The 60,366-nt window shown below is 34.2% G+C and overlaps 2 protein-coding genes and 1 long non-coding RNA gene across 4 annotated transcripts; 2 read left to right on the top strand and 1 right to left on the bottom strand.

Moving 5' to 3' along the window:
- Window positions 1-12,281: 12,281 nt before the first annotated feature.
- Window positions 12,282-14,690, top strand: LOC138339090 (uncharacterized). The gene is made up of 3 exons (XR_011212136.1): window positions 12,282-12,355; window positions 12,985-13,055; window positions 14,048-14,690. It is a non-coding gene; the product is annotated as an uncharacterized lncRNA (long non-coding RNA).
- Window positions 14,691-40,988: 26,298 nt separating this feature from the next.
- LOC101261860 (uncharacterized) lies at window positions 40,989-41,850 on the bottom strand. The gene is made up of 2 exons (XM_004248653.5): window positions 41,451-41,850; window positions 40,989-41,361 (listed from the first exon to the last, which is right to left on the bottom strand). Exons 1-2 carry the CDS (start codon window positions 41,734-41,736, stop codon window positions 41,204-41,206), a joined length of 444 nt encoding a protein of 147 aa, XP_004248701.1. The 5' UTR covers window positions 41,737-41,850; the 3' UTR covers window positions 40,989-41,203.
- An 8,458-nt stretch (window positions 41,851-50,308) lies between these two features.
- On the top strand, window positions 50,309-55,448 carry LOC101262154 (phosphatidylinositol/phosphatidylcholine transfer protein SFH3). 2 transcript variants are annotated; one of them, XM_019215869.3, is made up of 13 exons: window positions 50,309-50,374; window positions 51,194-51,312; window positions 52,197-52,458; window positions 52,543-52,642; window positions 52,722-52,988; window positions 53,108-53,185; window positions 53,297-53,398; window positions 53,486-53,535; window positions 53,752-53,851; window positions 53,933-54,058; window positions 54,171-54,267; window positions 54,549-54,904; window positions 54,998-55,448. In XM_019215869.3, the coding sequence occupies exons 2-13, from the start codon at window positions 51,267-51,269 to the stop codon at window positions 55,085-55,087; spliced, it is 1,674 nt and encodes a 557-aa protein (XP_019071414.1). In that variant the 5' UTR covers window positions 50,309-50,374; window positions 51,194-51,266; the 3' UTR covers window positions 55,088-55,448. The 2 variants fall into 2 exon arrangements, with proteins under 2 accessions (XP_019071414.1, XP_019071413.1); XM_019215868.2 differs by lacking the exon at window positions 50,309-50,374 and adding an exon at window positions 50,416-50,436.
- Window positions 55,449-60,366: the final 4,918 nt, after the last annotated feature.

Raw genomic sequence — 60,366 nt, 5'->3', positions numbered from 1 at the left:
GTGACAGTTTTCTTGGGTACTAATATCATCATCAGCCTCATTGTTATAATACCTATCATGGGTGTTATTGATATGTGCGCTGAACAAACAGTTGACTGTTGTGTATCTGTATTGATCCATGAACTGTTTGATACACAACGGTCAACTGTTTGATCAACGCACATATCAACAACACCCATGATAGTTATTATAACAATGAGGTTGATGATGATATTAGTATCCAAGAACACCTTGATCGTGCAAGAGCTGTATCAGTAAATAAGAGGTCAATAATCAACGTCATGAAAGGTTTTTCAATACCAGCTGGATTACCATGGCATCTGGTGGATGATGTTTATATTCCGATCAATTATGATGGAGATTTTCATTGGGTATTAGCTGTGGTTGAATTGAATAAGAGGTTGATACGCGTGTATGACTCTTCTTTGGGCACAAGGAAACGTGTATATTCTGACGAGATAAAAAATTGTCAAGGATGTTACCCTCTTACCTGATTGACAGCGGTTTCTTTGAAAATAATGAGCGGACAAACTGGTCAGTTCTTGATGCATACAAGGACAAACAAATGGGTGTACCTTTAGAGTCACATATTCCTTTCAACATTGAATACGCTGAAGGTATCATGCAACAAGAAGACGATAGCCTGTAAGTATTTTCAATTCTGGTCTACAATATATGTGTAAGCTATTTTACAAATTTATATTACGTATTTTGTTATAGGGACTGCAGGTTATACGTAGCTACATTTGCAGAGTTTTTGAGTGACCAACTTGTTATACCACCCGATACTGATGGACATCTTGCAAATTACCTACGCAATAGATATGCGGCATTGCTATGGAGATACGGCAGCGACAAGGTCAATGGTGGATACATAAGTGATAATGACGATCCACCAAAGCCTAAGGGTCAATTCACAACACAACCTGAAGATGACATTGTTAACATAGATTAGTAATTAGCTGGGACAGGATGAATAAGTTTTTATGTTGTTTTTTGTTGAAGACAATTATCTTTTGTGTTTTTCTAAAAGCTTATTGGTATTACAATAGTTTGTTAGTTATTAATGTTATGTTTTTTCATGTTATTGTTTTAGACACAATTGTTGCTTTATAACGTTAAGGTACAAAATTTTTAGTGTTTCAGTGTAAGTAATTTTGACAGCTAATTTACAAAATGAAGTATATGACACTTAAGTTCTAATGTGTATGATACATTATTATTTGAGTTTTAAGTATTTTTCACTTATAAAAATGATGTATATGATACATAAGTTATAATATATCCATGTACAAATATTGCAGTTATATATTTAGCAACTTGAATTATACGAATGTATATGATACATCATATACATAAACAAACTAATCATAGATTAATATTACAGTGCAAAGCACCTTGATAATGTAATATATCGAAATTATAGTTCATAAGGCAGTACACACGAAACATGTAGTACACATTTGTACAAGTCAAGTTTTGGGACACTAGATTAACTCATAAGGGAGTATACACGAAAAATATAACATATTTTCAATCATATGAATGTATCTGATACATAATATACATAAATAAACTCATTTTGCATTACTGTTACATTGAAACCCAACATTGTTGAATATAATATATAAAATTTATAACTCATAAGGATGTATACACGAATCATATAGTAAACAATTGAACAAGTCAATTTTTTTGTACACTTGAATAACTCAAAATACAATATACACGGAACATATAACATCTTTTCAAGAATATGTATGTATATGATACATCACATACACAAACAAACTCCTATAGCATTACTGTTACATTGAAAACGCACCACTGTTGAATCTATTATTTATAAAATTTGGAGTTTAAATTTGGCACATAATTAAACTGCAAAGTCATATATTTGAACATCAAATTAAGTTGTGTAACCAATACACTTTATTTAGTCAAAATTCTAAAGAAAAAATGGATATAAGTACCATGATCACTAATGTCCTTCTTTAAAACATTCTTTCAATTCTCTTTCGGGAAGAAAGTACAAGTTCTCATGTTATGTCCTTCTTGTCCACACTGCCCACAACAATTATTGTTCACTGTTATTTTCTCATCCGCATTTTTCTTTCTTCACTTTCTTGGTCGTCCAGCCAACCTTCTATACTTAGGTGGCCGGACAATTTCATCTAAAACATATTCTGGAACTTTCCAATCCTCTTTATCTGGCATTGGAACCATTACAACCTCGTACGATTTTTCTAATGCATACGGCGTGTAGTAATCAGAGCAATATGGGTGCAAATTGTTAACATTCTCGTGTTTCAAAGCTGCAATTGCGTGTGCGCAAGGTATCTCATTATGTTGAAACCTTCCAAATGTGCAAGTTTTCCTCTCAAGGCATACAATGTATCTTTTTTCGGCTTCATGAACTGTGAAAATATATTCAGATGATGGAACAACCTAAAAATTTAAGAAGTTAGTGATACATTACGTAATATACAATTTATATATTATTTTCAAAACAACACTTAACATTGAAAATCAGTTTGTATCTGATATATAAAACAGAAATTTAAGGAAATTGATAAATACCTTCATCTTTGAACTTTTAGATGCGTTTACAATCAATATCTCCTCAAATCTTCAGCCCAATGTGTCCTTTGTATATGACACTATTTCTCTATTTTTATAGTTCCAATTACCAAATAGAAGTCTAGCTTCCTCCAAGAAGTCTATTATAGTTAACTTATGTGCATCGACAAGGCATCCATTGATACACTCAGTGATGTTCGAATTCATCATTCTACCTCTGTTTATGGTTGAATGAACTCTTGACCACTTCTCATAACCAGCTTCTTCAAGGTAATCCTTCACCCTATGATCAATTTTCACAACCTTAGCCATTAATTTTTCAAAATCTTCCTTTCTGTACGCTTTTGTCATTGAGTAAAATATATCACTTAGTGTTTTTTTACTCCTTTTGAAGCTTGAACATACATTTTTCCAAAGATGTCATATGCATGCACAATTAGGTACATTTGCGTATACAATGCTTACTCTTTATGATACTTTCATTTCTATCTGATACAATACACATGTTTTCACGCTCACCAAATGCATTTTTGAAATGTCCGAAGAACCATGTCCATGAACAGTCATTTTTAGTGTCTACAACACCATATGCCAATGGCAATATGCATTCTAATTACAACGAATATCACATTTAACTGCACGATACACAATGTTTACACTAATATATATATATATAAATATAAAATAAGTTACACATTACATCAGAATAATAACATATACCTGCACCATCGAGTGTGCTTGGTGATACAAAAGTATCCTTGTATGCCTCGCCAAGATGTGCAGCGTCACAGGCCTGCAGTAGTCGAACCCTCTTATCAACGGTCTTAGTTCTATGAACAGATACATGAATTTATTATCTTTCGTCTTTTGCATCCTTATATATGAATTTGGATACACTTTATTTAGCATCCATATGTATCTCGACATCTGTTTATATCCTTCGGATGGCTTACCCTTGAGCATTTCTAGTGCACGTTCTCTAGCACGCCATGCTTGTTGGTACGATATCTCAACCCTATACAATTCTCTAATATCTTCAATTACATCTCGAGGTGTATGGATTCTTTTATGATTTACCAATTTAGGGGCAGTCACACCACTAATAAATCCAATTGCTGCTTGTACTTTTGTTAGTATCCAATCCCGCATCGGACATGTATGTTCACTGTTAAAATATCATACTTTGAATACATCAGATTTTTTTCTGCAAGATGATTTTAAGGTCCATCCACATTGGTCACTGAAGCAAACCAACACATAGCTGTCCAAAATTATCTATTGGTTTAATTCATATAAGAAAAGCAATGCTATGAATATCAAAACAAGATATAGATTGCTTATAATTATGTATCAGATACACTATAAATAAAAATATAATAGAGAAAAACAATCAGATCATAGAGTAAGCATTCAAATACCTTTTCTTATCCGATATTTTCATTCTAAAATTGAAGTTGTTCTTTATTTTATATTTAGTCATTACAGCAACGAGTGTTCCTTTGTCCTTATACAACTGCCCAATCTTCACTTCAGTACTATTGGAATCAGTTATGTAATTCGTAGCATTTAATTCTGGAATATAATCAATGTCACAAATTCTCGACTCGATCAGAGCAAGAGCTTCAGTATCTCTTTCGGTACCTTCCACGCATACGACTTCACCTGATGAACAATAAAAATTACGTATCTCCCCAACAATTTTATCAGTTGTATCAATACAAAGCGGATACATGCCGATTCCAGATGCATTCTTTTTTACTTCGAAATAAAGTTTCACACCCATGGCGTTTTTTATTTTCAATGGACATGAGCTTCCCTCGACAATGTATTGTATTTCAATATCCTTTGTAACAGTGTCGATCTCAAGCTCTGATAAAATACACGTTTTCAGATTCACAAATGAAATGGAATGGCCAACAACAATTCCATCAACTTTGTAACCTTCATATATAACATCGCTTACCCAAATTCCAGAATGCTGCAACAGAATTGAGATATTCATCTTCAAAACTTTTTTTTGAATTCTTAGTATTCAGATCAACTTTTACAAGAATAATTTTGAAGTATGAAGCTAATCTGATGTAAAATTTGAATTTACTAATCAGTTATACAAGCTGTAGAGCAATAATTACGTGATTTCAGTTAATAATAACAGAAATCACGGTAATTAATCCTAATTAATCGCAGCAGATGTCCAATATGATGTATCAGGACTTATGTATCCCATGCCAATTGGATGTATCCCGCTTCCTTGAATTTTAAGGGATTTTTAGTAATTTCAATTCTAAAAGGGATAAAAGGTCATTTTGTATTTATAATATGTGGTTCCTATAATTTTTACTAAAATGTATACGCCAGTTTTTCTAGGCCTAAAGCCTTAACAATATCCAGCAGCCATTTTGGTGAAATTGGGCTCAAATTCATTATGTGGACAAATTTTAGATTTAGGACATGTGAAAGACTTGGAACTTTGGGCCTTTCAACTTTGATTTACTCTTTATTTATTATTATAGCTACTAACTTATTGTTTGATTTTTTGTTTTAATTTAATTAATTCCCAAGGATAGTCAGTTCTCATTTTTGAAAATTTAAAATGAATTGTTGATGTGTAATTCTTAAATTAACCTTGTCAACACTTTGAATTTACTCCCTTAAAATAATCCCCTTCAGTTATTCTTTTTAAAATAATTAAATAGAAAAATGATGGTAAGTAAATAAATGAGAAAATGAATTTCCTACTTAGTAAATATTTTAAAGTTATTTGTAAAAAAACCATTTTAGTTAAATCATCGGTCAACCGCGAGTTAGCTAGCATTCCGAGGGTTTAACACTTTCTTGGAATGTACTTTTGAACTTCTAACCCTTTTTAAATTGATTTTATATGTTTTAAATCTTTTGAAAATATTTATAAGTTTTTTTTTTCTAAAAAATTAAGTGGCTACTTTGTTAATTTGGAAAATCGATTTCTCTTAAATCATAAGATTTAATTGATTTTTTGAAACTTAGTCAATTTTTATTTTATTTCATTTTTAAATAAAACAATCAAGACTTAAGAAACAAAGAGGTCAATCCATTAACCTCATGGGTCAAAGAGCAGGTAAAGGACTTGAAGTGAAAACCAACAAGTTTTTTATTTTTTAAAAAAGCACCTGCTAAAATTTCACAGGATGCTTATAAGGAACTCAAGGCTCATGTTTGTTGTTTGTGTAAAATGGAAGGACAGTATCAGAAAGATTGTCTGGAATGTAAAACATGATCTAAATCCAAATAAAAAATTTCTTGTTCATGGTAAATTGCATTGAAGGTTAAAAATTGAAGGCATAGGGACTTATGTTTGAACTTGGAGACTGGACATCATCTTGATCTATTTCAGACTCTTTATGTTCCCTTAGTTTCTAGAAATTTGATTTCTCTTTCAAGACTTATGTTTCTGGATTTGATTTTAAGTTTGGACATGGTTTTTTCTTATATAAGAACACTATTTTATGGTTCTGGTGTTCTTATTGACGATTTATATAGATTGAAACTCGATAATAATTATATGTAGTCCACTAAATGAAAGTTTTAGTTATTTGTGACATAAACATTTGGGTCATGTATCCAAAGAACGATTAAAAAGATTAGTAAAGAATGAAGTTTTTGCAAATTTTCATTTTGCTAATTTTGATATATGTTAGGATTGCATTAAAGGAAAGCAAACCAAATATACCAAGAAAGATGTCACAATGAGCAATCAACTTCTTGAAATAATACACACTGATATTTGTGGACCATTTGATGTTTGATCTTTAGGTGGAGAAAAATATTTTATCACCTTTATCGATGATTTTTCACATTATGAAGTTATCTATTTGTTGAAAGAAAAATTTCAACAGTGGACGCTCTCAAAGTGTACGTTAATAAGGTTGAAAGACAATTAGATAGAAATGTGAAAATCATAAGGTTAGATAGAGGTGGTGAAAATTATGGAAATTGCAACGAATCAGAACAATGTCTAAAGTCCATTTGAAAATTTTCTTGAGAATGATGAAGTTGATGGGAGTGTGGAACGATAAAGTGTTGAAATTAATGAGGTAAGGGTAAATATTTCATTGCCCATGAATGTACCTACTTCCGCGTCAATCACAAGTATTGTTCCTCTTGTTGAAGAACACTTTAACAATGTTGAATAACATTTGAGTGAACGACTTCAAGAAGAAACTAACTCAGAAGTATCTGATGCAAATGAACCACAAAGAATGTCATAAAGAAAATTGTCCATTATGTGATTTATATGCAAGGGTCGATTTTAACATTGGAATTAATAAAGATTTGGTTTCATTTTCACAAGACATAAATTATTGAGTCTGATAAATGAATTAATGTCATGGATGAAGAGTTAAAGGTCCATATAATGTAATATTGTCTGGGATTTCGTTCAATTACCATAAAGTTATAAAAGAATCGGGTGTAGATGAGTCTACAAGATCAAACACGATTAAAATGGTAATATTGCACGATATAAAGTCAAACTTGTTTCCAAGCGATTCACTCATAAATAAGACATTGATCATAAACATACCTTTTAAACGGTTTCAAAGAAAGACTCATTAAGAATTATTTTGGCTTTGATAGCTCATTATGATTTAGAGTTACATCAAATGAATGTGAAAACTGTCTTGCTTAATGTAGACCTCGAGGAGAATGTTTTTATGGACTAACCAAATGGTTTCAAAATCAAAGGAAACGATCAAATAGTGTGTAAACTAAAGTCAACAATGGACTCAAACAAGCCTCACGAAAATGGTTTATAATGTTTAATGATACCATAACATCTTTTGAATTTAAGGAAATTACCATTGATCCGTGTATATACCAAAAAATCAGTGGGAGTAAGTTTATATTTTTAGTCCTGTATGTTGATGACATTTTACTTGTTGCTAATTATTGAAGAATAATTGTGTGTGACAAATGATTTTCTCTCTATGAACTTTGAAACGAAAGATATCAGTGAGACATTCTATGTGATAGGGATAGATATATCCCATGATTGTAGGGATAGAAACATTCCATGATATATCACAAGAATTATTGGGACTGTCTTAAAATAGCTATATCAAAAAAGTTCTATAGAGATTTCACGTGAACAATTGTGCAGCAAGAATAGTTCCTATTTTAAAAACAAATGGACAAATTTAATCTCGTTTTATGCCCAAAGAATGATGTAGATTAACAAAAATGGTCTCAATTCCTTAATCTTCTATTGTTTGAACTTTGATGTATGTTCAAACTTGCACAAGATCATATATTAGCTTTGTAGTCGGAATGCATGGAAGATATCAAAGTATCATAGGAAGTAATTACTGAGAAACTGCAAAAAAAGTTTATGGCATGTTATGAAGCTACAAATCATACATTATGGCTGCTAAACTTTATTTCAAGGCTTGGGGTTGTCGACACCATTACCAAGTCGCTGAAGATCTATTGTGATAATGCTGCAGCAGTTCTCTTTTCTAAGAATGATAAGTACTCCAAATGTACCGAACATATGGAATTAAAGTACTTTACTGGTAAGGAAGAAATTTGAAAACAAAGAGTGTTACTTAAAAATATTGGTACTGATCTCATGATTGTAGATCTGTTAGAAAAAATCTTACAACCAAAGACGTTTAAAGAATATGTTCAAATAATGGGTCTTGGCTGCACTTATGATTGATACATTTATTATGTTTTGCACTCTAAGCTCAAATTATGTGTTTCTGCATTAATGAACATCTTGTTTCTCATAATGGTGTACACATTATTGTTTTGAGAAATTAGAAGATGAGTCTCTATGAGACATTATTGTTGACCGTAATGTTATATGTTTTTATAGCTTATGAATCAGGTATGATAAGTGTCTAATGTAATAGTATATGGAAGGAAGTATGTAGCTTAAAATTTATGTACAACCATCATAACTCGCATTAATAATTTCTCATATTGCGGTATGCATGATGGACATTATAAAAGAGATCTATTTTATGCGCAACTAATGTTTATTAACTATTAATGATATACGATTAATGTGCCAAGTGAGAGAACGTAAGATTTATTATTAATTATTTCTTACTGATGACCCAAGTTTACTTGTAACCTAAGTAAAACCATAAATAGTATTTAATAAATAGATTTCGTCAGTACATTGGTTACTTGATGGACGTACCATATTAAATCATAACCTCTATAAATTGGACCTCTCTTCACCCATTAGGGTTATCACATATTCTCTACATTAATTTCATCGTTGACGATTGTGGTAACATAAAGTTAGGTCAAGGAGGTAGAAATCAATTTATAACTAACACGTCCGCTTTCTCTGTGATTATGTCTTCCTTATCAGGTATGTGCCCTTACAGTTGTGTTCAAGATCTTGATATTATGCTATATAAGTATTTAATCTTACAATATCCACCACATGCAATACTTCAGCTGCCTTCACTTTTATTGCATATATTCCTAACTTTATTTACTTATTTTCACATAAACACACACACTTTATAATTTTTAATTATATTTAATAGGCGAATTTCGTTTATAAAACGCGTTTACAAACTCGATTTATGACTTATTTATTTAAAGCATAGCCTCACCATCGCCCGAAGCATATAATCTCTCTTATTATAAGAATATATATACATATATATATATATAAACTTCACTTTGTAGCATATATTCAAATCACTTTTTATTAGTATTTTTTTCCCACATAAATACTCACTTAATAACTTTACCATGCCAAATTTAGGAATTAGAGCGTATCCCAATATCGTTCTGGAGATTGTGTTGTATTTTTTTTCTTTTTTACAATTTTGCATCGGATACTTTTTGTTCAATCGAAGGTCTATTGGAAATAAATTTTCTACTTTATAAAGATAAAGCTAAGATATAAGTACATTTTTCCCTACTTGTTGAATTACACTAGATATGTTGTTGTTACATATATACTTGTCAATATAGTTACGAAGATGATTTTGTTTCTTGCTATTGTGTTGTCTTTTTTCTTACAATCTTGCATCAGATCGATAGTTTCCTTTTGAGTCGAGAGTTTAGCGATAATGATTCCCAACCTCATAGTAGTAGGGGTAATGTTTGTGTATTTCCTACTTTCATGAGGTGCAAGTGTAACGACAAAGAACAATACAATCCGAGATTTCGGGCGTAGGTTGAGGGGTACTTGTACATTATCCCGTCTAAATAATGAATTCATTAAAACAATACAATACGATATAATATCGTATATTATAAAAAGATACAGAACAGCCATTCAACCAAGAGTGCTAGGAAGATGCTATCCTGCCTTTCAATTCGTGTTGTTTCACTCCAGGTATATGAATTCCTATAATCTGCCCAATATATTTTTGACAAATCAATATCAAACCTTTTTCTCTCTTCTTAACATATTTTCCATTAGTTTTTGCATGTTGCCATTATGAAACCTTGCAAAACAATAAGCCTACGTGAACACAATATACTTTATGCACCAGGTTGTCCTTAGTCTAAAATTAGTAAATACAATATATATTATAGTAAGGAGAAAGTGTCATACCATCCTTTATAAAATGCATATGGTTCATAAACCTTGCTAAAGTTCTTCAAATATTTCACCTCCCTTTTAAAAAGTATTTGCATCTTTGAATCTTCAACTTCATGATGTTGCTTGAGCAATTCCTCCAAATATAATTTGAATAATCTAACATCTTATCAAAATATTTCATCTTTTGAACCTTCACTTGATCTCCTTTTCAATTAACAAAAGGAAAAGAAGAGAATAAGTACTCATAGCAATAGTTTAAAAGTTTATGTATACCCTACTTTTATAGGGTGCAAAAACAAAGAATAATATAATTTATTTAAATAATGTATTCATTAAAATAATATCGTATGATATAATACAACACATTACATGTTTGATACAATTACCTAACACCTATATTGATATTTAGTAGATAGTAAATATCTGACAATTAAAATAATTATAGTGTCCACAAGTTGATAAGAAAATCCAAATGGTTAAAAAATTAGGCTTCCTTCACACACTTCTCTAATATGGACTAGGGAAGTAGCAATTTATGCTTTATTTATCCAATGCATCCCCCGCCCACATCATTAATAGAACTAGTAAGTATTTAGTAGCATATAATCTCTCTTTATAATATATATATATATATATATATATATATATATATATATATATATAAACTTCACTTATAGCATATATTCCATCACTTTTTATTGGTAGTATTTTATTTTTCACATAAATATACGCACTTAATAACTTTACTATGCCAAATTTAGGAATTAGACGTTTCCCAATATAGTTATAGAGATTGTATTGTATTTTTTTTATCTTATTTTCTTTTTACAATATTTCGTAAGATATTTTTTTTTAATCGAGGGTCTATCGAATTTTTTTTTTTACTTTATAAAGAGGTAGCTAGATATAAGTACATTTTATCCTACTTGCTGAATTACACTAGATATGTTGTTGTTACATATATACTTCTCAATAAAATTCTGAAGATGGTTTTGTTTCTTGCAATTGTGTTGTCTCTTTTCTTACAATTTTACATCAGATCGATAGTTTCTTTTTGAATCGAGAGTTAAGCGATAATAATTCTCTACCTTAATACAAGTAGAAGGATGTGAATGTGGCCATTATTTAAATATTGTATGGAAGACTACAACAAAAGTTGGATGTAGTGGCAATGTTTATTGCAAAAAACAAAAGGGTGTTTATATTGTATGCTCATATGATCCTACTGGGAATTATAAAGGTGTTAATCCTTTAAATCCTTGCAATAATTCAACAAGTAGTTAACGCTATGGTCCCATTTAACTCTTTTGATTGTAATTTAATTTTGATGAAACAACTGATAAATAACGATATTTTGATTTTGTAATCACATTGTAAGGATTTGTCTGTTGTTCTTACAAGAATTTTAAAAGAATATCTGGTGTATCTGTCTATAGTAAAACTTCAATAAATTTTCAAAAAATTATCTTCATTTTCCATATTTTTTTCTTTTTTCGCAAGTTTTGAAATTAAGAAAATAACCTTAATCGACCATAAGTTGAGGTCATTAATACTTAAACCATTCACACAAATGATTTTTTTAAATCAAGATAGAGATTAATAATCGACCAAACAAATGACATATTTTCTGAACATTTAGTGATGAATAAAGTGAGCACACATCTTTAACAGTTAAATTTAACAGATCTTAGATCGACAGATTTATCTTGTACCTATATTAATATGAGATAGTAAGTATCTGACCATCGAAATAATTATGGTGTCCGCGAGTTAATACAAACATTCAATGGTTAAAAAATCAGTCTGCCTTCACATACTTCTCTAATATGGACTATGCAGGTAGTTAATTTTGGTCATAAAACGTGTTTCACGGATTTATGACTTACTTATCTGTAATGACCCACTAAGTGATTTTGAAAAAAAAAATACTCATGGATCTTTCACAAAAAAAATTCTCTTTTTGTAAATTTTTAATAAGAATTTTGAATTACTCATTTGACTATGTGTGTTATATTGATTAATTTTTTTAATAATTAATATAATTAGTAATTAATGGGCCATGCCCATGATCTATTTAATATCATATACTATTTTGGCCCATGTATGAGAAGGGATTAAAATAAAACGGGGTTTTGTTTTATTAAGTACAAAGAAAAAAAATATTCATGATAGAAGCAGAGGGCATTATTCGGCGCCACAAGGAATGCGTTCTCACTCCAGGTAAAACAAGAATTTGCCTACTTTTCATCTCTAGTTTGTATATACTGGTGTAGGAGTAAGATATTAATTATTTATTAAATGGGTAAGTTAGAATAGTTGAATATTTATAGAATATTGTTTAGTCAATGTTGTTTGGAAGAATTTTGGCTAGAAACAATAACAAACATATTATATTCAATAATTTGTAATGATGACTCTTTCAAATATAGTTTCATGCAATGCCAATATATTTGTCCTTACCTTAATTCATATGGTTGCCAAACTGTTAGTTTCATTTTTAGAGGTACAAAATTTTAGAGTATCCCACTTAAAACCGTCATGTGAATTTGGTATATCCATACATATTTACACCCATACATTATCCTTATTAGCCTAGAAGTAAAAAGATAGTATAAGAGAATGATGAAATTTGATGATGTGATTAATTTTGACTTTAGGTGTATTGAGAAATTGGGATTTAACCCTAGGCTTGAAATATGGAGAAGATTGAAAAAAAGTTGACATGTTAATTGATATCAAGATTAAGAAACTTAATTATAAGTTTGGATGGATTTGTGGGTCTAAGGTAGACATATAACATTTGGGCGTTATTAGTTTTGAAATCTTATTGTGATTACCTATTTGAATAGATTGCATTTATTTGGAAGTCCAATGAAGGGGGAAGACTCAAGTTTTGGAGTGATTTTTGTGACTACAGGAGGCAAGTGGATTTCTAAACTCTTGTTAAGTGTATGAAATGCGTGTATTTCCTTGTGGTATATGTTTGGGAGTAACAGGATTGGTGATGGGCTGACTTGTCCACATTGATTAATTCTAATGATGAAAAAAGAAAGGGATAACAAAAGGCAATGTGATCTATTGTTTATGCGTGATGTGTTGAGAAAGAGTTGAAGGTTTGTTGTATCATTGTTGATGTGACTTCATGTTTGTGTGGTTGTGATATGTTCGATGTTATGATAGTGGTCATCTCCTCATTATTTGTGTGAACTTGTCATCTGCATTATTCTGACGCATTGGTTGTGATAAGTGTTATGTGCATTGAAAAATAATGAGTACTTAAAAGGATGTACCATTTCGAGGGACGTATCGCGCGCCGCGATGGATACTATATTTCGAGGGACGTATCGCGCGCCGCGATGGTTACTATATTGAAGGTCGTGTCGTGCGCCGCAACACATGCATGGACAGATATGTCCCCCATGGGTCCCGGACTGAGAGACAGCGGGTGTGTATCACTAGGTCAGACATGCATAATTATACTTGACATTGCATTCCATTGCATTGCATTGCACATACTTATCATTATTGAACTTGATATTGTGATTTGCTGATCTTGTAATTGCCTCTTTGTGGAACATGTAATTTGTTGAAGTGTTGTTATTGAGGATATGTAATTTGTTGAAGTAGTGTTGAGGATATGTAATTTGCTGAAGTGTTGTTATTGAGGATATATATAATTTGGTAAAGTGTTGTTGCGCAGGATATATATGTAATTTGTCTGTGTGTTGTTGTAGAGTTACGTGCTATTTAAATGTGAACTGTTAGGTTAGACTGAATTTCATGTAGGAGGAGGTTCGGTTGGGATAGTAGGAGTACTTGTATTTTATCCCCTTAGCTTGTGTTTAGACGTTTTACTTGCTGGGTACCGTGTGGTTTGGTACTCAACCCTTGCTACTATAATTTTTTTTTTAGGTTACTAGCCCGGACTTTGTGATATTTCTCTTCTCCTTGTCTGAGATTTCTTGGAGATTTGAGAGGTAGCTGTTTGTCGCCTCAACGTACTTTCTTTCTCCTTAGTTATGACCTTAATCTATTCTAGAAACAAGTTCATTTGAGGCTAGCATTGCTTTTGAATCAATTGTAATACTTTAGAGGCTTGTACACGTGACAACCAGGTTTTGGGGTATAATGTAAGTTTATAGTAAATTTTCTGCACTTTTATTGTAATAGTTGAATTTTAGGCTTACTTGTCTTGGTGGGATAAGACGAGTGCCATCACGTCCATTTTTGGGTCGTGACAAAATGATATCAGAGCCCCAAGTTCATCGGTCTCGCGTGTGTACAAGTCGAGTCCATGTAGAGTGTCGAAGATCTATACGGAGACGTCTGTACTTATCTTCGAGAGGCTATAATGACTTTTAGGAAAATATTTCACTGTTTTGAATCTCTATCGTGCGTACTTGATCCGATTCTGATTTTTATCGCCTTATTTGGTTCACTCTCATTTATAGTGATTATCGTGCGTAGTTCCTCATTTGAGTATTTAGTGTGTTGTATTAGTCTTTGAGGTTAGATTTTTAACAAATGTGGAAGTGATATATTTATGGGAAGGATGTGTATCAAATTTGGAATGTTCAACGACTCAAATAGATTGAGTTAGGTGATTACATGATGAAATATTTCAAGGATTAGGTTGAACAGTGGTTTAGCTGACTTCACGAGCGTCTTATACTTTGTTTAGGCTAGTATCTAGCATCAATACTTGTGTGGTATATGAAATATCTTGAGTGGTTTGACAATTGAAAGTGAAATGACTAAAAAGAAGGTTAGATAATGAGTGTGATAGCTTTAAAAGCTACATTTAATTAAAGTTTTATAACATATATGGTCAGTGAATGATGAGAGTGATATTACACTAATTGAGGTCAGAATCTTTATTTTAGTTTCATAGATTGAGGGAATGTCAAAAAGAATTCCAAAATTACTACTATAAAGGTATCAATCATCACTTGCTAAGAGTTATGGAGTGAATTACTCGTACTATTGACCTGATCTATGAATGAATCACTTCAGGTGAGAGATCGAATGAATTTAGTAGTATGTTGCAGTTACTTTATGGTCAGAAATGTGTGGGCTATTGAGTATAATCTTCTCGAGGTGTATGTTGAATCCTAGTGGTGGATGTAACAAACTTTCACAATGTGGTACTAGTGATATATGAAAACAAATATGTTGATTGTAAGTGCAAATATTAACTACATAAGGAGTTATATGTTGTATCACATGCTCTTATAATAAGATCAATGTTAAATTCATATTTGGGAAACCAACTAGTTACTATGGACGCTTGAGTTAAGCATTTTTATAAGAAAGCTTTTAATGGTGGATCTTTGGTACAATATTAATGTGTTTAGGTTATATGGTGTATTTTGAGGATTTTTAAATGAGTGGTTATTTCATTATAAATTCCATGGAAGTGGACTGATATTAGGATGACCAGTTTATAGGTAAAATAAGTCCCAACGAGTATATTTGTGGGAATGTAATTTAAAATTTTAGTAAGGAAGTGTGTATAAATTGAATGATTCCCTAAGATGGTCGGTATAACTAGGTTTGAGAATTCATGTTGATGGCGAGGTTTAATTTGTGGTGATGGCAAGGCTTAACTAAGCATGATGCTAGTAAGGTTTTATAATAAATTATGCTTGGAATAAAACTATATGATAAGGTTTGTTGGTTAAAAGGACTTTGTATGGTAATGATGACTTTTGATTATCTAAGGTTATGGTTGGATACTATTCGGTAAGTAGTGTGATTTTTATGGAAAGTTGTATGAGATGTTGGGACACCACTTGAATAAAATTGAAAGGAGCTAAAGCCATTGTGGAAAGAATTAGTGGTATGCAGTTTAACTTTTTAAAGAGAGGAGAGAGCTAGGATATTTACTCTGATTACAAGGGTTAGAATGTATTTTCAGTGAAAATTTGGGGAATTGAGTTCAGGGACTCGTGGTTCCTTCTGTTTTGCTTTAGTTTGGTGATAATGTTATGTGGCATTCATATATGTTAAAGACTATTTGATAAAATTTGAGAAAAAAATGTACATACATTCATCTACATTTTATTTTTTAGCGAAGGATATTATAAGGTCGCTAGAGAGGCGATATATGATAAGCTATGATACATAAATTCATAAAATTTCAGGTGTGAGCTAATGTTGATAGATAATAGAATTGTGTTACACGGTTGGGATCAAAAGAATAAATAAAAAAAATCAAGTTTTTATTGTAAGTGTAGGTTGTGGCAGTGCGTTTTGTCAAGGTATGAATTGATAAGGTAAGAAGTGATCGATCACATTGGGTATGAAGCATTGAGATTGACTTAAGAATAATTTGAGTAGTAAATTTTTTTCTTTTGATTGTTATACCTAAGGAATGGTTTTAGTTAAGTTTTTATTTGGAGGATAAGGTAAAAATATCATTTGGAGGATAAGGTAAAAATATCATAGGTTGTTGGACAAAAAATAAGACTTGTAAGCGAGTTAGCAAAAAAATTAAAAATAAACTAATAAATATATTAAAAAACAAAATTTTGATGTATTGAAGAGTTCAAGGTATTATAAGTTTTTCTCATGGAAAGAATTTAAGAAAAATGAAGGAATAGACCTTTCATATAAGCCATTGGTTTGTAGTTGAAGAATTTATTGCTTTTTTTTTATCTATGAATTTAGATATGATTGTGAAATATGAAATAGTACATACTTACTAGGAATTAACATCACCTTTTCTAAAGATTGAATTTTTTTGGGTGACAAGTAATGATGTGGGGAAGATTATATGTGGTTATGTCGAGCTAGATTGTTCAAATTATGATAGGTAACTTATTGATGTTCAACGGTGTGGACCTACAATTTTACATAATTAATGAGGATTTTGAGGAAATTGAAACTAATTTGTTGATGAGATGATACAACCTGTTATGATGTGTTACATAGGCATTTGATGTTGGGTTGAAATTATAGTTTACATAATTATTGGGTGATGAAGGATTTCTCAAATTTTGGCACGAGGCATATGACAAGAGTAAATGGTAGTTAAAACATGATATCTAAAAATTTGTAAGGAATTGACTATGGGGGTGATTTAATAACTTCATCTCAATGGGAAAGTACTATCAGATTTAGAATTAGTGTATCAGCCTTGACGGACTCATATCTATCATGGGAGCTTAAATGGAAAGAGAAGAAATCATAGTTCAAAATTTTGGAGACTGGAATGTGCTTGCTAAGAAGAATTGTAAACTAGTGACAGTTTTTATTGATATTAAGAGTATTGGATCTACTGGAGCACTGTGATAAGTTTTGGGGTTTTACAAATCAAGCAAGTATAATATTGTTAAGGAGACTACACAACTTGATTGTGAGCGGCAAACAAAAAGAAGAAAAAATCAAGGAGATTAGGCATATGAATGTAAATATTTAATATGGTCACTATGGAAGAAGTATTAAGTGTTATTCGACCTTGGTTCTATTTATTCTAATGTGACCACCTACTTCATTTTGGATATGATTTAAAGTGTGATTAGGTGTTTATGCCCACACATGTTTTCGTATTTTTGGGTAAATTCCTAGTGGTGGATTGGGTGTACCGATCTTGTGATTGTCCTCTTGGTAGGATGGCATTTTTGGTTAGACTTATTCATTTCAATTATGGATGATTTGCTATTGTTGGGAAGTTGAAGTATAGTAGTGATTCTACACACACAATCTTGTTTAAGAGTTCATAGAAGTGCTACCATGGATACCTACAGTTGTCTGATAGTCTTAGTATTCATCTCATCATTAAGGCACGTTTCAAATATGTGTGATTGAATGAAGGGAGCATTGGGTATAGCTCTACCATTATTAAAGACTGTCTACAATAATAGCTATCGATATAACATTTTGATAGTGTGGTTCGAGGTTCTATTAGCTTGAGTGAATCGCTAGTAAAGTGGTTACTTGATCTTGTTCTAATTTGGGTTAGATAAGTTTGATCCCCCCTTGATTTGTATTGATGTCTAAAGATCACATTTTTATAGTTTAAGCTCATGAAGATTATGTTGTGACAAGGAAGTCTTGATAATATCTCTGATGGTTTGTGTATATAATTGTGTGTTGGTTGGTTAAATTTCACTTCTGATTGTAGTCAGCATCGATTCAGAATGTTATTTTGGTTATGTCAGAAGAGATTCGTCATGATGGTTGTGTTAAAGATCCAATAAGTTTAGTTTAGATTCAATTCATGAGTTAGTGTGTGGCTAAATAACCATTCATGATTAATAAATCTTCCTATATTTTATTCGAAAGTTCAATCAACTGTAGTTGATCTTGATGGAAAGGTCTTAAGAAGGAGCTCACTTGAAAAGATGAACACTGATTGATAGGTTATAACTCGGGCGTTTGGTAATGTCGGTTATTCATTCTTCTCCTTCTTTATGTTCGAGGACGAAGATGGTTTAAGTGGTGGATAATGTAATGACCCATTAAGTGATTCTGAAAAAAAAATACTCATGGATCTTTCACAAAAAAAATCCTCTTTTTGTAAATTTTTAATAAGAATTTTGAATTACTCATTTAACTATGTGTGTTATATTGATTAGTTTTTTTAATAATTAATATAATTAGTAATTAATGGGCCATGCCCATGATCTATTTAATATCATATACTATTTTGGCCCATGTATGAGAATGGATTAAAATGAAATGGGGTTTTGTTTTATTAATTACAAAGAAAAAAAATATTCATGATAGAAGCAGAGGGCATTATTCGGCGTCACAAGGAATGCGTTCTCACTCCAGGTAACACAAGAATTTGCCTACTTTTCATCTCTAGTTTTTATGTACTAGTGTAGGAGTAAGATATTAATTAATTATTAAATTGGTAAGTTAGAATAGTTGAATATTTATAGAATATTGTTTAGTCAATGTTGTTTGGAAGAATTTTGGCTAGAAACAATAACAAACATATTATATTCAATAATTTGTAATGATGACTCTTTCAAATATAGTTTCATGCACGGCCAATATATTTGTCCTTACCTTAATTCATATGGTTTCCAAACTGTTAGTTTCATTTTTAGAGGTACAAAATTTTAGAGTATCCCACTTAAAACCGTCATGTGAATTTGGTATATCCATACATATTTACACCCATACATTATCCTTATTAGCCTAGAAGTAAAAAGATAGTATAAGAGAATGATGAAATTTGATGATGTGATTAATTTTAACTTTAGGTGTATTGAGAAATTGAGATTTAACCCTAGGCTTGAAATTTGGAGAAAATTGAAAAAAAGTTGACATGTTAATTGATATCAAGATTAAGAAACTTGATTATAAGTTTGGATGGATTTGTGTGTCTAAGGTAGACATATAACATATGAGCGTTATTAGTTTTGAAATCTTATTGTGATTACCTATTTGAATAGATTGCATTTATTTGGAAGTCCAATGAATGGGGAAGACTCAAGTTTTGGAGTGATTTTTTACTACTGGAGGCAAGTGGATTTCTAAACTCTTGTTAAGTGTATGAAATGCGTGTATTTCCTTGTGGTATATGTTTGGGATTAACGGGATTGGTGATGGGTTGACTTGTCCACATTGATTAATTTTAATGAAGAAAAAAGAAAGAGATAACAAAAGGCAATGTGATCTATTGTTTATGCGTGATGTGTTGAGAAAGAGTTGAAGGCTTGTTGAATCATTGTTGATGTGACTTCATGTTTGTGTGGTTGTGATATGTGTGATGTTATAAAAGTGGTCATCTCCTCATTATTAGTGTGAACTTGTCATCTGCATTATTCTGACGCATTGGTTGTGATAAGTGTTATGTGCATTGAAAAATAATGAGTACTTAAGAGGATGTACCATTTCGAGGGACGTATCGCGCGCCGCGATGGATACTATATTTTGAGGGACGTATCGCGCGCCGTAATGGTTACTATATCGAGGGTCGTGTCGTGCGCCACGACAGATGCATGGACAGATATGTCCCCCATGGGTCCCGGACTGAGAGACAGCGAGTGTGTATCACTAGGTCAGACATGCATCATTATACTTGACATTGCATTCCATTGCATTGCATTGCACATACTTAACATTATTGAACTTGATATTGTGATTTGCTGATCTTGTAATTGCCTCTTTGTGGAACATGTAATTTGTTGAAGTGTTGTTATTGAGGATATGCAATTTGTTAAAGTGGTGTTGAGGATATGTAATTTGCTGAAGTGTTGTTATTTAGGATATATATAATTTGGTAAAGTGTTGTTGCGCAGGATATATATGTAATTTGTCTGTGTGTTGTTGTAGAGTTACGTGCTATTTAAATGTGAATTGTTAGGTTAGACTGAATTTCATGCAGGAGGAGGTTCGGTTGGGGTAGTAGGAGTACCCGTATTTTATCCCCTTAGCTTGTGTTTAGACGTTTTACTTGCTGGGTACCGTGTGGTTTGGTACTCAACCCTTGCTACTGCAATTTTTTTGTAGGTTACTAGCCCGGACTTTGTGATATTTCTCTTCTCCTTGTCTGAGATTTCTTGGAGATTTGAGAGGTAGTTGTTTGTCGCCTCAGCGTACTTTCTTTCTCCTTAGTTATGACCTTAATCTATTCTAGAAACAAGTTCATTTGAGACTAGCGTTGCTTTTGAATCAATTGTAATACTTTAGAGGCTTGTACACGTGACAACCAGGTTTTGAGGTATAATGTAATTTGATAGTAAATTTTCTGCACTTTTATTGTAATAGTTGAATTTTAGACTTACTTTTCTTGGTGGGATAAGACGAGTGTCATCACCTCCATTTTTGGGTCGTGACATTATCCAACCCCCCACCCCCACCCCTAGCACTAATGGAACTAGTAAGTACTAAGTATCATATAATCTATCTTCTTACAAAAAATATATATACAAAAACTTCACTTTATAGCATATACTCATCACTTATTATTTTTATTTTATTTTTCACATAAATATACATTATAGCGATTGTATTGTATTTTTTTGTCATTTTCTTTTTTACAATTATGCATTGGATACTTTTTTTTTAATCGAGGGTCTATCAGAAACAATTTTTTTTTAGAAATAATATTTTAACTTATAAAGATGGAGCTAAGATATAAGTACATTTTACCCTATTTGCTGAATTACACTAGATATGTTGCTTATATACTTCTCAATATAATTATGAAGATGGTTTTGTTTCTTGCTATTTTGTTGTTTCTTTTCTTACAATCTTGCATCAGATAGTTTCCTTTTGAGTTGAGAATCTTCGATAATGACTCCCTACCTCAAAAAGTAGGAATAATATTTGTGTATATCCTACTTTTATAGGATACAAAGACAAAGAACAACACAATCTATTATACAATATGATATAATATAACATATTATAATATATTTGATAGAGTTATCCAACATCTATATTGATTGGAGATCAAAAATATCTGATCAAAATAAATATAGTGTCCGCAAGTTGTTATGAATATCCAATGGTTAAAAAATTAGATAGCCTTCACACTTCTCTAATATGGACTAGGGAAGTAGTTATGTTTACAAGGCGAATTTTGTTCATGCACTTAGCAAACACGATTTATGCGTTATTTATCCAATGCACCCCCCTAGCATTAATGGAACTAGTAAGTACAAAGTACCATATAATCTCTCTTATTATAAAAAGATGAGAAAAGACATAAAGACACCATCAAAGTTGTCCCATATTTGCATAAAGACACCTAAACTTTTAAAGTGTCCTATCACACCACTAAACAACTATATATCGTTGTAAATTGATCATTTTTACTTATTCCGTCGTCTATATAATGCGCGTGTTGCTCACTCTCTAGATAACTCGACCCGACCTTTTTTTTTTAAGAAAATTCGTGAACTCCTTTTCATTTCATTTCTCAACTTTTCCCTAAAAAATCAAACCAAATACACAGTGTTGTTGTTGACGATAGTGTTGTTGTTGACAATCTCGTTGTTGATCATTGTTGATCGTTGTTGATGTGTATTTGTGAAGATTCTTGGAGATTGAAGGTCTAACATGTTAGGGTTCTAAAATCTTCACTATTTTCGATTATTCTGATTTTATGGATTATTATAGTGTAGAAGTGTTAGAATCGACCTCCTACAGTTGCCATTGTTACAAATACGATTCAATATTGCATTTGACATTTTTAATCAAAAACTAACCACAAAATTGAGAAGAAATTCAATCATAAAAAAACTTCAAATTAACGTTTATACTGGAAATTAAAAGAGAAAAGACGAATTCCTACCTTATTTTCTTGAGGAAGATGATGAAGTCATCAAAAAGAGAGAATCAATATTGTTCTTGCCATGGAAATCAAAATTTTAGGGCTACCAAAGGCTATTTTTGAGTTTAAATTGGGGAAGATACAAAAATTGATTAAACAATTAATATTAAAGAAAGAAAATGACACGTGGTTGTTTTAAACTGGTAAATAAAAAGGAAAAATGGCCCATGACGTGCCTAACGTGCGTGTAAACAACCCAGATGAGTTAATGGGTAAAAATGACCAATTTACAACGATATAAAGTTGTTTAGTGGGGTGATGAGACACTTCAAAAGTTTAGGTATCTTTATGCAAATATGGAATAACTTCGATGGTCTCTTTATGTCGTTTCTCTAAAAAGATATAAAAATATATAGATACAAAAACTTCACTCTGTACCATATATTCCATCACTTTTTATTAGTAGTATTTTATTTTTCACATAAATATACACACATAATAACTTTACTATGCCAAATTTAGGAATTAGACATATCCCAATATAGTTATAGAAATTGTGTTGTATTTTTTTCTTTTCTTTTTTCAATTTTGTGTGAATACTCTTTTTCTTAAAATCGAGAGTCTATCGAAAACAATTTTGTTATCTTATGAAGATGTAACAAATTTTAATCGAGGTCAATCTGAAACAAATCTTTTACATCTGAATATGATTATAGTAAAATATTAGTTAAAGTTCTTATAATTTGACTCTAAAAATGATTATGATTACTAAAAGTGAACGGAGAGTGTACCTTGATATAGCATCAAAAGATCACTTAGTGATACTATAGCATCAAATGATCACTTGAAAAAGCAGTATATTAATTCTAGTACCTGTCGAAAACTTAAGAATATTAACTTCAAAGTGAGAAGATTTGAAATCTAAAAGATTAATGAATGAAGTACCATTTATGTACTAACTAGATGGGCATGGCCCGTGTTCAACACTAACAGAATAAAATTGTTGTTCTAACTTAACTAAGCAATTTCACTATAACTTTAAATTATAGGGCTACTAATGTTGCTCATTTAAAAAAAAATCAACAATCATTAGTGACAAATTACCAATAATGAAAAACTGAGTTAATGAAGGAACATCAACATCTAATTAGCAGAATGTATATCTCCTATAGATTTTCCTCCAACACAGCAACATTTTATGTAGTTACCTTACTATAAAAAATTAAGTGTCTCAACATAATTTAGAATAATCGATCACTAGAATACATGGTTAATAGTACACATTTATATATCCTTATAACTGTTGAATCCATCCCATTGTTTTAGTAAACTTTAGCTATTCAATTGGTACAAGCAATTGTTAAAAATGAATAGTAATTGGAGTTGAAAAGAAAAGATTTGGTAGTTGGCAAATTGGTAAGATTTGCAAACATTTTTGACTTTGCTATGTTTACATATGTCATTAGTGACATAGGTATGGTTTTATCCTTCTATAAATAGAGCATTCTTGCTCATTTGTAGAACACACCAAGTTAGAGAGAAAAACCATTTTGAGAGCAAAGTGAGGTATTACATAGACTATATAAGAAAATAGTCTGTGAAGAAAAATAGAGTGTGATGATATTTTAGTAAGACGGAAACCAAAAGAGTGTTGTTCCTTTTGAGTGTGTAGTAGTCACTTTGAGTGTTGTATTCGTGATTACACAGTGTAAAATTCCTTACTATAGTAATATCAGTTGCTCTTCTTGGCTCGTGGTTTTTTCCCTTATTCAGAAGGGTTTCCACGTAAAATTATTGGTGTCGTTATTTTCTCATTTAATTTCCATTACTTTTACCATATATACTTTTGTGCTTGTCTGCGTTTTCCCAACAAACTGGTATCAGAGACAAGATTTTATCTGAGTATGCTCTGTGGTTGCAGCACAGTCTGAACTTCCACATCAGAAAAGATTTACTTTGATTTGCGATAACTATATTTTTTGGGGAAAACAATGGAAGCCAACAGAAGTAGAATGGTTACTTTGAATGGTGTTAATTATGCCATTTGGAAGGGGAAAATGGAAGATCTCCTTTATGTTAAGAATTTTTATAAACCAGTATTTACCACTGTAAAGCTTGATAATATGACAGATGAAGAGTGGAATCTGTTGCATAGACAGGTTTGTAGATTCATTAGGCAATGGGTCGACGATAATGTGTTGAACCATATGTCTGGAGAAACACATGCTCGAACCCTTTGGGATCATCTTGAAAGTTTGTATGCTCGAAAGACTGGCAACAACAAAATGTTCTTAATAAGCAGATGTTGAGTTTGAAGTATCATGATGGTTCTCCGATGACACACCATCTGAATAATTTTCAGGGGATTATGAACCAATTATCTGCTATGGGCATCAAATTTGATGAAGAAATTCAAGGCTTGCTTCTCCTTGGTTCCCTACCAGATTCTTGGGAAACATTTAGAACGTCATTGTCAAATTCTGCTCTGGATGGTGTAATCTCTATGGATTCCGCCAAGAGTAGTGTCTTGAACGAAGAGATGAGAAGAAAAACTCAAGGTTCCTCTTCGTTGGATGTCCTGATAACTGGCCCCAGAGGGAGAAATAAAACTCGTGGTTCTCAGCATAGAGAATAAAATAGGAGCAAATCCAAAGGCAGACTTAAGGATATTGAGTGCTATCATTGTGGCATCAAAGGGCACACAAAGAAGTTCTGCAGGAAGTTGAAGAGGGAGAACAATAACAAAGAGGAAACTAAATAAGATGGCAATGAAAATTGCTAGCCACCGTCACCACCGAATATCTTGTTACCGTTCTTGATGCAAACATGATAAATATTGCTTGTGATGAGTCAAGCTGGGTTGTGGACACTGGTGCCGCATCTCATGTGACATCAAGGAAGGATTTTTTCTCTTCCTACACTCCTGGTGATTTTGGAACCTTGAGTATGGGTAATGAGACTGTTTCTAGGGTGGTTGGTATTGGTAGAATTTGTTTGGAAACTAGTATTGGAACTAAACTAGTTTTGAACAATGTGAAACATGCTCCTGATGTTCGTCTGCACCTAATTTCTGTTGGTGTTTTAGATGATGATAGATATGTTAGTACCAACGGTGATGGAAAATGGAAGCTCATTAAGGGTTCCTTGGTTGTGGCTCGTGGTAACAAACGTCGTGGTCTATACTGGACTACGACCTCTACTTGTGTTGATATGGTAAATGTTGTTGAGTGCGATGGCTCTTCAACATTATGGCACAAGAGTCTTAGCCACATTAGCGAGAAAGGACTTAATGTTCTAGCCAAGAAGAAATTATTGTCAAATTTCCAAAGTGCTAAAATAGAAAAATGTGAGCACTGCTTGGCTGGTAAACAAAATAGAGTTTTGTTTATGTCCTACCCTCCTTCGAGAAAGACAGAGTTGCTTGAGTTAGTGCACTCTGATTTATGTGGTCCAATAAAGACAAAGACATTGGGTGGTGCACTTTACTTTTTCACTTTCATTGATGATTGCTCGAGAAAACTTTGGGTCTATGTCTTGAAGAGTTAAGACCAAGTGCTAGGTGTCTTTAAGCAGTTTCAGGCTTCGGTTGAAGGAGAAACTAGAAAGAAAGTGAAATGTATTCGTACTGATAATGGTGGTGAATATTGTGGACCATTTGACGAATACTCCAAGCATCAAGGTATTAGACACCTAAAGACTAATGGTTTGGCTGAGAGGATGAACAGGACCTTGATGGAAAGAGTTAGATGTTTGCTTTCTGAAGCAAAGTTGCCGAACTCATTTTGGGGTGAGGCTTTTTTATTGACCGCTGCACGTGTTATTAATCTATCTCCTGCTGTTGCTTTGCAAAGTGATGTACCAAATAGTGTTTGGTATGGAAAGGATGTTTCCTATGACCATTTGAGAGTATTTGGTTGCAAAGCTTTTGTACATGTGCCGAAAGATGAGTGGTCAAAATTAGATGCCAAGACAAGGTAATGCATCTTCATTGGATATGGCCTAGATGAATTTGGTTACAGGCTATATGATCCAATTGAAAAGAAACTTGTGAGAAGCCGTGATATTATTTTCATGGAGAATCAAACAATTGAAGATATTGACAAAGCGGAGAAGGTAGAATCTTCAAATTTTGATGGTATAGTTCATCATGATGAAGTTCCTCACACAAGTGTACATGATGTTATTGGGTTTAATAATCATGGTGACGCCCAGAGTCATAAATCGAATCAAAATGTTGATGTTGATAATAACAATGATATTGTTATTGATGATCCTGTTGCTCATGAAGTTGTGGACGAATCAAATATTCCGCTTCAGAGGTCCACAAGAGAGCGATTTCCTTCCTCCCGTTATTCACCCAATGAGTATGTATTACTCACTAACGGGGGGGGGGGGGACCTGAATGTTATGAGGAGGCCATGGAAGATGAGCACAAGAATCAATGGATTGAAGCCATGCAAGACGAGATGAAGTCTTTGCATGAGAACCACACTTATGAGTTGGTAAAAATTTCCAAGGGCATGAGAGCTTTGAAGAACAAGTGGGTGGTCAAAGTTAAAGTTGAAGAACACAACTTGAAGCCCAGGTACAAGCTAGATTGGTTGTTAAGGGATTCGGTCAAAGGAAAGGTATTGACTTTGACGAAATATTTTCTCCTATTGTGAAAATGTCCTCGATTTGTAGAGTTCTAGGTTTGGCTGCTAGTCTTAATTTAGAGATTGAGCAGATGGATGTGAAGACGGCTTTCCTTCACGGTGACCTAGAACAAGAGATTTATATAGAACAATCTGAGGGCTTCAAAGTAGATGGTAAAGAAAATGTTGTATGCAAACTCAAAAAGAGTCTCTATGGCCTAAAACAAGCTCCTAGACAGTGGTACAAAAAGTTTGAATATGTTATGGGGGAGCAAGGCTATAAGAAGATTTCTTCAGATCATTGCGTATTTGTACCAAAATTTTCTGACAATGATTTTATCATCCTTTTGTTGTATGTGGATGATATGTTGATTGTGGGAAAAAATACTTCCAAGATTGACGAGCTAAAGAAAGAGTTGTGTAAGTATTTTTCAATGAAAGACTTAGGTCATGCCAAGCAAATTTGGGCATGAGAATTACTCGTCTTAGAGATAAAAGGAAGATTTATTTGTCCCAGAAGAAGTACATTGAACGCGTATTGGAGCGCTTCAATATGAAGAATGTGAAGCCTGTGAGTATACCTCTTGCTGGTCATATGAAGTTTAGCAAGAAGATGTGTCCTACAGCTAGGGAGGAAAAAGAGAACATGGCCAATGTTCCATATTCTTCCGTTGTCGGAAGTCTAATGTATGCAATGGTGTGCACTAGACCTGATATTGCTCACGCAGTTGGTGTTGTCAGTAGATTTCTTGAAAATCCGAGAAAAGAGCATTGGGAAGCTGTGAAATGGATACTCAGGTACCTTAGAGGAAGCTCAAATGAATGCTTGTGTTTTGTAGCATCAAATCCAATCTTGAAAGGCTATACAGATTCTGATATGGCAGGTGACCTTGATAACAGAAAATCCACTACTGGATATTTGTTTACTTTTTCAGGGGGAGCTATATCATGGCAGTCAAAGTTGCAGAAGTGTGTTGCACTATGTACAACTGAAGCTGAGTATATTGCAGCTACTGAAGCAGGCAAGGAGATGATATGGCTAAAGTGATTTCTTCAAGAGCTTGGTTTGAATCAAATGGAGTATATTGTCTATTGTGACAGTTAGAGTGCAATAGACTTGAGCAAGAACTCCATATACCATGCAAGAACAAAACACATTGACGTCAGATATCATTGGATTCGTGAGAAAGTGGAGAATGAATCATTTCACGTCAAAAAGATTCACACAAGTGAAAATCCTGCAGATATGCTGACCAAGATGATACCAAAAGACAAGTTCGAGTTATGCAAAGAACTTGTGGGTATGAGCTCTCTCTAAAGAAGTTGAAGATACCTTCTTCCAGTAAATGGGACTGTAGGGGGAGATTTGTTGAATCCATCCCATTGTTTTAGTCAACTTTAGCTATTCAATTGGTACAAGCAATTGTTAAAAATGAATAGTAATTGGAGTTGAAAAGAAAAGATTTGGTAGTTGGCAAATTGGTAAGATTTGCAATCATTTTTGACTTTGCTATGTTTACATATGTCATAAGTGACATATGTATGGTTTTATCCTTCTATAAATAGAGCATTCTTGCTCATTTGTAGAACACACCAAGTTAGAGAGAAAAACCATTTTGAGAGCAAAGTGAGGTATTCCATAGACTATATAAGAAAATAGTCTGTGAAGAAAAATAGAGTGTGATGATATTTTAGTAAGACGGAAACCAAAAGAGTGTTGTTCCTTTTGAGTGTGTAGTAGTCACTTTGAGTGTTGTATTCGTGATTACACAGTGTAAAATTCCTTACTATAGTAATATCAGTTGCTCTTCTTGGCTCGTGGTTTTTTCCCTTATTCAGAAGGGTTTCCACGTAAAATTATTGGTGTCGTTATTTTCTCATTTAATTTCCATTACTTTTACCATATATACTTTTGTGCTTGTCTGCGTTTTCCCAACAAACTGGTATCAGAGACAAGATTTTATCTGAGTATGCTCTGTGGTTGCAGCACAGTCTGAACTTCCACATCAGAAAAGATTTACTTTGATTTGCGATAACTATATTTTTTGGGGAAAACAATGGAAGCCAACAGAAGTAGAATGGTTACTTTGAATGGTGTTAATTATGCCATTTGGAAGGGAAAAATGGAAGATCTCCTTTATGTTAAGAATTTTTATAAACCAGTATTTACCACTGTAAAGCTTGATAATATGACAGATGAAGAGTGGAATCTGTTGCATAGACAGGTTTGTAGATTCATTAGGCAATGGGTCGACGATAATGTGTTGAACCATATGTCTGGAGAAACACATGCTCGAACCCTTTGGGATCATCTTGAAAGTTTGTATGCTCGAAAGACTGGCAACAACAAAATGTTCTTAATAAGCAGATGTTGAGTTTGAAGTATCATGATGGTTCTCCGATGACACACCATCTGAATAATTTTCAGGGGATTATGAACCAATTATCTGCTATGGGCATCAAATTTGATGAAGAAATTCAAGGCTTGCTTCTCCTTGGTTCCCTACCAGATTCTTGGGAAACATTTAGAACGTCATTGTCAAATTCTGCTCTGGATGGTGTAATCTCTATGGATTCCGCCAAGAGTAGTGTCTTGAACGAAGAGATGAGAAGAAAAACTCAAGGTTCCTCTTCGTTGGATGTCCTGATAACTGGCCCCAGAGGGAGAAATAAAACTCGTGGTTCTCGGCATAGAGAATAAAATAGGAGCAAATCCAAAGGCAGACTTAAGGATATTGAGTGCTATCATTATGGCATCAAAGGGCACACAAAGAAGTTCTGCAGGAAGTTGAAGAGGGAGAACAATAACAAAGAGGAAACTAAATAAGATGGCAATGAAAATTGCTAGCCACCGTCACCACCGAAGATCTTGTTACCGTTCTTGATGCAAACATGATAAATATTGCTTGTGATGAGTCAAGCTGGGTTGTGGACACTGGTGCCGCATCTCATGTGACATCAAGGAAGGATTTTTTCTCTTCCTACACTCCTGGTGATTTTGGAACCTTGAGTATGGGTAATGAGACTGTTTCTAGGGTGGTTGGTATTGGTAGAATTTGTTTGGAAACTAGTATTGGAACTAAACTAGTTTTGAACAATGTGAAACATGCTCCTGATGTTCGTCTGCACCTAATTTCTGTTGGTGTTTTAGATGATGATAGATATGTTAGTACCAACGGTGATGGAAAATGGAAGCTCATTAAGGGTTCCTTGGTTGTGGCTCGTGGTAACAAACGTCGTGGTCTATACTGGACTACGACCTCTACTTGTGTTGATATGGTAAATGTTGTTGAGTGCGATGGCTCTTCAACATTATGGCACAAGAGTCTTAGCCACATTAGCGAGAAAGGACTTAATGTTCTAGCCAAGAAGAAATTATTGTCAAATTTCCAAAGTGCTAAAATAGAAAAATGTGAGCACTGCTTGGCTGGTAAACAAAATAGAGTTTTGTTTATGTCCTACCCTCCTTCGAGAAAGACAGAGTTGCTTGAGTTAGTGCACTCTGATTTATGTGGTCCAATAAAGACAAAGACATTGGGTGGTGCACTTTACTTTTTCACTTTCATTGATGATTGCTCGAGAAAACTTTGGGTCTATGTCTTGAAGAGTTAAGACCAAGTGCTAGGTGTCTTTAAGCAGTTTCAGGCTTCGGTTGAAGGAGAAACTAGAAAGAAAGTGAAATGTATTCGTACTGATAATGGTGGTGAATATTGTGGACCATTTGACGAATACTCCAAGCATCAAGGTATTAGACACCTAAAGACTAATGGTTTGGCTGAGAGGATGAACAGGACCTTGATGGAAAGAGTTAGATGTTTGCTTTCTGAAGCAAAGTTGCCGAACTCATTTTGGGGTGAGGCTTTTTTATTGACCGCTGCACGTGTTATTAATCTATCTCCTGCTGTTGCTTTGCAAAGTGATGTACCAAATAGTGTTTGGTATGGAAAGGATGTTTCCTATGACCATTTGAGAGTATTTGGTTGCAAAGCTTTTGTATTCGTGATTACACACTGTAAAATTTCTTACTATAGTAATATCAGTTGCTCCTCTTGGCCCGTGATTTTTTCCCTTATTCAGAAGGGTTTCCACGTAAAATTATTGGTGTCGTTATTTTCTCATTTTATTTCCATTACTTTTACCATATATACTTTTGTGCTTGTCTGCGTTTTCCCAACAATAACATGTATGAAAGACCATCTTCAAGTATTATTATAGACATAATATGCTTTGTATCTTCAAATAAAAACAAACATTCTCCAATTCAACATTTACAATGAGCTGGAGCTAATTTTTTGCATCCCAACCTTGAAAAACAGGTCAACACAACACATTTGATGAAAAACAGGTCAATACAACACATTTGATGATGCCCGTCTCGTTATTTGTTCAAAACTAATAACAAAACAACAGTACACTACATTTAGATTCACTTTAGTACAATTTAAAATTTCTTAAATGTTAAATCTATGCATCAACATGTGAAAAAATAATTGCTATTATACAAATCAGTTTTGTATTGCTTCTACATTTTGAGTTGTTTTACTCTCTGTTTATTCTAATGAAATACTTCTAATGCATTTTGGTGTGTCTAAACTGTTTTCTAACTTTGACATAATTTTGTGTTTTTATTTTTTTTTCTTCCCAACATCTAAATCATTATTTCACCACATTCTAGTTTTAAATGTTTCAAGTTCTTATATTTTATTGTGTAATCTCTCATAACATAGTCTTGCATATCAAGAATAAATAGGAGAAACAAAAGATAATAGCTAATTTGAAAGCTACCTTAAGCGAGGAGAAGATAATTGTAGAATACTAACTTTTTTTTTCCTGTTATTTATCCTATACAAACTGTCACTTGTTTAAAAACTTAACATCAATATGTTTGTAACTTCAGCTTTGAATTTTAAACTTGAACTTGAGAGGTTTTCAACTCATGAAGAAATATAACAAAGTGATTGATATTTATTTTTCTTTGTTACATTTGTTTCCCAATTCACTTTCTCAAACATATGACATATGTTTCCAAATTCAGAGCACTAACTGTTAACGTGGTTCAGTACTAACAAAACCATACTAACTTGTTTAGTTCTCATAATTGAGATTCACACGGAAAAGAAAAAAAATCTCACATAATCAAAATAACCTTCATCTCATCAATCATAACAATACTACACAAAACATTGCCTTTCATAATAAGATGAAACATCAAATCTAAGTAGATGCAAATATATACTAAAATCAACTAATATCATCTGGTTAAAGTCAAAGTTATTTCAGGTAAATCCAACATAAAGTGGCATAGTAACAGATCAATTATTGAGGCAGCCAAAAACGTGACTATCAACACAATAGGAGGCAAAAGAAGAAATGACAACTTAACATTCAGAATCTAGATCAATTATCAATGAAATTAAGTTTAGAATGGACATGCAAACATCAAGAGAACACGTATTAGTAGTCTTGAAAGAACGTTATTTAGAACATAATCAAGTGCCCTGCAAAATAATTAAGCGCCCTGCATTCAATCAAAGTTTATGATAATCTCCAACGGCCGCAGCTAATAAATACACATACCAAGATGAAAGATAAAAGTTCCTTGGGGCATACAAATAGAAATCTATCAAACATTGAACAAAAATTTTGAAGTATCCAATGGAGTTTATCATATAGCCATTTATATTTAATTTCTTTTTCCCTTGTACACACCTAAGTAGTCCCTGGAGCCTTCCCCCTCAAGTTATCACGAAAAAAGCAACAAATCATTGCCACTTCCTATTAATTATCGTAAATCACTAATTGACATTCAAGAGAGAAAATATTAGGGTCTAAAATATAATTTCTTTAGAAAAGCATAATCTACCTTGTGTATTTATTTGTTTGACAGAACAAAATTTCTTCTGTAGTCTGTAAATACTACAAGAAATATAGGGTATTACCAGCTAGTTGATTGAGATTCACCGATATACTAAAAACACAATAGTAGGATAAGCCAAATAAAATTGTAAGCAGATCTCATAGGACGTGTTTAAGCCTGTAGAAATATATAATTTGAATGGTTGATTGGTAAACAAATATTTAAAACAAATTATAAGTTATAACATGATCCGGAGACTCCAGAGATTGATTCTTTTTTAATCAAACCATTCTCTCCCAAACTCAATGAAGATAAGAGAAAACTAATGCATAATGAAAAGGGCAAGGTTAACAAAAAGAAAGTTGATTGGTTAGAACTAAGTTGTGATTAGTTGGTTGTACATAGTGGGATCTAGTACATGAAGCTGCTAGTTTTGATGAAAAGTTACTTGTTAGATAGGAAGCATGTGATAATGGAGCTTGAATTACACTGGCCGAATATGTATGGACAACTTCTCATTAGAAAGAGATGGAATATGTCAAATTCTCTAAACATAGGAGTAGGGGTGATATGAGGATGCTATAGAGGAGTGAGATAGGTGGTTATGAGAGAGTGACTGTTAAGTGTAGGCAGTAAGAAATGTTATCAACTCTTCTACCCTAACAAGTTATAATGGCGCACCTGGGAACAACTTTGTGAACCTTTGTTACACAGAGAAGTTAATTTAGTTTTGATTCGACTTTTGATATTTAGTCTTGATAACAACAAGAAAAAATAGAGGTGAATTTCAGGTTACCTAGATAGAAGATGGACCTAGTTCATCCACATCATAAGTACAAAATAGGAGTAGATCATTCATTATACACATGTATAGACTTCCATCAAATTGAATATTACCGCTTTTATTTAATATATGCCTACAGTAATTCATCAGTCCTAGTCCAGTTAAGGGAAATGAAAAATTGATCATATGCATATGTTAGTTGTTCTTATTTGCTATCTTGCATAGGAAAAGAGTCAGAGCACCCTCGCTTATTATTAAATAAAAAAAAACAGAGGAGGAAATCTATTAGTATGGACAAACCTATCTAGTTAAAGCCCAAACCGGCTAACTCTAAGACGTTATAAAACATGATATAACTTTATAGGTAGCTGACATTTACATATTGTTAGAGTTCATGTTTCACGGTGAGTTCAAGCTTCACTATTTATTTTCTATTTCAACCTTCAAAAGGCACCAGACATTGAGTGATATAACACAAGCTAGTAATGAAGGCAAAGTTGACCTCGGCCTCCTACTCTAAAAGATGAACTCTTTTTTTTTAGAATTTTCTTTTTCTATCTTGACTGTTGTATTTATATTGACCTAGACGGAAGCCAATTCCCAATAGTAGAACACCTATAAGAATTCTTAAGAGATTGGAGAGAGTAGATGGGGGAATAAATTGTTTTGAGGTGAGTAAGGAATATGTGCATAACTATACCACCTGTGACTTAACGCTTAAGACAGTGTGTTTGCCTTATTATGGTAGAATGGTTTTATAGGATATCTCGTAGTTTCCAAAGATGATTTTTTATATAATTATACATGTTGCATACTCTATAACTTATCTATTTGTATGTCATTTTCCTTTTGTGGAGTACCTCTTACAGGTTACCTAATGTCATTAAATACTTCCATGCAAGTGTTATCCGCTTTGGAGTACCCTTGTTTATTGCTACATGTTGTCGTAGGACCTTTTCCGTGCATGTTATTATTGCACTGGTTACTTTCCTTATGTCACTTGTTCATATTGTGTGGGTACTGTAAGATAATTGATCATACTACCACCTTTATATATTTTATTTATATGCCTTATAGCTTTTATGCCCATGTTTCATGTGCTCACTTGCTCATATTTCATAAATATACTCATTAACATGTTAGTCCACCTATCTATGCGATATAATACACTTGCTCATTGTGTTTGTGTTTCTTAGTTCATTTTCTTATATGTCAAATTGTCATGTAATCTACCTGCTTACGTATAACAAAATTTTGTAGCTTTACTACTCATGCATCATGTGCTCATCTAGTCCATTGATTACATTCCTTATAGTTCATTCGCCCGTGTACCGTGCACTGCTTATTGATTTGAGTTGTAAACAATTTGGTAAAATGTTTCCTTGTATCAATATGTAGTGAAGATTTTGACCAAAAAAGGTAGGACATATTTGTAAAATTTATCACTACCATAGATAAATAACTTAGGATAAACCCTATTCAAAGGTGCGGCATAAAACATTAGAGTTTATATTAACAGTTATGCATTCTTATAAGACTCACCTCTGAAAAGCGTCATGAGATAACATAGAAGAGATAGCGCCCCGATAGGATGGGCCTATGATTTTATGTATCCATTCCGTATACAAAAAATTGGTACTATACTTATTCTTGATTGTTAAGACCCGTAAGCTACGCTCAAAATGTGTAACCTCCATTGAAGTATTGTGGAAGGAATAGAATATAACATAAGATACTTGGGAATAGAAAATGGTAGAGTCTAAGTATCCCTCCTCATTCTAAACATCAATTACGGATCTGAAATAATGTGGCATGTCTTGTGTTTAGGTATATTATTGTCCTTATTATCTTCAGTGAATTATATGGTAAAGAAGGGGTTTAATTTTTCATATTATTATTTCGTGAACCAAATCTATCGAAAAATATGTTGGACTTGTCCATACATATTTTAGATTAGTCTATGGATTTTTGATAGTCCTATTTACAATGGGGACTCTCGCTAATCTCAATATGAAATTTCAAGATAAACCGAACTATCAAGTGCACCTATCATTCGTGGACGAATGATCATAAGAGGGGGAGGATATAATACCCTGTATTCTACGTGTACTAGTTCTATTTATATAACGCTTAAGCTGCCCTTTGGTATTGTTATAAACTCGATATCCTATGCGACTAGGGACAATAGAATAGGTTTAATGTGAACCGCCCATAGATTTTTATGCGATACGATTAAGTCGACGTCAATGGAAGTATTTGAGTCTAGAGTTAAAATTGACTTAGTGTATATAAGTTTTAAGTTAAGTTAAAGGTATTATGGTCTAAAAATGCAATAAAGTATTGAAGTGCTTGCTTGACTTCACTAAGCTAGCAGGTGACAAGTAGATGCATCACCTACTTTGACTTATTGACCAACCCAAAGGACCAAGCAGGTGCATCACCTACTAAGAATTTTTTGACCATGTTATTTGGCAAAGCACACTAAACATACTAGCATTAATCTTGCCCAAGTTTAATAGAAGAATAAAGGGGAAAATGGAAAGCCAAGTCCCAATCTTTCCAAGCCCACAAGAAATAATTTTAATACAAAACTAGGTGTATCACCTAATTAAATGTGTGGCCCAAATTAAAGACACATGTTGACTGCAAATGAAGTACAAGAAAGATGACAAAAGGGCCAATGTTCTTAAGTCCAAAAAGGCCAAATGAAAAGTCTAAGTAGGTGGTTCACCTACTTGACAAATTATGACCCAAAATGAGTGAGAAAGTCTGTCAAAGCAGGTCCCTTTAAAAGAGATTGATATAAATTTTTTCCAACCATTTTACTTTGACAAAAAATCTGATTTCTAGAGCTTTCTCTCTTATCTCTTTTAGATTCATACAACAACCATTAAATACCATTAGGATTCTTGAATATTAGGTATTTAAAGCTATTGGAAGGTATAATTTAAGACAAGTTAAGGAGGAAAACCTTTACCTTGAAGAATCCAAGTCTTAGAAAGTGGTAGTTCTGTCCAGCAAGGTAAGCTATAACAATTTCTCCCTCTTGTGCTTGAGTTAATTGGCACTTGATATGTGTTAGTGAGTTGGAAATTGTAAATTTTACATGGTGAACATTGGGGAGGATATTCAGTTGATATGTACGTGTTAGGACAGCCATGGCGGGGAGTCCTCTTAAAATTAAGTTATGAGCTTGTTTGAGCATTGATATACCGTGGTTTCACGGTATTATTAATACTTTTTCCTTAAGTTTAGTGTGTCCAAAAGCCTTTTTGTGCTAATTTTTATATAAGTTTCTCCTTATTTGCAGGAAATCTGTCCAAAGATGAATGCAGAGGTTTTTTAGCGAAGAAATGCAGAAAAGACCACCTACGGAGCTTGTGACGGTCCGTAGGTGGCAGCGTAGTGCACCTGCTGAAGGAAGATGGGAAGTCTGACCAAGTGTGGGGTTACGAAGTCCATGACGGTCCGTCGTGTCTATGACGGTCCTTCTTGCAGGTTCGTCATGAAGTTCAGAGAAGTAATCCCAGTACCCATATTCCAAGAGTTTAAGTGTTTTGGAATGAAGACCCTAGACGGACCGTCGTTATGACGGTCCGTCATACTTGTCGTCGAGGGTAATGAAGAGAGAAGCAGAAGAAATTACACAAGTATGGGACGACGGAGTCCATGGCGGTCCGTCGTGACCACGACGATCCGTAGCGAGGTCCGTCGACCCAGCCGCGTTTTGACTTCCAACAAATAGAATCCTTGTTTAATTAGGTTTTTATTTTCTTTAAATAGTTCGAAAAACCTCATTTTTGGGGTTAGACTCTGGATCATTATTAGACTCCGCATTGTTAGAAACCTTTTGATTATCATTAGACTTTTTGTGATATTATTGATTACTTTGAGATTCTTGCAAGTGATTATTGGTGGGTTTTGGTGATTAATCAAGCAAACTTTCGGATTTTACTCTTTCTCATTGAAGTAAGTACATGAATTCTTATATAATATATTTGAATATTGTGATTATGACTATGGGTAACTAAACTCCATAACTAGGGTTGTGGGAACCATAAGCAAATAATGAGATAAAACCTAACTAAAATAACAGTTCTAGAATAGTGTCTTGCATGTATTAATAATTCTTTCGTTTAGAAGTCTTTTTAACGGATGACCAATGTTAGAACTCGCCTTAATGCTACTTGCCGGACCAAGGAGGTAGATAATAGGAAAAAAATTATCAACATAAATTTAGTGTATACTATCTAATAGGCTAGTATTGATTGGTACGAGGTAATAACTTAGTCAAATATCGAATACGATGCTTAATATGAGGTAAAGATAAGGGTTAGGATAGCAACACACGTAGCCGGACCAAGGTGCGGAGTGAGATTTTCTAGATGCCCGACCAAGGATTTAGAAATACATAACTTATCACTTTGCATGCAAGATACTAGGAAAGAATTGTTATAGTTAGAATTATCAAATTATGAACCTGTGGGGAACACGTAAACCCTAGTTACTTTGATTAATTGATTAAAATCCAACATTCAAAGCTGTTAAGTGTCTCTTTCAATTTAGGTAGTTATTATCATTCATTTAGAAATAGAAACCCCCCTTTTATTGGTTTTACTTTCCAAGGAAGTCATTGACTAAACAAAAGTAATAATAGATTGAAGTTAAGTCTAGACTATTTTCCTCGTGGGAACGATCCCAACCTCACTAGTTGGGTTATTTACTTGACACGCCCGCTTTACTTCTTATTTGAGAAGTAAGTTTGAGCGTATCAAGCACTCTAAAAGTAATGTTAGCTCTTCAAGTGCTGGTGATCAGAAACCATGATTCATTCACATTGCTTCTATTGCATTATTATGTTTGAATATTATTTCATGTATCTTATGGTAAGGGATGTGACTGGACATGCGGGAAAGTTATGGAGATCTGATTTTCCCTTCATCTTTTCGTACTAGTTCCTAAATGATGTACTTTTAATACCTAGTTGATTTCAACACTCTAAAGTACATCTACACATCATAAAATCATTCATAAACATGAGATCATGTCCCTTCAATTCAAAAATCCAATTCAAACAAAGTTAAAATTAAAGTCAAAGAAGTTAAGAAGCAAGTCAAAGTGAGTTCTTAAAGTTTTCAAGAGTCTTAAACAAACATTTTAACTTTGTTTTAAGGCTCAACCTACAAGTTAGCGATGAGTAATGGGTTGAGTCTAAATCTCAAAAGCTAAAAGGGAACTAACTATTCCCTAAGAGTAAAGTTTCAAATAAAGAAAAGAGCAAAGAGTGAGTTCATTTCTCAAAAGCTATAAGGAAACTCAGTAGTCCTTAAGAGTTACAAATGTTTTTACATTTTGAGAAAGAAGGAAGCTAGACTTCCACAGAGCCTTTGGATAGTTTTAGACAATGGGAAAAATATTTCCAAAGAGCTTTTAAGGCTAAGTTTGAGCAATCACCTCAAACCAGGGAAGAAGTTATTTTTAAAACATATGAGCTAAGTATTTTGGGTGTAATATTGAGCACCGATATGAGGACGAGAGTTCATATCAACTTAAGTCTCCATAAACCATGTAGCCTACATGGACAGATAAATGATGAAAGTTTTTAGATGATTCCGTAGTGTTTTCTAGCATAGACTAGTGGATTCACTTAGTAGTTCTGGTTCTATACTGATGGCAAGGTATAAATCGGTCCTCTTGAAACGTGAGGTAATACATTTTAACACCACTTGGGCTCATAGTAATGATTGTCGGTTAGAGAATCTCCCACAGAAATTATATTACTTTCATATATAAGTAAAGTTGAGTTTATTATTGCATTATCTTTAATGAACTAAGTGTTTATACTGTTTTACAAGCTTTATATATATTGCATTTACCTTTATTGCTTTATATTGAGTTGTTATTCCATGAGTTGAGTAGAGTCAAGGTAAGTCCATCATTAATCCTTTCAAGCTTAGTAGTTGTTGTTTAGCATTCCAACTCGCATACTCGTACATTTAATGTACTGATGGCAGTTGGCCTGCATCATCTTATGATGAAGACGCATGTAACCAGGATCAGCATCCAGCGCCTCGTTGATCCAGCTTGAGCATTCAGAGTCAGCGGTGATCCTCCTTGCATTCTGTAAGACTCGTTAATTGCTTTCCCTATTTTCTTTATAGAATGTTGTGGGGTTGTCCTAACATTCATCTTAGTAGTAGTAAAAGCTTCATAGGCAGATAGATAGTCAGATAGTTTAGTTTTGGTCTCTTTTTATCTTACATATCAGATTTTTTAACTTTGAGACTTAAGTGTCATTTTGGCCAAGATAATTGTTTAAAGTATTTTCTCTTTAGAATGTTCCAGCTTTATACTTGAGTTAACTTAAGTCTTCCGCTGAGTTAAGTGAGTCATGCCAAGGGTTTGCTTCAGGTCAGTAATGATTGTTGGGTACCGGCCACGTCTAGGGTGTAGGCTTCGAGCGTGACAATAACTACATAGGAATTACAAGTGTACTATTTTATCGCACATGTGTAGTCAAATGTTATATTGAATTTTAAAAATATTGCTTTTATATTGTACAAATAAGAGCCTTTATAAATGATATTAGGTCTAATATTTAAGATGTATATAGTAGTCCAAAAATATATTAATTAATAAAAATATATTCTCAACAAACAATATAAAAAACAATTGATTCATATTCTTCAAATTAGTATATTTTATTATATTAATAAAAAAACTTAAAGTACAAAATTTTCATGGACATCACGAAGTGCAAGTTTGGCAAAAAGATGAATATTATAAATATAATGTCTGTGATATAGTAAAATTATCGCCTATTTATAATTTCTTAATTAAGGAATGTGTCAAATTAAATATGAACAAGTAAAACTGAACTGAAGAAATAATAGTTAATACTCTCTTTGTCCACTATTGTTTGTCATAGTTTCTTTTTTTGGATTCAAACTATAAGAACTTTAACTAACATTTGAAGATTATTTTTTCATCATATTGATATGCAAAAAGTTGCAATGTATAGTACTTTTCATATAGTTTTCGCATATTTAAATATTTTGTTTAAAATATCGAATTAACATAATCTAATTTAACTTTAAAAATTAATCAAATTGACTTTCGAAAAATGCAACATGACAAATAAAAGTGAACGGAGGAAGTACATGGATAAATCAAAGCACAATTGTATATGAACAAGGTTAAATGCATTTAGTCATATGATATAACAAGAAACTTGTCAAGAATTCATGGACCAGGAATACCGATCTTCCCAAAACCAGATGAAAGAGCAACTTGTGTGAGATTAAAGTGAATAGCACATAGCGGAAACATACTGCTCACATGAATTATAGATAACAACCACATGGTTAATAGTCTATTTCTACAACAAGAGTAGATAAGTTACATAACGGTATATATATTGTTGCAATAAATAAATCATACAAACTACAATCAGACATTTAGGAAATAATTGGAGGAAAAAAAAACCATATTGTCACAACCTAAAAAATAAAACAAACAGAGAAATATAAAACATAGATATATAGCCTCCATAATATTATTATGTACTTATGCTCGGACTTTTTGATGCTGCACTTTCCACCTGATCGCGATTCTGGTTCATTTTCTTTTCTCCCTCCATAGTCTTCCTTAGTAGACGAAGCTCTTTTATGTAGTAATGAAGCCTATCTATGACCAAAGCAAGAAACAATGTGAACCCTGCATTTGTAACACATGAAGAAAAAAAATACATTATTTACCAAAAATAGTCGATTATATGAATCTAAATTATCGAAGATTATATTCACCTAAGAGCGAGGCTTCTAAGAGATGATTAGCCAACAAAACTTGATCAGTTGGATTAACAGTTCCAGAATCAGTTGCGCGATTCTGCATTAGAGTGACGTTGAACAAGATGGAGACTAAAACCACGAATAATGTTCCTCCAGCACTTTTTACTATGACAGGTCCTCTCCCTTGCTTCGATTTATCTAATGCCATCAAAACAGGTTTCCTTAAAGGGGTTCGGAATATGAGGGTCAATATCACAAGCACTTCAAGAAATACAAGCGCGAATAATGGCTGAATCATCATTATTCGTTGTTGTTGTTGTGTTGTTAATTGTTATGATTTATTAGTAAGGTGAAAAGGAAAAATATTTAACTCAAGTTTTGCTCGAAGCGTGTTAGTAACAAGATGCTTAGGGACTAAGAAGCAGCAAAGAACAAGGGAAAATGCTTATTTACTTGTGGTTTGGTTTAGGAATGTGTGTGGTGGCACGTAAACGGAGGCTTCTTTTATTCATCCTATGAAATTGTCAAAGGGAAGAGTTTTGTTTTGGTTCTACTTTCGTCTCAATGATTAATTTCAAGTCTTAAATATAATAAAATTAGTGACATAAACTTCAATTTCAACAAGATGTTTGTATTTTTTTTTCTTTTACTTGTTATTTATAAGGTATATCATTTAAAAATTTATGACTAATATCAAGATGTGAGTAGTTTAATTGAAGATTCTATAATATTTCATATTTTCTTTTGAAATACAAATCTTTTACTTTTTCTCCACAAACTACATAAATTGCCAAGAACACGTTAATATGTGTGCTCAGAATTAACATTGAATTGGAGGGTGTTTTTGTTATTTAAGATTTTCCACTTTACACTTCCATGCTTCAATTATGTTGTACTAAATGTTATATTGTGTATACCTTTTTCATTATTGACAAAATATTTCACACATAAATGTCAATAAATGTCCGTAGGGGTGTATAAAAACTGAACCCAAAAAATGGTTACTCGGTTATTAGGTTTTTAATGGGTTTATTAAAAAAAATTATTGGGTTATTGGTTCGGTATCATTTTTTATTATTGGGTTATTGGGTAAACCGATAACCCAAAAAGACGATAATAATTTATTATTTTATCCTTCTTAAGTATTAAATTAATAATTTAATATATAATTAGACAATATAACTATATCAAATTATTAGTAATCTACCAATTTCACACTAAACCGCTTTACTAGATTTTACTGTTTACTCAAAACCTAAAGATTAAAGTAAGGGGTTCACAGTTGTAGCTATTTGATTTTAATTTTAGTTTTAGTCTTGTTGGACTATTTTATTTTAGTTTTAGTTTGTAATCGTAGGTTGTAGCATTTGCAAATTTGTAAAGGTCTGTAATTTGATTAACATAAAAAAATGAGAAAATGCACAGTACACCTTCAACTTATACCCGAGATCCCAGAGACATACTTATACTATACTAAGGTCCTATTACCTCTCTGAACTTATTTTATAAGTAATTTTCTACCTCTCTTTGGATTATGTGGCACTAGCTTGAAAAAAAAATCAATCATCGTGGAACCCACAAGATAGTGCACGTAGGCAAAAAGGGGTAGAAAATTATTAATAAAATAAGTTCAAGCGGTAATAGGACCTTAGTATAGTGTAAGTGTGTCTTTAAGATTTCGGGTATAGGTTGAGGGGGTACTTGTGCATTATCGCTAAAAAAATCACATACTATGTTTTGGTGGTAATTACAGCCTTCATACTATATTTTCTCTTATTGATGCAATTTCTCATTATCTTTCTTGTTTCACTATATCAAAGCATTTAGAAAAATGAGAAGGCATATAATAACATTTTCTTATTGGGTAAACCAAAAACTGAATCGATAATGATCAAAAACCGTTAAACCATTAAAGAATATCTAATTGGTTTGTTATTGAGTTAGCATATTTAAAAACCAAAATCAATAAATCGAATTAATAATATATAAAACCGAATCGACAATGCACACTTCTAAATGTACATACTTAAATGTCAATAAATGTTTTGTGTAGCAACCTTTGATTCTATCCAATAATAAATAAAACCGAATGGACAATGCACACTTCTAAATGTACATACTTAAATGTCAATAAATGTTTTGTGTATCAAATGACATGTGCATTCTACAAAAATTATCATATCATGACCAACTCTTTATTTGATTTACCACTTATCTACTTATATAGGCATGTGAAAGTGAGGGAGAGAAAGGCTCGCGACTTGGATTAAATAAAATGTATTAAGGAGAAAAAAGTATTAAGTGTTGGTGGATGACAAACGTATTTCCACAAACTTTTGAATGAAGAATTAAAAAGGACGGAGAGATCATGTTGGAAGAACGCACTCTGAAAGACATCAGAACTTTGAGTAATGTAGCGGTTTTAAGGTTGAGAAGGTTAGACATGCTATTAGTAAGATGAGCAGGGAGAGAGCGACTAGATCCGATGAGATTCTTGTGGAATTTTGGAAAAGCACAAACAAGATATGTATAGAGTGATTGTCTGAGTTGTTTAATGCTTGGCCATACACACAAAAAAGGATGTGGATTATAATGGTCATATCCAAAACGGTAATGATTACAAGAATATTAAATTGCTAAGCTACACTATGAAGGTTTGAGAGAGTGATGGAGATGATGGTGACGAGAGGGGTGCCAATTTCTAAGAATTAATTCGCATGGACAATCGACTACCAAAGTCATCCATCTTATCTCGCGAGTGGTGGAGAAATATAGGTAATTAAAGGAAAAGGGACCTACATCATTGACCTTGAAATAACCTATGACAAAAATCTCAAGGGATGTCTTTTTAAGGCGTTTGAAGGCTAAAGTTTTCCTGATGGTTTATATTAGGGTGATAATAGACATGTATGATAGATTCAAGACTTTGCTTAGGAGAGTGGGAGGAGACTCTGAGCATTTTCTAGTTATGATGGGCTTACAATTCTTAGCCTTTTCGTATTTGCCTTTTGAGATAGATGAGTTGATGAGGTCTATCCAGGAGGAGATTTCATGGTATATCTTATTGTGGATGATAACATATTAATGATTGAGAAGACACATGACAAGGTTAATGCTAGGTTTGAGGTTTGGAATCAAATATTGGAGTCGAAATAGTTCACATTGAGCAGGACCAAAAATATTTGGAGTGCAAATTTAATGGTGCATTGGATGAAGCGGACATGGAAGTAAGACTTGTTACAGAGACTATATGCAAGAGAGAGTTTTAAGTATGTTGAGTCAATAATTCAAGTTGGTAGAACATCGACAATGATGTCACACATCGCATTAGGGCTGCATAGATGAAATGAAAGCTTGCCTCTAGAGTCGATCTTGTGTGTTAAGAAGGTACATCCTAAACTTAAAAGTAAGTTCTATAGAGTATTGGTCAAACCATTCTTGTTGTATGGAGTAAAGTGTTGATAGTGAAGAATTTTCATGTTCAGAAGATGTATGCCTTGGAGATGGGGATTTTGAAATTATTGTATGGGCTGTGAGCGAAAAGATTAGGAATGTAATGAAGTTATTTGGGAGCAAGTGGAAGTGGCTTCTTGTGGTGTACAAGATAAGGGATGCGAGATTGAGTTTGTTTGGACAGTGATGAAAAGGTGAACTGATGCCCTAGTGAGGAGGTGTGGATGGTTGATTGTAGGGGTTACATGATGGAACTTCATACTACCGAGGACATAACTCTAGATATGAAGGAGTGGAGATCGCGTATTAGGGTAGAAGGTTTGTTGTGTGGAATTTGAGATAATACGAGAAAATATAAACGCGAAAAACAAGACAACAGATTTACGTGGTTCACCAATAAATTGGCTACGTCCACGGGAAGAGAGGGAGCAGTTTTATTATGGAGAGGCAAAAACAGAATTACAGAATAGGGTTTCCCATAGCGTCTATATATAGTGCTAAGCTACGCCCTAACAGGCTTGGGCCCAATTCTTTCTGTTTGTAGCGGGTCCGATTCAAGGCATTCAACAAATCTCCACCTTGACTTGAATTCTCCGAACAAATTATTCAGAAGCACTATGATAGTGCCAAGCCTCCCCCTCTTCCTCAGAGTTGCCCCGCAGGGCAATTAACAGCTTCTGATGTTGAGCAAGTCCAAACAGTGTTGAAACTTGCTCTGTGGAACCGGCTTTGTGAACATATCAGCAGGATTATCAGCAGTTCCTACTTTCTTCACCTTGATTCTCTTCTCACTTCTTAGAAAATGATACCTTACGTCAATATGCTTGGTTCTCTCATGATGGACTTGATCCTTGGCTAGACAAATTGCGCTCAAACTGTCACAATACACCGTAGCCTGATCATGATGCAGACCAAGATCACTAACCAGCCCTTTCAACCAAATCCCTTCTTTTGCAGCCTCTGTCAAGGCCATGTACTCCGCTTCCGTAGTAGACAAAGTCACTGTAGGTTGCAAAGTTGCCTTCCAACTGACGACAGATCCTCCAAGGGTAAACACATAGCCAGTCATCGATCTTCTTGTGTCAACATCTCCAGCATAGTCTGAATCAGAATAGCCAGTAACCAAGCACTGAGTATCACCTCCATAAATGAGACCAACGTCAGATGTACCTCTAAGGTACCGGAAAATTCTCTTCACAGCCTGCCAATGTTCTCTCCCTGGTTGTCCCATGAATCTGCTCACTACACTGACTGCATGTGCTAAATCTGGCCTTGTACAGACCATAGCATACATCAAACTTCCTACGGCACTGGCATAAGGGACTCGTGACATATACTCCTTCTCTTCTTCTGACTGTGGAGCGAACATGGCAGTGAGATGGATATTGGCAGCACTGGGGGTATCAATGGGCTTAGATGAAGACATACCAAACCTCGCCAAGACCTTCTGAATGTAGCTTCTCTGTGACAAGAAAAGTTTCCTTCTCTCTCTGTCTCTAATGATCTCCATCCCTAAAATCTTCCGAGCGGCTCCCAGATCCTTCATCTCAAACTCAGCACTAAGTAAACCCTTCAGCTTCTGAATGTCATACTTCTTCTTTGCAGCTATCAACATATCATCTACATAAAGCACCAGATAGATGAATGAATCATCATTGAGCCTATTGTAGTAGACACAACAATCATATGAGCTCCGAGTATAGCCCAACTTCACCATATAGCTGTCAAACCTTTTATACCACTGCCTTGGAGATTGCTTAAGTCCATATAAGGACTTCTTCAACTTGCAGACGTGATTTTCCTTCCCTGGAACTTGGAAACCATCCGGCTGAGTCATGTATATCTCTTCCTCCAACTCTCCATGTAGAAACGCTGTCTTCACATCAAGTTGTTCAAGCTCCAGATTCTGATGTGCAACTATCGCTAGTAACACTCGGATGGAAGTATGTCTGACCACTGGTGAGAAAATCTCATTGTAGTCCACTCCCTCTCTTTGGTTGAAACCTCTGGCAACAACCCTGGCTTTATACTTGACTCCTTCTGCTGGTGATATCCCTTTCTTCTTCTTGAAAACCCATTTGCAAGTAATAATCTTTCTCCCCGAAGGCTGTATGACCAGATCCCATGTCTGATTCTTGTGTAGGGACTCCATCTCATCTCCCATAGCGGCAAACCATTTTTCAGAATCAGAACTTAAAATGGCTTCTTTGTAAGTAGACGGCTCAGATGTATCTACCTCTTCAGCAACCTGCAGTGCATAACCCACCATGTCCTCAAAACCATACCTCGTAGGTGGCCGAACTCCAACCCTCCTTGGCCGATCTTGAGCTATACTCTAATGGATATCTGATGGCATAGATTCTGGAATATCAGTTTCTGTCTGTGGCTCTTGATCCTCCTCTTCAGGATCCTTTAAATCGCTCTCGTTCTGAATGACTTGAAACTCCACCTGTTTGTCAAGACTCCCAGTTTCTGACGTAATTGTAGGCTTCACAATGGTTCTAAGCAGAGAACTTTCATCAAAGACAACGTTCCTGCTCATAATAACCCTCTTTTCTGCTGGAGACCAGATTCTGAAACCTTTCACTCCATCTCCGTAGCCCACAAATACTCCCTTTTTAGCTCTTGGTTCTAACTTACCTTCACTGACGTAATAGTAAGCCGTACAACCAAAAACTTTCAGATTTGAATAATCAGCAGCTTTTCCTGACCACATCTCCATAGGTGTCTTGCACTGTATGCCTGTATGTGGTCCGCGGTTAATCAAGTAGCAAGCTGTACTAACCGCTTCTGCCCAGAATCTTCTATCTAGCCCAGCATTAGAGAGCATGCACCTTGCTCTCTCCAGAAGTGTTTGATTCATCCGCTCAGCTACACCGTTCTGCTGTGGTGTATTTCTGACTGTACGATGTCGAGCAATCCCTTCATCCTTACAAAATTGATCAAATTCAGACCAACAAAATTCCAGCCCATTATCAGTTCGCAACCTCTTGATCTTCTTCCCTGTTTGATTTTCCATCAAAATTTTCCACTCCTTGAACTTCTGGAAGGCTTCACTTTTATGCTTCATCATGTACACCCAAGTCATCCTTGAGTAGTCATCAATAATGGACACAAAAAATCTGCAACCTCCCAAAGACTCAACACGGCATGGACCCCAGCAATCAGAATGGATATAATCAAGTGTGCCTTTTGTTCTATGAATGGCCTTTGGAAACTTGTTGCGATGTAGTTTTCCAAAAACACAATGTTCACAAAACTCTAGGCTCTTAACCTTATGACCAGCAAGTAAATCCTCCTTTGACAGAATTTGCATCCCTCTTTCACCCATATGACCAAGTCTCATGTGCCATAACTTAGTCATATCCTTCTGGTGAAATTCTGACGATGCAACATGGGCTGAACCTGTAACCGTGGAACCTTGTAGAAAATACAAAGTACCACGCATGACACCTTTCAGAATCAAATTTGAACCCTTCCAGACCCGCAAGACTCCATCTTTTCCCGACCAGCTGAATCCCTTGCTGTCCAAAAGACTGAGAGATATCAGATTTTTCGTCATCAATGGAACGTGCCTGACCTCGTTCAATGTGCAGAAGCTACCGTCATGTGTCCTTATCTTGATCGAGCCTGTCCCAACCACCTTGCAGACAGAACTGTTGGCCATCGAGATGCTGCCTCCGTCTACCTGCTCATAAGTAGTGAACCACTCTCTCCTAGGACAGATGTGATAGGATGCCCCAGAATCGAGAACCCACACATCTGAATGATGAGTGTGCTCATCCGCAACTAGGGCAATATCTTCTTCAGCAACAGCAGCAGACACTGATTGTTTTTTCGATTGCTTCTTCTTCTTCGGACAATCAAATTTCCAATGTCCCTTCTCCTTGCAGTAATTACAAACATCATCCGGCTTTGCACCCTTCGACATCGGTTTATTTTTCTTTCCGCCGTTTTTCCTTCCCTTTCCGCTACTGGTGAACAGACCGGAAGGTTGTATGTCCGTACTTGTGCCGTTAGCCTTATGCCGTAATTCCCTGCTATGAAGGGCCGATCTGACTTCTTCCAGTGACACAGTATCTTTCCCAACAATGAACGATTGAACAAAATTCTCAAACGACATTGGGAGAGATACTAACAGAATCAGGGCAGCATCTTCATCCTCGATCTTCACATCGATATTACGCAATTCTAATAACAAAGTATTCAATTGCTCTAAGTGTTCCCTGAGTTGTGTACCTTCAGCCATTCGTAAACCGAATAGACGTTGTTTCAGAAGCAGCTTGTTGGTTAGAGATTTTGTCATGTACAAACTCTCCAGCTTCAACCAGAGACCAGCAGCAGTCTCTTCATCCGAGACCTCCGTGATGACGTCATCCGCGAGACACAGCATGATCGTCGAGTGCGCCTTTTCCTCCAGAATCGCCATCTCAGGAGTAACGACGGCGTTCTTGTCTTTCGACAACGGCGCCCAGAAGCCTTGCTGTTTCAACAAAGCCCGCATCTTGATCTGCCATAAACTGAAACTGTTCCTCCCTGTGAATTTGTCGATTTTCACGTTCAAAGCAGACATCTCGAATTCTCCAAGAACACCGATTAACCGAGAGGCTCTGATACCAATTTGTTGTGTGGAATTTGAGATAATACGAGAAAATATAAACGCGAAAAACAAGACAACAGATTTACGTGGTTCACCAATAAATTGGCTACGTCCACGGGAAGAGAGGGAGCAGTTTTATTATGGAGAGGCAAAAACAGAATTACAGACCCCCGTCCTTTCTGTTTGTAGCGGGTCCGATTCAAGGCATTCAACAAGGTTGATAGGTTTAAAGTGGTGTCCTACTTTGCATAAGGTTCTTGTTAGTATCTATCGTAGTACTAGTCATACTTTGTCATATGGTGTTATTGTTCCGTTCATGTATACTTTACAAAACTTTTCTTATTAGCTCATACATTTCCTTTACTATTTTCTTCTTTTACTAGAATTTGATGTACTTGAGATGAGGGTCTTTTGAAAACAACCTCTCTACTTACGAAGTAGTGATAAGATTTGCATATACTCTCCTCTCTCAAACCCTACTTAATGGAATTCCGCAGGGTTATTGTTGTATATACTTTTGTATTTATTTCAAAATTTAACAATGATGTAATTAGAGAATTAATACTTTCTTTGTTTTAACATTGAGTTTAAAAAGTAAAGAAGATAGATTTTTGAATGTTGTAATTTTAAACCTGTCAAATAAATAAATATTGTTATTAGAATATATGGAGGGACTGCCTTCCGCAACAATTAATCTCTATCTCTAAAAGATATATAAATGTAGGGCTATAGTTGAATTTTATGTATTCTAAATGTATATTAGAGAATAATAATCGCTTCCCCATTCATTGAATTATTGGTATCCCAATTCTTTAGGAAATATTTGATGATTTAAGAGACCCTTTTCTTTCTTTCTCAATGTCCTATCTATTTTTTTTTGCCACTGGTAATAAATCTCTCATTAGTCTTCTCCATTTCCATTTCTCCAAAAATCCATTTTTCATTCATATAATTACCCTTCTTTTGTTTTATTTTAATTATCAATAATTTCGTGCCCAAGAATTTAGGGATCGTTTGATATGATGGATAAATATTTACCAAGTTTAAAATTAGCCAAACTAGTCAACATTTATCTCTTTCGATGCAACACCAAGATCTTATTTGTAACAAGTGATTTTGTTGGTTGCGGGTTAATAGATAGTTTTGAAATAAAAATTTAGGTTCGTTACTAATCATGTTACATGATAAGTTTAAACCAAGATTTATGACTTGTACCATGAGATCAGTTATCTCAAGACTAAACAATAAAAATGACAAAATATTAATCTAGGATCCCTCCGCTCCCTCGCATCCTTTTTTCTGCTAAATAAGGTGAATGATATTTTTATAAATAATGAGCTTCTTAAAAATTATGTTATGCATGTTTTTTTAATACATTAAATCAAACAATCAAATAAGAAAGGTATCCAAGATAACTAATGTGATTATATAATCTAAACATAACTAATCCACCACGTCTTTAAAACAAACGACCCCTTTATGTTATATTTTCATTTATCTTTAAATAAATACCCCCTTTTTATGTGTTCTTTTTAGGGGTATGAATATTCATTCTTTTTATTTGAACTTGGCATACTTTGGGATTTCTATCACCTAAAATTTCATTGTTGTTGGTGGTTTATGCCCTTAAATGTTTACATATATACTGTTATGTCTTCTATAATGGTTCTTATGATCTGATTTCAATTTTGTTTCTAAAATGTAGGCATACAACAGAGTAGTATACCAAATTGTATATATTTTTACGGTATCTATATATATTATTCACAGCTACAATCATGAGTGGCAATATGTCAGGACCTCTAGACCAACCATTCAGATCAAGTATGTCTTCAATCTTCATTTACAATTTCTTCTTTTGTTGTTGTTGACAAGATATTTGAATTTGCTTTATTTCCATAGCAAGTTAGGTTATTGGACTAATTAGTTTGTGATCGAATGGATTAAAGTTCCATATTGGTGGTTGGGGAACGGATTAACGGTTTGCTTATATGGACTCTGTCAATCTTTTCGTCATCAGCTAGCTTTTCGCATTGAGTTAGGTCTAGATGTCATATCTTTACATGATATCAATGTTCCTCGTTTGGACTCTCGGCCTATGCTTTAGTTAGGCCTGGGTTTGATGGGGTGTTGAAGTGGGTTAAAGTTTCATATTGGTTGGTGAATGGATTGATGGTTTGCTTATATGAACATTGGCAATCTTCTTCTCGTGAGCTAGCTTTTAGGGTTGAGTTAGGTCCAAGGGTCATACCTTTACATGATGTTAGTGTCAGGTTAATCCCCATTTGGACTCTTGATCCATGATTTAGTTAGGTCTGGGTATAAACATGTGTTAAAGTGGATTAAAGTCCCACATTTGTGGGGAAATAGACTGACAGTTTTCTTATATGAATTTGGACAATTCTCCCCTCATGAGCTAGTTTTGTGGGTTGATTAAGACCAATATGTTATATCTTTACATGATATCAGGGTTATATTAATTCCCATTTGGACCCTAGTCTATTCTCCAGTTAGCCTGTGTGTGAAGGGTGTTATAGAGTGGGTTCAAGTTCCACATTGGTTCTGGTTGGGGAATGAATAGACGGTTTGGTTACATGGACTTGGGTAATCCTATCCTCGTGAGCTAGCTTTTAGAGTTGTGTTAGGCTCATATGTCGTATTTTTAAAGTTTGCGTCGATACAACAATTGAATTGTTCTTGTTTTATAGGTCTAGAAAAGATTGACATGGAAAACCATGAGCATGAGAGAAAAACAAGGCTTGGGTCTCTCAAGAAGAAGGCAGTGAATGCCTCTACCAAATTTAGACATTCTTTTACAAAAAAGGGCAGAAGGAACAGCAGAGTTATGTCTGTTATTTTTGAGGATGAACATGATGCAGAGGAAATAAAGGCAGTTGATGCATTCCGACAAGCGCTTATCTTAGACGAATTACTTCCCGGAAAACATGATGATTATCATAAACTGTTAAGGTAATTATATGTTTTTGATGACAAGTATATATCTTATCAAAAGATTTGGATCTTGTCTAATATTTAGTCTTAATGATGAAGCAGATTCTTGAAGGCTAGAAAATTCGATATTGATAAATCTAAGCAGATGTGGTCTGATATGATCAAGTGGAGGAGTGAATTTGGTGCGGACACTATCATGGAGGTAAACTTTTTTAAAATGTTAGTGTAGAAATCATAATCCGAGAAATTTGAGGTAATGTGTTGTTGTACATTTCTATTAGGACTTCGAGTTCAAGGAAAAGGAAGAAGTTCTTAAGTATTATCCACAAGGTCATCACGGAGTTGACAAGGAGGGAAGACCAGTTTATATTGAAAGAATTGGTCAAGTAGATTCTGTCAAGCTTTTACAAGTTACAACAATGGATCGTTATCTCAAGTACCACGTGCAGGAGTTCGAGAGGACCCTCAATGACAAGATGCCTGCCTGCTCCATTGCGTCCAAAAGGCACATTGATACAAGCACAACTATTCTAGATGTCCAAGGAGTGGTATGTTGGTAATTCCAAAATTATTAAATCGAGTGAAAGCCTTAGAAGGAAGGAATTTATGCTTACTCTTTTGCGATCTTATGTTAATCAGTAATTAAACTATATGATTTATGGTGTAGGGACTGAAGAACTTCAATAAATCAGCAAGGGAGCTCATTCAATGCCTCCAAAATATTGATGGTAACAATTATCCAGAGGTACGACTAGCTTAAGACATTGCTATATCTCTAGTCTTGTTTGATGTTCTTATCTTGATGAGTTGTTGAGTTTCTTTGCTTACTTGACTATTTTCTTTTATCATCGTTTAGAGCTTGTGCCGCATGTATATCATCAATGCTGGTTCTGGATTCAGACTCTTATGGAACTCTGTCAAGTCATTCCTAGACCCCAAGACTACGGCAAAGATTCATGTACACGCACATAACATCTTTCTTTCTAGATGCATTCATTCTGTCTCACTCTCATAAGAATAACCAATTCATGGCTCTTTCTTTTAGGTTCTTAGTAACAAATACCAAAGCAAGTTGCTTGAAGTAATCGATGCCAGGTAAATATATGTAGAGTTAAGTATTTTTTCTAGTTTCTTTAGCTTCTGGCATAACTCAAGCTATATGTTTCTAAGATGCGCGTGTGTATTAGCTCATTTGGCATAGAATACGCGAAACATTCTTGAGTAATCCTATTTGTTTTGACTGAATTGTGCATTGCAAAGTAGCCTTCTTGCATAGACCCTAATGCAGTTTATATCATCGCCTTATACCAGCGAGCTACCAGAATTCTTAGGTGGTACATGCACTTGTGCGGACAAGGGAGGATGCATGCTTTCTGACAAAGGTCCGTGGAATGATCCTGAAATAATGAAGGTAGATTTCAACATCAGAAAATTAACATTAAGGCAACAATTCCGGTTACATGCCTAAAATGTGTGATTAATTTTATACCAGATGGTTCATAACGGTGAACATAAATGTTCAAATAGAAATTTCATCTCAACAATTGATGAGAAAACAATCTCAGAGGATGCAAATATTTATGTGGCTCATACTCAACTCTCCCCTCTCCACGAGGAAGTAAGTGACTTCGTGTCCAATTTTCTCAACGTGTTAACCATATTTGTACTTATCATATTTTCTTTCTTTTGTTTATTAACTTCAAATAGAATAAAATGGAACTGTATTGTAGGCTGACATGAACAAAAACTACTCTAGAGCGTATGATCCTGAAGACTATATGCCTATAGTGGACAAGGCAGTTGATGTAACTTGGAAGAAAGCTAACGGTACAAGTTCTTCTCCAATTATGTAGCAGACGTCCCTACAACAATTAAAGAATTTTGTGGCAATTATTAGCGCAATAATAAATATGGATATTCATAACCAGATGAATGTTACTAAAGGCTATAGCAACTCTGTATGTAACTCAGAGGAAAATACATTGTCACTAAATGTCTCTTTTGTTGTAGTGTGTTCTGGTGTCTTAAAATAACCAATTGCGCGTATCTAATGCTTTTATCCTACTTGTTTCCTGTTTTAGTAACTTCTATCCCATCTTCCCTTGCAGGTAGAGATTTCTTCCCAATCCACGATGCTTCTAAGTCACCCGAAGGATTTAGAAACCATCTATTTACCGGAGTTATGACCCTTGTGATGGGCATTGTGACATTAGTCAGGATGACTCGAAACATGCCAAGGAAGCTAGCTGATGCCACCCTACAGGCTCATAGCTATCAATTAAGTGACCCTACTATATCTTCAAGTGAATACTTCAGCATGATTAAACGCATGGAAGAACTCGAGGAGAAAGCCATTACTCTTACAAACAAACCTGCTTCCTTACCTCCTGAGAAAGAGGAATTACTTAACAACGCCATGAAACGCATCGATACTTTGGAGCAAGAGCTTTCAGCTACACATAAGGTATTAGTTAGTATCCTTTCAAAGCTAGACAAAATATCAGAGATTTCAGGTTTACGATATAATATAATCTGCATTTTATTGTTTTAATTGCAGTCTCTTGAGCTAGCTCTGACACGTCAAGCGGAACTTCTAGAATACATCGAGAAGAAGAGGAGGAAGAAGAAGTTCTTGGGGATATTCTGAGTCTATTTTTAATGGAATGTGAGACATCCAAAGATTAAAAATAGGTTCGTCTTGATGGGTGAATCATCTAGAGATCAAGAAGATGCAAATCAGGAAACTAGAGTTTTCTCTGCTCTTGTGATTATCTGAAAAACAAGAAGCTGCAGGATAAAATGAACGATGGATGGATGGTTAGGATTCACAATATTTTGGTGTAAAAGAAACATGTCATTGATCACAAATTGTACATGATTTGAATGGAATGGACTAATAGGGGTCTAGACTAGAAAAGTTTGGCCCTGGGCTATAAATTAAAGGATTGAAGTTGCATATGTGTAAATATTTCGTACATTATCAATGCAGTCGAACCGTTTATGGAAAATTTCCTATGGTTAGACTTTTCAATAACTTGGTACTCTAAGAAAGAGAGGCGGAGCGAGAACAAAGAATTGTGTTTGATGCAACGAAATTGTTGAACGTAACTCACCACTAAAATAATTGTCCCATGTTGAACTTTGATTCTCTAGGAAACGAAGTTAATACCCCACGATTTGAATGTTTTTTGTTATGTGAGTTTAATGAAGAGAATTAGACAAAACACTTTCTCTGTTGAAGAAGGAGAAGATGCATAGATTTGGTGACTTACCACTACTAAACTCGATTGGTACAACAAGATCGACGAATTTAGAGCTCTGATATAATTTTGTCACGATTAAAATCATCGTGAGTGGCACCCACCCTAGTTCACCTGGTGGGAGAACCAACAACTAACCCAAACTAAACCCATTACTCTATTTAAACAAGTTCATCATATAAAGTAGTAAAATAGTTTCTAAACAATTAAGGATTGAGTTCCCATAAACTCAATCATCAATAGCCAAAACATTTATGTGAAAATAAACACTCCTAAGAACTGAAAGCTACAGTACCAAAAGTTCAATGTCTAAATTAAAAGGGATGCAACCTTGAAAGCTTTAAAACATAATCTAATAGTTTCATGTCTGTGTCCAAAAAGATGGACAAGAGAATGTAGAAGAAATCATGTCAGCCTGGAAGAGTAGCTCACCAATGGATTCGAAGTTAAGATCTTTTAGCGGCAATAAATAGACACATGAATAAAGAGTGTTCAAGTCTTTATCGGCATTAGTTAAGTGTCATTAGATCCAATGTCGCATAGAAAGAGTGTTAATTGCCACAAAAAAATATATATTTAGCGGCAATTGCTAATTGATTGCCGCTAAAGATTAATTTTGATGTAGTGAGAGTCCCTTAATTGAGGGCTAGGATCAGCCGCCGGGAGATGTCATCTACTCAACAAGAAAAGAACTGGTGCAGTATGAATACACAACCCACTATGTATTGATAAGACCACATGACCGGTCCAATATATGAATGTAAGCAATTTGCCACAAAGCAATAAGAAAAAAAATACATATATCAACAATTATAAATTCATATAGACTCCTAGTCACAAATCATGAAACAACGAATACCTAGATATCGATGCATGTCCCACATGATCACATATATCTCTCGTGAAACTCATACCCAATCTCTTAGTGTACTAGTGTGGTACCTGAGTCATCCATAGTTAGTGTACCTGTGTCGTATATATACTCAAGCTAACCAGTGTTGGTATCATATCAGACTGATATACAAGCCAACCAACAATCATACACAATGAACAATACCACTTGAAAAACCACAAGTCATAATAACACGTCCATTGCATTAGATTATCAACATAATGTCACATATGTCTCCCTATGTATTCCTCTTAACATGCATTCCACAAATGATACTTCAAAGTAGTAAACATCCACACATACAAAAATCGAAAACATACAACAATCACCCATCTCGAATCAAACTCCTGAAAACTCTAAAGAATCCAAGCTTTCCCCTTTCAAAGTGGCTTGACTTTTTCTTAGTCTAAAATAATAAATAAATGTAATGGTTAATCAAAATGGCCTATTAATTACTTCGTATTATAACCAAATCCTAACCCCGTACAATTTATGACCGTCCTCCCTAACTTAGAGTTTTTTCCTGTTGAAGGAAGCTGATGGAACAGGTCAAAGGAACAGGTTCGATGAAGTTGTTTGACGAGTTAGAGTTAGAGTTAGGACTAGACTACTCAATCCTAATTTATGTACAAGTCTATACTTTGTACGAATAAAGATGATGTTGTCGACTAGGATAAGGTGTACATAATATATTTGTGTTGTATTATAATTCCTAGTGTAGCTAGTATAGAACTCTTCTCCTATATAAGGAGTATGTAACTCAATCATTCAATCATCAATACAATCCTTGATTCTTCATATATCTGTGAGATTTCTACATGGTATCAGATCAGTAAAACCTTTCCTCTCTTTAACGTATTATATCTAACCAAAAAACAACAAAATTATCAAACCACAATGGACCTTTCTACCAACATTTTTTCGACCTCTTCACTTCATCACCTTATTTCGTCCTGCTCCATTAAACATAAGACGGTGAATTATCTTCGATGCAGGATGCAAATGACTCAGTTGATTCAAGTGATAAGATTAACATATCTCATCACAAAATCACGTAAAGAGACCTGTTCCTCTGGACAGACTACTGAGAAAACTGTAGCAGGCGAGAAGGGTGGAGAAGACAACAACATTGTTGATGACTGTGAGGAGAAGTATGTGTTACTAAGGAGTTGGATATCAGGCACCTTGACAGAAGAAAGCATGTACATAATCGTAGGCTGCTCAACTGCCAAGGAGATGTGGGAATGCTTGGAAGAAGCATATCTTCAAGCAACAAAATATAATGAGTTTCATCTCAATCAACAACTGCAAAGTGTGAAGCTAGGAACAAAATAAATTGATGAATACATTAAGGGATTCAAAGGTATTTGTGATGGCCATGCATCCATTCACAAGCCTATAGATGAGGATAAAAAAGTGATTAATTTTTCTCGATGTCTAGGTCTTACATACAAGAACTTCAAAACTGTCATGTTAGGTAAAATGCCGTATCGCACTTTTAATCAATTTATTAATGCTCTCAGGGGTTTTGATATGTGGGAGGATGAAGAAGAAGTGGCTCAACAAAATCATAACATGTCATTTTCTGCCCAAAAAGGTAGGGGAATAGGAAATTACTCTCAAAGAAGAGGAAATAATAACTTTAATTCCAGAGGAACAGGCTAAAGGTCTGCTGGACAAGGAACATGTTCTTATAACAACAGAAATGGACTTGGTCCTCTATTCAGTTCTTCAGGTGGATGTTGTGAGAGGAATAATTCTGATGCGTGTCAAATTTGTGGTAGGAATAAACATACTATTCTTAAGTGTTTTTATCGGTGGTGTTACTCTTACCAAGATGAAGATGAGCTACCACATGTATTGAATGCTACTAATCTTCAAAACACTGATGACACCTTGTATGTGGACTGAGGAGCAAGTAGTCATATGACATATAACTCAGATATCCTACCTGACCTTAAACACATTAATGGAGTAGATAAAATTATTATTGGTAATGGATCAAAGTTAGACATAACACATGTTTGGAACACATCCAGATCCGGTCTAATATTAAAGGAAGTTCTTGTAGTCCCTAAGATTAATAAGAATTTACTCTCAGTTAGTAAGCTTGCAAAGAATAATTGTTGCACTCTTGAATTTAATGAAACTAACTTTGTTGTAAAGGACAAGAAGACAAGGACACTGCTGGCCAAGGGAACTAAAAGGAATGACTCTATGCTTTGGAAGATAACAATCTTTGTGCTTTAACTGCTGCACACGATTGGAACACGTTAGACAACATAAGACATACTAGGTTAGGACATCCAATTTTGAAGTCTTGAAAGTTTTTAAATAGAAATAGTTGCATCAATGTTAGTAGTTGGAATAAAATGCCTACTGTTTGTTCTAGTTGTCAGTTGAGAAAGAGTTGTAAACTTCCTTTTGGTTTGAGAAATAAAATTGAGAAAGAACCTTTATTGAAAATCCATTGTGACTTATAGGGACATGCTCCGGTCGAATCTTCCCAACATATGAAATATTATGTCATTTTTGTAGATGATCAAACAAGATATACATGGATTTATCCATTTAAAAAGAAGTCTGAATTCTTTGAGGTCTTTCTAAAATTTCAGAAAATGGTTGAAAAACAACTTTCTAAAGAGATTAAGATTTTTCAGTGTGATAGAGGTGGTGAGTTTATCCAAACAGACTTAATTAAGCATTTGGAAGATCATGACACTGTGAGATATATTTGATGTCCTAACACACCTGAACAAACTAGAGTTGCAGAGAGAAAACATAGGCATATTGTGGAGACTGACTTAACATTACTACTTTATGCTAATCTACCGTTGTTTTTATGCGTTGAAGGTTTCCTCACTGCATTATTTCTCATCAATATATTGTGTTCATCAGTCCTAAAAATGGTGACTCCATTTGTTAAGTTGTATGGGGAACAACCTGATTACCATAGTCTAAAAGTGTTCGAGTTTAGATGTTTTCCATATATCAAGGGTAACAATAAGTTTAGTCCAAAGACCTATCCTTGTGTGTTTATTGGGTATAGCAACTTACACAAAGGATATAAATGCTATCATGCCTCTACAAGAAGGGGTTACATATCTAAAAATGTTGTGTTCGATGAAAACACATTACCCTGTATGTCTCCAAAAGCAATCTCAGACTAACATTGATGTCTCACCTCACCTTGCTACTTTTGTTGAATCTTTCTCTAAACTGCAGGCACATGATAATTATGATTCAAGAGAAGTACAGGCTGATAGTCCACACATTAATAGTGATAATGCTGCTACACCTCATGTACTCATTGATAATGAGAGTATTATTGACCTCTCTGGCGCATGATCAGATGATGAGGAACTGGTTGAGGTTGATGATTCATATAGTAGTACTGAAAGTCCAGCTGCAGATTTTGAATCTGCCACCAGCAGTGAGGAACAACTTGCTCTTACTGGTCCAGCCAATGAATATCATCAAACAACCACTTTAGTTGATGTACCAGTTGACTATCAACTTGACAATGCTACACTCCATTCCACTACCTTGGTTGATGTACCAATTAAGGTACTTCCTGCAGTAAAGGGGCATCATATGATCACCAACGATAAGAAACAACACTTGTCACTTGTTGGTCGCAGCAACACAGAAATTGTGAGAGAACCAAATACTACTAAGGGAGCACTGAAATTGCCTCATTGGTTTGTAGCAATGCAGGAAGAGATTGATGGTTTACATACTAACAAGACATGGATATTGGTGCCCAAATCTCCT

This window comes from Solanum lycopersicum, chromosome 10 (assembly GCF_036512215.1).
Source record: "Solanum lycopersicum chromosome 10, SLM_r2.1".
NCBI classification, from domain to species: Eukaryota; Viridiplantae; Streptophyta; class Magnoliopsida; order Solanales; family Solanaceae; genus Solanum; species Solanum lycopersicum.
The sequence above is the reverse complement of the archived record's forward strand: the minus strand, read 5'-3'. Positions and strand labels throughout refer to the sequence as shown.

Coding starts and splice junctions, on each gene's coding strand:
- LOC101262154 (XM_019215869.3), top strand. CDS start 51,267: ATGAGTGGCAATATGTCAGGACCTCTAGACCAACCATTCAGATCAA. Junction 52,989..53,107: donor TTCTAGATGTCCAAGGAGTG/GTATGTTGGTAA, acceptor TTTATGGTGTAG/GGACTGAAGAACTTCAATAA. Junction 54,268..54,548: donor AACTTGGAAGAAAGCTAACG/GTACAAGTTCTT, acceptor CTTCCCTTGCAG/GTAGAGATTTCTTCCCAATC.
- LOC101261860 (XM_004248653.5), bottom strand. CDS start 41,736: ATGATGATTCAGCCATTATTCGCGCTTGTATTTCTTGAAGTGCTTGTG. Junction 41,362..41,450: donor CTTAGAAGCCTCGCTCTTAG/GTGAATATAATC, acceptor TTACAAATGCAG/GGTTCACATTGTTTCTTGCT.